Source organism: Silurus meridionalis, chromosome 16, assembly GCF_014805685.1.
Source record: "Silurus meridionalis isolate SWU-2019-XX chromosome 16, ASM1480568v1, whole genome shotgun sequence".
NCBI classification, from domain to species: domain Eukaryota; kingdom Metazoa; phylum Chordata; class Actinopteri; order Siluriformes; family Siluridae; genus Silurus; species Silurus meridionalis.
Window position 1 is genome coordinate 2,830,556 of NC_060899.1, and position 70,554 is coordinate 2,901,109.

At 37.1% G+C, this 70,554-nt stretch overlaps 6 protein-coding genes across 10 annotated transcripts in view; 3 read left to right on the forward strand and 3 right to left on the reverse strand.

The window, feature by feature from the left end:
* Positions 1–9,171: 9,171 nt before the first annotated feature.
* lsm14b (LSM family member 14B) lies at positions 9,172–14,600 on the forward strand. 2 transcript variants are annotated; one of them, XM_046870067.1, is made up of 9 exons: positions 9,172–9,442; positions 10,309–10,472; positions 10,649–10,784; positions 11,385–11,561; positions 11,889–11,969; positions 12,947–13,108; positions 13,191–13,335; positions 13,723–13,890; positions 14,165–14,600. In XM_046870067.1, exons 1-8 carry the CDS (start codon positions 9,322–9,324, stop codon positions 13,886–13,888), a joined length of 1,152 nt encoding a protein of 383 aa, XP_046726023.1. In that variant the 5' UTR covers positions 9,172–9,321; the 3' UTR covers positions 13,889–13,890; positions 14,165–14,600. The 2 variants fall into 2 exon arrangements, with proteins under 2 accessions (XP_046726023.1, XP_046726024.1); XM_046870068.1 differs by having other exon boundaries at positions 14,250–14,600.
* Positions 14,377–18,688, reverse strand: LOC124399248 (proteasome subunit alpha type-7-B-like). Its single transcript, XM_046870069.1, has 7 exons — positions 18,493–18,688; positions 16,891–17,017; positions 16,114–16,238; positions 15,912–16,034; positions 15,281–15,400; positions 14,838–14,900; positions 14,377–14,760 (listed from the first exon to the last, which is right to left on the reverse strand). Exons 1-7 carry the CDS (start codon positions 18,586–18,588, stop codon positions 14,659–14,661), a joined length of 756 nt encoding a protein of 251 aa, XP_046726025.1. The 5' UTR covers positions 18,589–18,688; the 3' UTR covers positions 14,377–14,658.
* Positions 18,689–19,562: 874 nt separating this feature from the next.
* On the forward strand, positions 19,563–34,949 carry LOC124398683 (calcium-responsive transactivator-like). Of its 3 annotated transcripts, XM_046868932.1 has the most exons (12): positions 19,568–19,699; positions 19,908–19,978; positions 21,533–21,609; positions 22,460–22,544; positions 22,981–23,113; positions 23,898–24,071; positions 26,091–26,249; positions 28,836–28,931; positions 30,713–30,805; positions 30,885–31,004; positions 31,159–31,286; positions 32,166–34,949. In XM_046868932.1, exons 2-12 carry the CDS (start codon positions 19,910–19,912, stop codon positions 32,190–32,192), a joined length of 1,161 nt encoding a protein of 386 aa, XP_046724888.1. In that variant the 5' UTR covers positions 19,568–19,699; positions 19,908–19,909; the 3' UTR covers positions 32,193–34,949. The 3 variants fall into 3 exon arrangements, with proteins under 3 accessions (XP_046724887.1, XP_046724890.1, XP_046724888.1); XM_046868931.1 differs by having other exon boundaries at positions 19,563–19,978; XM_046868934.1 differs by lacking the exon at positions 23,898–24,071 and having other exon boundaries at positions 19,565–19,978.
* A 3,351-nt stretch (positions 34,950–38,300) lies between these two features.
* Positions 38,301–46,043, forward strand: mtg2 (mitochondrial ribosome-associated GTPase 2). Its single transcript, XM_046868930.1, has 8 exons — positions 38,301–38,373; positions 39,434–39,643; positions 41,830–41,977; positions 42,844–42,959; positions 43,397–43,615; positions 44,372–44,510; positions 44,720–45,122; positions 45,553–46,043. The coding sequence occupies exons 2-7, from the start codon at positions 39,458–39,460 to the stop codon at positions 45,094–45,096; spliced, it is 1,185 nt and encodes a 394-aa protein (XP_046724886.1). The 5' UTR covers positions 38,301–38,373; positions 39,434–39,457; the 3' UTR covers positions 45,097–45,122; positions 45,553–46,043.
* Positions 46,044–46,676: 633 nt separating this feature from the next.
* Positions 46,677–61,742, reverse strand: LOC124398678 (cadherin-2-like). Of its 2 annotated transcripts, none has more exons than XM_046868923.1 (17): positions 61,668–61,742; positions 60,782–60,889; positions 60,357–60,503; positions 59,081–59,213; positions 57,444–57,589; positions 57,190–57,321; positions 55,956–56,138; positions 55,157–55,461; positions 54,496–54,638; positions 53,895–54,110; positions 51,888–52,094; positions 51,655–51,785; positions 51,130–51,189; positions 50,334–50,372; positions 49,427–49,504; positions 48,259–48,339; positions 46,677–47,940 (listed from the first exon to the last, which is right to left on the reverse strand). In XM_046868923.1, the coding sequence occupies exons 1-17, from the start codon at positions 61,710–61,712 to the stop codon at positions 47,671–47,673; spliced, it is 2,424 nt and encodes an 807-aa protein (XP_046724879.1). In that variant the 5' UTR covers positions 61,713–61,742; the 3' UTR covers positions 46,677–47,670. The 2 variants fall into 2 exon arrangements, with proteins under 2 accessions (XP_046724879.1, XP_046724880.1); XM_046868924.1 differs by lacking the exon at positions 61,668–61,742 and adding an exon at positions 60,597–60,693.
* Positions 61,743–68,692: 6,950 nt separating this feature from the next.
* Positions 68,693–70,554, reverse strand: part of LOC124398680 (cadherin-like protein 26) — a 9,506-nt gene continuing 7,644 nt past the window's right edge. The window contains exons 10-11 of the mRNA XM_046868929.1: positions 69,609–69,721; positions 68,693–69,365 (exon numbers count right to left, since the gene is read on the reverse strand). Of these exons, the coding sequence (XP_046724885.1) occupies positions 69,351–69,365; positions 69,609–69,721 (128 nt within the window). The 3' untranslated portion in view covers positions 68,693–69,350. The remainder of the gene's footprint in view (positions 69,366–69,608; positions 69,722–70,554) is intronic.

Sequence of the window (70,554 nt, forward strand, 5' to 3'; positions counted from 1 at the left end):
CATAAATAAGCTTAAAGACCATTAAAAAAAAAAAAATTAATACGGATGATAACCTTATATCATATTCTTTCATAAAGATGTATGTATAAGTTAACGATCGTCGTAGCATAGAGAACATTGTGGGGGAATTTTTCTATTATTAACATTTCAAGATATAATAAACCTAGCTGGCAGGGTTGCCAGAATGTTGCAACAAAATCCTTTAAAATGATATTCATCAAAGTTATTCAAGAAACAAAGAAAAATTATTTAGCTAGCATTGTGCCTTCGAGCTAAGTCTAGCTACACTGAAACTTCAGGTTGAATAGCTATATTTTTACATCATTCTCATAATCAGTGTCTACATGAATCAGTCATTTATTATCATGCATTACATAAATGGTTTAAAAAAACAAAAAATAAATATGTAGTAAGATTATAGTGTTTCATTCGTCAGAGCAATTTTTAGAGCAACATCATTATAAAAATTAATCAAACACGTTAGATCCTGATTCCATATAAATTATTATTGTGTCTCCAGTTTCTATTTCTTTCTTTCTTTCTTTCTTGAGTTGAACTCGATGGCAAAAAAATGCAGCTTTTGATATTAGTTTCTATTGTAGCTGCTTGTTTACAGTTAATTCAGTAGTTAATATTCATCACAAATGAGTTAATTAGAGGGACAAATTAGTTTAATAGAGGAACAGCACATGTAGGATGTTTTGGAGACGTTTTGTTAGTGGGTGTGGTGGTGTTGGTTTGGGTGTTGGTGAGGGTAGGAGTGGTATTGGTGATGTTGGTTAGGCTGGCGGTGTTGTTGTTGGTTGTGTTGGTTTGGGTGTTGGTGGGGTGGGAGTGATATTGGTGATGTTGGTTAGGGTGATGGTGTTGTTATTAGGGGTGGTGGTGTTGGTTTGGGTGCTGGTGGGGTGGTATTGGTGATGTTGGTTGAGGTGGTGGTGTTTTCGGTTGGGGTGTTGTTAGTGGGTGTGGTGGTGTTGGTTAGGGATGGTGGTGGGGGCAGGAGTGGTATTGGTGATGTTGGTTGGAGTGGTGGTGCTGTTTGGGATGGTGGTGTTTTCAGTGGGGTGTTGTTAGTGGGTGTGGTAGTGTTGACTGGTGATGGTGGTGGGGGCAGAAGTGGTATTGGTGATGGTTGGGGTGGTGGTGCTGTTTGGGATGGTGGTGTTTTCGGTGGGGGTGTTGTTAGTGGGTGTGGTGGTGTTGACTGTGGATGGTGGTGGGGGCAGGAGTGGTATTGGTGATGTTGGTTGGGGTGGTGGTGCTGTTTGGGATGGTGGTGTTTTCGGTGGGGGTGTTGTTAGTGGGTGTGGTGGTGTTGACTGGGGATGGTGGTGGGGGCAGGAGTGGTATTGGTAATGTTGGTTGGGGTGGTGGTGTTTTGGTGGGGTGTTGTTAGTGGGTGTGGTGGTGTTGGTTGGGGTGGTAGTGTTGTTGGGGGCAGGGTAGTAGTTGTAGTGGTAATGTTAGTAGTTTTAGAAGTTGAATCAAAAGGTCCCAAGTTCAAGTCCCAGCACCACTAAGCTGCCATCGCTGCCCTTAACCCTCAACTGCTCCATTGTAAATTGCTCTGGGTAAGGGTGTCAGACAAATGCCATAATTGTAAATGTACCCTTGCATATTTTTATGATACTGTTTGTTTGTTTGTTTTTTGTTCGGATGGTGTTAGTATTAGTAGTAATGTTAGTAGTAGCTTTGGTGGGGGTGGTGGTGTTGGTAGTTCAGGTGGTGGTGTTGGTGGGGGTGATAAAATAATATTAGTAGTAGAATTCTTGTGTATTTTTATGTTAATCTTTGCTTTTTTGTTGTTTTTGATGGTGATGTTTTTGCTGTTGGTGGGGGTGGTGCTGGTGGTAATACCACGAAGCGCATCGAGTGACGAGTTTTGCACTGTCAAGCACCATTCACATTTTCTTCATAAAATGTCCCGACCTGGTTTTATGTTTCTGTTTGCTGTTTTGTTGTTTTTAATGAAGAGCAGTTTGATTATATGAGTGTGAAATGACCCTGAGGCTCGAGCCTAGCAGATGCAAATCAAGAGTCACCGCACATCATGGCTCCTCAAAAGCTTCTATTTTTCCATTTCTCAAAGTAAAAAATTGGCAGTTGGAAAGCAGAAAGAAAGTGGGAAAAGTCCAATATGCTTTGTGTATTCTAAGTAACTATCACGCACAGTGGAAAAGGCCTTTCTCTGGGTGTCATAAACACTGACTTTTAATAGCTTCTGTTTCATGGTGAATGTCCAACACGGACGTTGGTGATATTTTTTCAGCACTGGTGTTTGGTCTCTGTCGTTGAAGGTAACCTTCTGCTTTTACAACTTCGCCAAAGGCAAACCTACAAGTACAAAGAGCCAGGACTACAGCGCGTGCTGAGTCGCTAATAAAAAGACATGTCTGGGTAATTATGTTTGTCGTGATATATTGAACGTCGAGAAGGGAATGAGCTGCCCGGGACGTCTAACATCTGTGTGTGCAGATGTTATCGGACCTCTCGTCCGAGGCAGTAAAACAGAAGCAGGTCATTTTAACAGGTAACAGATGTTCACGGCTAATTTGTTCAATTACTGTGAGAGAAACATAGGATGTTTTTGGGGTTTTGGCGGCCTGAGATGCAACGATGACATTTTCACTCTGGGTTTATTGGCGTATTTTTTAGCGGACATGCTATAACTTTCTACAGTACCCTTTTTCTTTTTTATCACTTCACTCTCCATATTACACTCTAGAGCTGTTAGGTTTGTTAGCAGATAGTCATTAAGTGAATGTTCGACTACAATTTTTGTTTTAGTGTTAAATTAGATTAGGGTTGCTGGTATTTTTCTATTTGGAAACAGTCAGTTTTATCAAAGTACCAATGCATTAATTTTAATAAAGTTAACTAGGATTGTTCTGGAAATATTTTCAAGTTTTAGCTAGATTTTGTTTGGGTATATTTGCTAGTTGTAGCTAGGTGTGGTTTGGGAGTATTTAGTTTTGTTTGGGTTTGGTTTAGGAATATTTTCTAGTGTTTACTAGGTTTGATTTAGGAATATATTCTCTGGTGTTAGCTAGATTTGGTTTGGGAATGTTTTTTAATGTTTACTAGGTTTGGTTTGGTAATATATTCTCTGGTGTTAGCTAGATTTGGTTTTGGAATGTTTTTAATGTTTACTAGGTTTGGTTTGGGAATATATTGGTTTGAAATATATTCTCTGGTGTTAGCTAGATTTGGTTTTGGAATGTTTTTTAGTGTTTTTACTAGCTTTGGTTTGGGAATATATTGGTTTGGAAATATATTATATGGTGTTAGCTAGATTTGGTTTGGGAATATATTCTCTGTTGTTAGTTAGATTTAGTTTGGAAATATTCTATAATGTTAGCTGGGTTTGGTTTGGGAATATTCTGCAGTATATGCTAGATTTGGTTTGGGAATATTTTCTACCATTATTTAAATTGGTTTACATTTGTTTAAATTGGTTTGGTTTGACTTAGCTTGGTTACTCTATGTGTCTTCTAACTCTTCTTTTGAGTTGCTAATAAAGAAACAAAAAGAAGTGGCTTTGCCAGTTTAACTGCCAGCCTCGTGTGTGCTCATTCATCCATGTCACTCGTTGTCTTCCAGTGATGTCATCCTAATGCAGGGTAAAAATGATTAATTCCAAATATATCAGCGTGCTCAGACCGAACATATTTTATAGAAAAATTATACGGAAGCCGTAACGAATTAGAAAATTATAGCCGAGTGTTTAAAATAAGCACATAAAGTTAATACAACGCAGAACACAGAGTTCTCTATCTTTTTTAATCTCCTCTGCCATGAACTGTTAATGTTAGCAGCGTTAGCTGTAGGCGATTAGCACAGATGCAACTCCATCACTCTGAACGTAGCGTTTCAGCTGCATAAAGATGAGACGTGCCTCCAGCTGCTCCGTCTGCTCATCAGTCTTCTCTGCCTAATTCCGTTATACATCAGAAAGGTCACACTCCATGCCAAGTGGTTCTGTCTTCAATGTGGGTTTTTTTTTCCAGAAATCTAACACTTTTGCCTGATCTCGGCAGCTAATTATCGCTGCTTTTTTAAGTCTTGCTGTGATGTAGCTCTCTAGGAATCTTGATTTTTTTTCATCCATCATTAACCTTTAGGTTTAATTCGGTTATAAGAACAACAATGTTGAAGATGTCAGTCTGGTTTATGCATGTAGACAGAAATATTAATCAAAGGCATCATATTCCTGGCTGGCCGAGGGGAATATTTCAACATGATACCTGTAAAAACTGACTTTTTATGAAACATGATTCACTCCTGCCTCACGCTTGGTTTAGATAAAGCGATCGTTAAAGTATTTTGACATGTTTAGAAACCAGGCCTTGATTCTTGCAAGAAATCAAATGATCAAACCTTCCCTTTGAACTCTGCCTCAGGAAAAAAAAAGAAAAAGAAAAAAAAACAGCGCTCAGCAATTATGCATGTCACCTTATAAATATTTTAGCTGCGATTGAAGCCATGCTGACTGAGGCAGTTAATAACCTGCTTTTAAGGTCAATTTATTACTGTAATCTGACAGCTGTGTTTATCTAAGCTGCTTGAAAATAGACCGCGATCAGGCCTGGAGTCAACTATAGCCTATGGAAAAATGGTAGACCTCTAAAGATTTAATAGCAAAATGCTATACAAGGAAAATGATGAAGCTTAGCTCGGATCTAATACATTGTACATTGTGAATTGATATTCAGATCTTGGATGTGACCAGAGATTTCAACTAAGTTACATGATAGACACAGTGGGTGGAGTTTCTTTATCATTGAATCATTTTAACATAGATCATATTCCATTTTCTTGTTTGAGATGGTTAACAGTATTAAGTCCAGCACACAGTCGGACAGTTCAATGTAACTATAAATGCGTTATTGTTTTAGCTAGGATTAGTTTGGGAATATTCTCTAGTTTTAGCTACAATTGGTTTAGGAATATTCTTGTTTTAGCTAGGATTGGATTGGGAATATTTTAAGCTAGGTTTGGTTTGGGAATATTCTCTAGTTTCAGCTACGATTGATTCAGAAATATTCTCTAGTTTTAGCTAGTATTGGTTTAGGAATATTCTCTAGTTTTAGCTACAATTAGGTTAGGAATAGTTTTAGCTAGGTTTGGTTTGGGAATATTCCCTAGTTTTAGCTACGATTGGTTTAGGAATATTCTTTAGTTTTAACTAGTATTGGTTTAGGAATATTCTCTAGTTTTAGCTAGGATTGGATTGGGAATATTTTTAGCCAGGTTTGGTTAGGGAATATTCTTTAGTTTTAGCTAGGTTTGGTTCAGAAATATCTTATAATATTAGCTTGGTTTGGTTTCAGAATATTCTTTAGTTTTAGCTACAATTAGTTTAGGAATATTCTTATTTTAGCTAGGATTGTATTGGGAATATTTTTAGCTAGGTTTGGTTTGGGAATATTCTTTAGTTTTAGCTACGATTGATTCAGGAATATTCTCTAGTTTTAGCTAGTATTGGTTTAGGAATATTCTCTAGTGTTAGCTACAATTAGGTTAGGAATATTTTCGTTTAAGCTAGTATTGGTTTAGGAATATTCTCTAGTTTTAGCTAGGATTGGTTCAGAAATATCTTATAATATTAGCTTGGTTTGGTTTAGGAATATTCTTAAGTTTTAGCTGGTATTGGTTTAGGAATATTCTCTAGCTTTAGCTTGGTTTGGAAATATTCTATCTAACTGGAAATTGAAACTGGCATGTTATGTGAGATTCAGTGACTAGTATTGTCATTTCAGTTATACAAAGCTGGTGCACTAAGACGCTTCATAAGACAAAATAGAGGTATCTCAGACATTAGTGGAACTATTCACAGCACTATATTACATGCACAGTAAGTAAAAGTGCATCACCAAGGACCACAGGGATATAATAATGCGGATGTGGAATAAAGTGCAAAGATGTTGTCCATATTATAATAAATACTGTATATGTGAACATTTTAGTGACATTAACAACAACTGGTTTAGAGTAAATTTGCTAGATGTTTGTGTGTGTGTGTCAGTCCAGTCTCTCTGTGTATTATGTTTTTGCCAGGCGTCAAAATTTGCATTACAGATACAGCATTTGTCAGATGCCCTTTTCTAAAGCAACGTTACGAATTCAGAAGTCAAAATTCTTTACCACTTTGCTTCCACTACAGCATGACTCAAAAATCCTCTGCATATTTCTTGATGCACCAGAAAACAAAATTGGATTAATTTCGAGAACATGTCGAGACCGAGATCGACGATGTTACTCGAAGAGGAGGTAACACTTGCTTTTCTGCTGCTGTTGAATATCTGTCGAAGACATATTCTGAGTGGCTCTTACCCACAATAACAACAGGTTTTTGTGCAAGAGACGTGTGCTGAGTCTGCTTCGGTGCAGCTTTCGCCAACGCTGCAGTTAGCCGCATTGTGTGAAAATGCTTGTGTGGATACTTTTTGAAGCATAAAAAACGAAAAGCGGAAATTCTTATGCTTTGCAGCCGTGTGAAAACGAATACCACAAGGCCGCAATTATTGGTCATGACATCCAGGAGCATTTATCACAGCCTATAGCAGCCGACCAGTTTTTTTAACCGTATGAGTAATGAGGAGTGGGAGGAAGGCCAACCTGAGCGCAGACCAGTAGCAGCGTTTGGGTTATTAAAAACGGTAGCGAGATGCCGTGAATTAAAAACACACGAAAGTATTCACGTGCACAGGGTATTCCCTTATGAAAACGTGCTAACTCCACGTGCTCACGTCCGCCGTCCTAACCTTCTTTATTTTACATACTTGTTTATAGATCTTTTATTGATCTTTTAATCGCCATTCCTGCAGCATCTGCAAAGCTTTCGCTATCGAAATAACCTGTTTTACAGTTGCAGTAAACGTATGCTAACAAGTGTGACAGATTGGCTATTTACAAGAACCGCCATCGTGCTTGAGTTTAGTTTTCGAACGCACTTTATTCAGCTCATCGTTTCATTAGCTGAAAAATCTATGGCATGTTGGAATCTATATCTATGAAGCTCATGTAGCTCATATAAATTAAAGGAAAATATGTGGCTATCGGTTTCAAATTGTGCCCACACTTAATTCATCTACTATTTGGCTCATTTTTCCTCATAATCCAGTCCAGTGTAAAACCAGAGAAACTTCAGCACACAATATGTCTCCCGATGCACAGTTCCCTGCACGAACCCATTGTAATGAAACTCAGTGGGGATTTCGGATACGAGTCGTGTTAATTAGCCAAAAAATAATTAGTCCTCTCTGAGAAGGGCACGTGTAACACTCCTTCAGATTTCGTCCCAAAAATGCCTTCGGAATGGAAAAGACTATTTAAGGAGGTGAAATGCCTAGGGAGTGTGTTCAGCGAAGTATATGTGTGAGGCAACAGTGACATCTGACGGTGAATTGTGGAACTACAGTCTGTAGACAGATAGATAGATAGATAGATAGATAGATAGATAGATAGATAGATAGATAGATAGATAGATAGATAGATAGATAGATAGATAGATAGATAGATAGATAGATAGATACTTATACATTTATATGGACCAATGTTTGTGGACCCCTTGGCATAAGATTGATATGTGATTTTGATTTATTTTTTAACATCTTCTTCCACAACGAGTCTCTATTTGCTGTTATAATAACCTCCACTCTTCTGAGAAGATATTCCACTAGATGTCATGGAGATTCATTTAGCCACAAGGGTGTAAGTAAAATCGGGTACTGAAGGTAAAAAGGTGAGGAGGCCTGGGGTGCAGTCAGCGTTCACATTCTTCCCGAAGGTGTTCAACAGGGATGGAGCTCTAAAGCAGGAGATCTTCATGGAGCTGGTTTTGTGCACAGAGACAGTGACATGCTGGAACAGGTTCGAGGCTTCTAGGTCGAGTAAAAGCTTCCTGTACAATTGTGTGCCTCCAAGTTTGAGGTAACAGTTTGGGGAAGAACCACATGTGGGTTCATATGGTGTTTGTGTATTTCCAAATTGACAATGTTGTGAAAATATGTTGTTTTGGGACGGGATTATAAAACTACAAAAAGAATAAGAGAGCTTCAAGAAACTCAGATTAACCTTTAACATGTTCAAATCCTGTGATGGTGTTCAGGTCTTTGACTTTCTCATTTATGATGAGATGATGATGCTGTGTTTTAGAGGCGACAAGTAAAAAATAACACTCAGGTTCTTCAGCACACTTCGTGTTTAATCGGTTTGGGTCGTTTCATCTTCTGATGGAAACTGCCACGCCTGGGCTCCTGAGCTACTCAGTTGTATAAATGAGATAAATGTAAGTCGCTTGGGATAAGGGCATCTGCCAAATGCTATAAATGTGAAAGTCAACCCTGACCCTGGAGTACTTCTGAAATATTATATTACAGAAGACACATCTTTTCATCCTTGGATCCATGGAGAATTCCCTGATCTGCACATTTTGGAATGTATCTTAAAAAACACCTTAATGCGTTAAACACATGGTTCTTCAGAACATTGTAATCATTGTAATTCCCATCATATCTTTTAAGCGTATAACACAATCCCAGAGCTGTAGTCTGTCTGTACAACCTCTCTTTGGCCACAAGAGGGGGCAATTGTAACGCATTTGTGCATGTTTAATTTTAGACGCTGCCTAAAAGACAAAGTGATTAAGTAATTAATTATTTTTAATTAACTTCATTTAATCGAAATACTTCCGCGTTGTATTTGCGTCATGGGCACCTTTTTAGCCCGCCCCATGCGCTGATTGGACAGATACGATTTTTGACGATTCTGATTGGTGAGATTTGTGGCTCGGAGGGACTGAGGTTGATTCTGATTGGCTGGTACTCTGATAGGACGCAACTAAATCAAAAGATTTAGAATGCTAAGATGGTGCTAATGAATGACTACAGTAAGATATTTTATTATTATTATTATTATTATTATTATTAATAATAATAATAAGTAGAATAAGAATTTCGATTTTATTATTTATTCAGACTTTATATTTAATACATATATTCATGCCTTACATTTCTGATCAATAATATGTTTTCAAATACTTACATATAAACAAACAAACAAATAAATAAATACAGAAATAGGGCCGCGGCCCAGGTGTGAAGGTGCAAACGAGGGGGCGTGGCTTGATCCGCAGGTGCCTTATAAATATGGCTGCGCCTCTTCTCCTTCCTCTCCATGTTTCTTTTTCGAGGATGGAAGACGTGGTGGAGGTTTACGCTTAATAATAATTGGCGTGTGTGGTGAAGGTTCTTGCTTTTCTGAAAGTGTTTCTCACCGTGTTTCTGCCCAGAACGCTGAAAGCTCCAGGTGCTGAACATGAGCACGGGCACGCCGTACATCGGCAGCAAAATCAGCCTCATCTCCAAAGCGCAGATCCGCTATGAGGGAATTTTATACACCATCGATACCGACAATTCCACCGTGGCTCTGGCTAAAGGTACGAGTTCTTCTTTCTTTTCTTTTTTCCCTTTATTTTACTCTTTTCCCTTTTGTGAATGGGGGATTTGCAGGGGTTGAGGTGAAGAGGCTTTTCTGCTCACGTGACCAGCGCTTTCCATGGTCCTGATTAGCTGATTAATTACTTGCATCAGGTGTGTGGAGGCCGCCAGCTCTGCCAAAGTCCCCGGATGTCTTCCAGTCCAATTTATTTTCTTTTCTTTTTTAATTCTCAAGTGTTTTTGTTCTGCGTATGGCTGCGTCAGTGTCATTCAGTAAAGAAAATGAGATGAGTTTAAGTTGTTTTTTTTTGTTGTTTGTTAAGGCTACAGGATTCCTCAATAGATCCATTTGAGTGAAAGTGTGATTCCAGAAAGTTTTCAATGTTTGGGGATCATTTCAAACCATAAAGAAAAAACACAGTGCAGTTACAGTTTTCAAAGTAATTTGGAAGTGAACACAACTGTTTGTATTTTGATGTAATGTGGCAATTAAAAGCGTTTAGTTTTTTCGTGTATGCAATTTCAGCAATCAATATTTTTTGAAAAAGAAACAAATGACTTGTTTATTTCTCTTACTGTTGCTTTTGATAAAGTACTTATCCAAATAATTGATGAAATAATCGTTACCATGCTCGATTACTAAAGTTCCAAAAAATTGAGTGACTTCTAATGATGAAAGGGCAAGACATTTTCCAGCCAAAACCCTGAAGCTCTAATCACGAGTGTTAATATTTAAGGCACTACGCAGTATTGCTACGTTTGCTGATATTGTACAGCCCTGTTTTAGGCCTTGGATCACTGATTTAAGTGAGATTTATTCACAATGTGAACATTTTGTTTGTAACTTTTATACCCGTGTGATCAGTGAGGTCCTTCGGCACAGAGGGACGACCCACAGATCGGCCCGTACCGCCACGGGAGGAGGTATTCGACTACATCATCTTCCGAGGAAGTGACATCAAGGACATTACGGTCTGTGAGCCCCCGAAGCTACACCACGGTCTCCCTCAGGATCCAGCAATTGTTCAGGTTAGACCTATTCGGGAAGGAGTCGCTCAGTGGTTTGACTTGTGATCACACGGTCGTGTGTTCAAATCCCACTACTGATCTGCCACTTATGGGCCCATGGGCAAGGCCTCGAAATGTAGTCTGAGCCTCCTCTTGTTTGTTTTTTTTGGTTCAGTAACTCTCTCCTTGTCTTTCAGTCATCTGTGGGAAGTTCATCTTTACCATATGGCACTCAGGGAGGTTATAGTCCTTACAGGAGCATGATGCCACCTTATAACCCTCTCGCTGCCGGCTCTCTGCTCAACCAGCAGTACGCTGCTGCCCTCAGCCTGGGTGAGGGTTTATCAACATGACATTCCTTTAAGTTGACTGCTATATTTATTTCTTATAACAGTGAGGATGATTCACTTGGCTTAAGATTTATTGTATTTTCATGCATTTAAAGTCGTATTTTTGAATTTTCAGTTTCCTTTTGTCATTTAGATTTTCTTTACTTATGGAATGTGCATTAGCGAATTTATATTTTTTTGTGTAAAGTTTTCTTAAGAGAAATGTCATGTCACGGATAAACCCAAAAGTATACGCTCCTGTCCTAAAAAAGGAATGTAATAATTTACTGACTGCTACTTTGACTCTGGAGTCTCCACCATACAACTAGTTACACTAAAATAATCCTGTAATGTGGTACATCCGCAATCAGTCGGTATTAAAACAGTCCTGTGATGCAACACAAGCTACTGGTTTGTATGTTTAATCTGCACTTTCTGACCAATCAGAATCCAGCATTTAACTGGACTTGAGTGTTAATGTTAAGAGATTTGGTTTTAGGCTTGTGTACGATAAGATGGTGGTTGAACTGCCAGAGGTTTTTATTTTATTTTTTATTCATTGTTTTTGTTTTGTGCTGATTCTGTCTGTGCCGTTTCACCCCAGGTGCTGGACTGCACGGCCCTCTGAGAAGAGGTCCCATGGTCGAGCAGGGTGTCCAGACAGTGCCTGCTGAACAACCAGTTCCAAAGAAAGGTTTGGTGTTGCAGCAGGGCCGTGAGGGCGGCAGGGTGCAGAGAGGCCGAGGAAGTCCTCAGACACAGAGGAGCGCCATGTCTGCGGGTAAGAACGCCGTTACAGTCGGGAGAATTTCTGAATCTACTGGAGAAAAGGAAGCTCTTATTTGTCTCATGCACTACAGCATAGTGACATTTTCTTTCCAGCTTGCTAGGGAGCATATAATGAAAATATTGTTGCTTCAGTTTAAAGAAGCTTCACAGATGAGCACATTCAGATTTTAGTACTAATGGCGCTTTTATATTGCTACCATGCTGTAAAATCTTAATTTCTTTTGTACATTTGTGTCTAATTCCTTCGTTATGCTTTGATTTGTTTAACGTCTTTAAATTAGTGATTTTATTTATTTATTTTTTATAATTTTTTTTAAAGCTATGGATTCTCAGCAAGGAGATGTACAAGAGCAAAATCAAGCTAATGATGAGAACAGACCACCACAGAGAAGACGACAAGGTACTTACTCCATGAAATAGATATTATCCTTGTGGTTAGTTTATGCAACCAGCCGTATGTGATTTCTTTCCCAAACTGTAACCACAAAGTTGGAGACACAATTGTATGGACGTCTTTTAAATTGGAGCTCTGACCTTCCTGTTATGGAACACCCACACCTCCTCACCTGCATCAGTACCGGATATTACTAACACCCTTGTGAATAAATAAACAGTTATATGGTCAGGTTTTGACAAACTGTTGTCAAAATAATGTTTTGTAGCAAGACCTGAGTAGCAATGTTTAGTCTGGTTGCTTCATGTACCTTCTGGTCCTTCAATTTTAATTTTAAAGTGAAGGAGTTTTTATCTTTTGATAAGACATTTCCCAGTTTTTGTTGTTGCATGGAAAAAGTCAAAGGAACAATTTTTTTTTTTTTTTTTTTTAGGCTGAACTGCAGAAGCCATACCTCACAGTACTTTAGATCAGAAGTTGGTGATGACTCTAGTCTATAGCAGCATTCAGCACAAAATCTTGCATGGGCTGTTCACAATTGTTGGCCAGTTTTAATAGCAAAGTAAAATTTTTTTTTTTTTTTAATGAAGTGATTTGGTTGGTGGTTTGGCACATGAAGGTCTTTGTTTATTTTTAGAGAAACCTTGCGAGAAACAACTTTATACAAAAACCCCCAAAAGGTGCTGATTTATTGCAAAGGAGCTCATGGTTCAACAAATCCAACTGACTAATGGACTGTAGAAAGGACATTACTCATCATTCGCTGCTCTTATTTCTCATTCTCCAGTATTTGTATTTGATTTTATCACCCAAATGAGAATGGGTTCCCTTGAGGTTTCTTCATGTCGTCTAAGGGGCTTCCTTGCCACGATCACCCCAAGCTGCTGATTGTATTTGCTCAACATAGTTAAATTTGCATTTGTTCTGTTAATGAGACTTTAAAACACAAAGGGCTATAGAAGTAAACTTGAAATTCTCTGCAGGCAATCGTCGAGCCCGGAATCGCAACCGAGGTCAGATTATCGTGGGGACCTCAAAGCCGACTACTCTTCAGTTCGAGTCGGACTTCGATTTTGAATCCGCCAACGCCCAGTTCAACAAAGACGAGCTCGTCAAGGAGGTTCAAGGTGACGCTGAAGTCAAAGGTTAATAAAAAGGCCGTGTGTTGGTTGGCAGGTCGTCTTGATTTCACTGCTGTTCAGTTTTTTCCTGCGCATGTTTCTGCAGATAAAGAAGAGAAGGAGAAATCCGACTCTGGTGTGGAGACCCAGAATAGTGAGGGTGCAGCGGAGGAAGATGCGTTTGGTCCGAAGTGCTTCTACAACAAGTCTAAAAGCTTCTTTGACAACATCTCTTCCGAACTCAAATCTAGGTTTTTCAAAACTGCTTTTTTTTTTTTTTTTTTTTTTTTTTTTGTGGTGAATAATCAAGTTTCTGGGTCTGTGTTCTATATATGCTCCTTTTGCTTATTATTCCAAATGGGCAAAATATTTTATTTATTAAAAACTTAGGGTTAGAAATAGATTGAAGGAACAGATTATTTTTAGCCTGTTGGTGTTTCGAAATTGCATTACCCCATTTGGTCTGGAAGTGGAACAATCGGCAAGTAAACGGTTTGCAATGACGAAGTGAACCTGTTGGGTGTCTCCAGTGGTTTATTTAAATTTATTATTTTTATATCCCGATATGGAAGTAAATAGAGAAATTGCAATGCCGGGAGGAAAGTTTTTGCCAATTGTTTTGCTAAACCTCGTTTTAGACGTACGACATGGGCGGAGGAACGCAAGCTAAACGTGGAGACCTTCGGCGTTCCTGGTCGTTTCCTGAGAGGCCGTGGTTTCCGTGGAGGGTTCAGAGGGAGGAGGGGAAGAGGAATGAATCAGCGTGTATCTGCTCAACCTGCCGTCGGAAGCGGTAGAGTGTGATGGTAAGCAAGAAAATGCAGTTAGTACGTTCCACGTTTTTAAATAAAATCATTTAGATTAAACAGTAAAAGCTATTCTCTAAAAAATAATTTCGTAACTGCTGTGGTATAAAAGGTGTAAACACCTCCATTTTTCAAAAAATTGGTGTAATGGTGAACTCTACTTTCTTACCAACCTGTCTTGGATTTTCTTATAGCAGCATGCCACAATTTCATGTTGATTTTATATTTCTTGTGTAACTTGATTTTTTTATTTATTTTTTCCCCTTTCTTGCAGATTTTGATTTTCATATAGCCACCAAGTGGATTTGTGTATATACAAAATTTCTTTTTTTTTTGTTTTTTTCCTCTTGTCATTTCAGTTGGGGTCCTGCACTTTACCTGTGACTGCTATTAAATGCAAACAGAATTGTCTTTTTGTTGCTATAGCTGCTTTATTGCTAATGAATGTTTATAAAAGAGTTTGCACAAACTGAAATGCACATTAACTGTCTGAGTAAAGCACTTTTATTTACGCTTTATGATTGAAATATTGGAATTGCAAAATGTCTGTTTATGGTTATCCATGTCAGCCTTTGGCATTTGTTCCCCAAACATTGATTTAAGAGGCTGTTTTTGGTTTGTTTCCTTTATTTTGTTGCATATGAATTAATTGGGGACTTTGTACAAAAGAGATCCATTATTAATAAAATGGAAAATGGCTGATAAACCCAGACCTTTAGTGCCTTCATTTATTGCCTAAAACTTGTTTGCTGCTGGATCCCAGTTTGTTCAGGAGGTTGCTGCAGTCGCTGCCTTCTTTTTCTTCTCTGCTTCTTCCTTTTCCTTCTCCAGTGCTGCTACAATCTTCTCCACCTCTTCTGGCTCCAAAATCTACACCACAGAAATGCCAATTTAGAAAAATCACGTTCGCTAGAAGGAATTTTGGGGGTACATTGTCTTTAGCCCACCTTCATGGTTTCACCATGCTTCATTGTGGCCAGTTCGATGTTTTTTCCTCCGGATTGCACCACCTGAAAAGCATGGAGGTTTTATCAGTGTTCAACAAATAGCATGTTTTATTATGCTAATGTTTTCCTGAATCTAAAGTGCTCAGACGTATGAGATTCTATAAACGGCTAATTTGACCGAATGTCTGTTCAGAAGGTTGAGAATGTTCAAATCTGTGCCACCAAGAATCCAATGATGGCCCTCAAATGCTTTATATAAAATGAGCAGTTTACCAAATGCCTTAAATGTATACTTGTTCCTAAATTTTCCATAACAAATCTATTATGTAAATTGATTAAATTTGGATATTTTTGGAAATTGGTTTAAATAAGGCACATGTGTTAATTGCTACAGTGAGATGACTCTTACTGCAGTATCAACTGTAGTTTAATCCTTTTGTTACCTCAAGAAGAGCTCTGACGGCCAGTTTTATGACCAGCTCGTCCGACTCCATGTCGTCCTCTTTGTAGTTCTTCTCCAGAAATTCACGAACCGTTTTTGCTGATCTTCCAATGGTGTTTGCCTAAAGAGGACCGGTCACATTGTGGCATCGTTAGCGGCAGTTCATACAGCGTGATGTCCCGTACGTTTAAACTGCAAATCGTATTAAAGTTGACTTGCATGCATCACCTGCCATGTGTTTCGGGTTTGTGAAGTTTTTACAATTTCTAACTACAAGAACATGGAGTGTACACGAGCTGCAATATTTTTTTTTTCCTCCACCTAAAAGCAGATACTTGCTATGTGGCTAACCATTAAGGTGCTGAACTAAAGATCTCATTTGTTTTGCATACATTCTGCAGCATTGTGTGACGTATTTTAAAGAATTGTTGGTCGTTTTCTGTGGTAAAATGGGGTAACATTTGCAATCTTTTGCTTTTGGAAAGTAAGCAAATTTGAGGTGATTGCAGAATCCCAACACGGCTTTACTGCACCACTAAATTGATGACTTGCCACCAGTGGACTTGTTAACAGACAAGTCGCAGATTTCCCTGAGTAAGTATTCATGGTATTGTTGAAAGGGGACACCCTACCTTCCAGGCATGGTATGTTCCAGAAGGGTCAGTCTGGTACAGATTGGGTGTACCATCAAAATCAAAGCCCATGATGAGGGAGGAAATCCCGAAAGGCCTTCGCCCGTTACTTTGAGTGTAGCGCTGCACAGAATACATGCATGATGAAGTGAAATCGCTGCGCTAGGTTTGCTCGGTTTATCCGTGGAGGCGGAGGAGTTACCTGTTTCATGTTGCAGATGAAGCGAGTGATGTACTCCACAGTGACTGGATCCTCGACGGTCAGTCTGTGGCTTTGGCACTCCACTCGTGCTCGGTTAATCAAGATCCTTGCGTCTGCAGTTAGACCTGTAAACGAGAGGAAAAATGTAATGTGTATCTGTCTAGATAGATAATGAATTTAGAAATGAGTTTATTAGGGGGACAGCGCATGTAGGACGTTTTGGAGACAAGGTGAGGGAGGTGAGATTGAAATGGTTTGGACATGTGCAGAGGAGGGACATGAGTTATATTGGTAGGAGAATATGGAGGATGGAGCCACCAGGAAGGAGAAAAAGAGGAAGACCAAGGAGGAGGTTTATGGATGTGGTGAGGGAAGGCATGCAGGTAGTTGTGTGAAAGAGGCAGATGTAGAGGACAGGGTTGTATGAAGACGGATGATCCACTGTGGAGACCCCTAATGGGAGCAGCCGAAAGTAGAAGATCTAGATAGATAGATTTCACTCTTTCTTTTCTTTTTGGTCCCCGTTAGGTCTTAGATTTTTACTTACTTTGCAGGACTGAACTGTTCACTGAACTGTTCACTTGTACCCAAGAGACAACTTGATTAGCCAGTTTATCGAATGGATATTAAAGAAAAATGGATGATTACTGCCGAGCTCATATCATGACGCCATTTATCGTCCCTAACACGCAAACCTGTTTCATGATCATATTTAATAAACATGAATTAGCATCTCTTTGGAAGCTCTGTCTCTTAGTTTGATGAAGACTCGCTTACCGGCGAACGCCAGGAAAACGTTTTCATCGAGAGCGCAGATTTTCCGCACCGTCCTGTCATCCTGAAGCATGGCGGCTGATTTCTTCTCAACACCGAGCACGACGATGTTCTTGCCTCTCACCCCGACCTGAAAAGAACTTTTTATATTATGGTATTTATATTATTTTTATATTTATGGTATTTGACAGCCGCCTATATCCAGAGCGACTTGAGGGTTAAGGGCCCTGCTCAAGGGCCCAGCACTGGCAGCTTGGTGGGCTGGGATTAGAACTTGTGACCTTACGATCCAGAGTAAACTGCCTTAACCACTGAGCATCCACAACTGAGCAGCTATGGGGTTAAAGGCTTCGCTCAGGGGCCCAGGAGCGGAAGCTTGGTGTAGCTGGTATTTAGAACTCGTTCTCTGGAATCAAAGACCAATGCCTTAACCACTTAGCTACCACCTCCCTATTTTGATTGGTTTTACATTTATGGCATTTGGCTGATGCTATTATCCCATTTAAACAACTGGGGTTAAGGGCCGTGCTCAAGGACCTAGCAGTGGCAGCTTTTTGGTACAGAAGTCCAACATCTCAACCACTGATCTACCACATATTTGAAAGTTACATGTACTGCATTTGAAAGACTGCCTTATCCAGAGCAAGTTATTCTATTTATACAACAGAGCAGCTATGGGGTTAAGGGCCTGTTTTGGGGCTTTCGGGGTGGCAGTTTGGTGTGGCAGGGATTTGAACTGACAACTTCGGATCCAAAATCCAATGCCTAACTACTAAGCTGCTATCTCCCCATTCACCCCCTGTGGCATTAGGACGGTGGTGGTTAAGGCTCTCGGTTACTGATCATAAGGTTGGGGGTTCAAACCCCAAGCACGGACAGGCTTCCACTGTTGGGGCCTCTTGCGCTTTAACCCCAGCTTTCTGACAAACTGGGATAGGCGAAAACCTTTTGGGAAGTGGAAGCTCAGTGATTAAGGCCCTGGGTTAATGATCAGAAGGTTGTGGGTTCAAGCCCTGGTATTACCAAACTGCCAGACTTAAGCCCTTAAGAAAGGCCTTTAACTCTATCTGCTTCAGGTGTGTTGATCATGGTTGACCCTTGTGCTCTGTTTGAAGAAAGAATTTACTAGACATGAGAAGTAAAAAGCACCTTCACCTTTTCAAACCCAGGGCTTCAGGGATCCTAATTATTCCTACCTTGTCTTCATTATAAAAAAAATTTCTATTCTCAGAATTTTAAATAGTTTCATTTTTTTTGTTCAATTAATGCTCATTAATTAATTGAAAAAGTTTGAAAAAATTGGATGTAATATCAGAGCTGGGAGAAGATCATGTCTTATCAGTGTAGCCGGAATCTAAAAACACACTGACTATAAGATGACTTGACAAAAAAAAAAAAGGTCTCCCTAAATATATATTCCTGCTGACTATTTAGATCCAATGCCCTTAGTAAAACCTTCAACAGACACTACAGAGATCCTTCTGATATCTGGTATTTTGCCCACCCATGTGTATAAAAGTAATTTGACTATACGCTCTGTAAATTGCAGATCATTTGATGAATTTGTACGTGCTGGTGTCTCATCTCATTGTGTACTGTACTCACTGCAGTCGAACCCTTCTTCACAGCCTCCTGAGCATATTCCACCTGGAACAGGTGTCCATCTGGGGAGAACACAGTAATGGCCCTGTCGTAACTCATTCTTTACTTTATACACACAGCTACAAATCGTATCTGGATGTATTTACACCGGCTGCTCGCTGCTTTTCGAGTCTGCTTTCAAAAGGAAAAGTGAAAGTACTCGGAGTGAAGACTGGAAAAGATTTGACAGCGCCTCCCTGCGGCTCGGAGACGGAATTGCACATAAATTCATTCATTTTTTTCTGCATTAGTTAGGATATATTTAGATAGCGCTTTTTTAATTGGGTTAAATCAAAGGTCAATTGTAACGTTACCTTGAAGACGTAATTTATTATTATTATTATTATTATTATTATTATTATTATTATTATTATTATTATTATTATTTTACTTTATTTTTATTTGTATAGCGCTTTTAACAATGAACATTTAAAACAAACTTTATCTTTAATCACAGGGCCGTTGCTTATTCCCTGATAGCTGGCCTGATGTGTGAAAGGTGGTATATATAAATAACAAATAAAAAAACTACTTGCAAATGAAAATCGTTCTTCTTCTTGTAAATAATATATATATTTATATATATATATATATATATATATATATATATATATATATATATATATATATATATATATATATATATTTTTTTTTTTTTTAAATTATATATTATTATTATTTCTATTATATATTATTATGTATTTCTATGGCTGTATGATTTATTAGTATTTAATCATATAATTTAAATGTAATAATTTAATACCAAAACTTCATTCGTTTGTTTGTTTGTTTATTTATGTATTGTTTTTATCAACTTTTTCAATACTAAGTGAATTATTATTGTTATTATTATTTAATTATAATTATTATCATTATTATTACTGTTATTATTATTATTGTTATTATTAAAGACCCGGTAAGCGCTGATCGCTTAGCCAATCGCAGCGGAGCAGAGTGTCTGTGGGCGTGGCCTCCTGAGCTCCGTGAGTTCCGTACCGGAGTGAGCGTAGCGGCACTTGTGAATGGCGCCGGAGCGAAAGAGTCTGGATAGAGGCGCACGACGAGAGCTGGGTGGAGCGTACCAAGAGCAGGTGTTTCCTCCATGTAGACCACAGGGCGTTTTCGTTATCTTCATCTCCGACACCGTCACCGCCGTCCTGACTATCCTCATGTATGACTCTCTATTTTCAGACTTTCTTTCTTATTGCCAGAAGAGGTCAGTGTTTTGTGATGAAAAGCTATTTTCGATCAGAAACACCCCTATTTTGTTGATCATCATTCCCTCTGACCTGTCTATATATGACAGCTTGAAAGCCAGAGAATACATATTTGTATTAAATCATTCTCATATTCAGATTTTTTTTTTTCTGGGATTAAAGAAATGTCAGTCACATTTTCATCAACACGACCGAGAGGAAAAGGAGAAGTGACCCAGCAGACCATACAGAAGGTAAATGTGTTGATCTTGGGGGCGATTAAAAGCTTTATATATTATATATATATATATATTATAGATGCTGTTTTTAATTGGTATTTATTGGTGTGAAAGGGGAGAAGTGATTGGCAGCTGATCTAAACAAGAGCAAGGATTTGTGTTTATACCTTATACTTAAACCTTAACATAATTACTAAACCTAATTCATCTTTCAAGACTGCTTTCCATCGTTTTTTTTTTTTATATAAACATGATATAAATGTTTTATATATATTATAATAAGGAAAAGAATTGTGCTTTTTCACGTGTGTGTGTATATATATATATATATATATATATATATATATATATATATATATATATATATATATATATAACCTTATAATAATGTAATACTAATGACCATGGGGTATAGTAACCTATGGAGTTGGTGAATGCACACACACACACACACACACACACACACACACACACACACACACAGTGTGTGTTGGTCTCTCTGCACACCTTTGTTTGCCCTAAAAGGTGATGGATGTGCTGCTGTCATTTCAGTGTCACTTTAACAGAGGACAGGCTGTTTGTCTTCAAATGCATTACCTGTCCCTTTCTCACTCACACACACACACACTCACACACACACACACACACACACACACATTATTCCCAATCGAAGAGGTGACGTAAGGCCACAATAATGCACTTTTTATTGCGCCTTTGGCTCAGAGTAAACATTTAAGCTAAACTGAAATGTACAGTCATTGAACCAGGACATGTTTAGAGTCTTTACTTCGACCCTGGAGCCATGAGGAGACCATTCTGTGCAGCTGAGGAGGTTTCAACATGAACAGCCTAAAGAAGTCACTGAGCAAAACTAAGGATGATTATGGACTGTAATATCAACACTCTAATACAGTGTTTCAGGACCACAGTTGCATGAACAGTTCCACGTTTAAGGGCCTATCGCAGAACAGAACACCTCCACAATGGTGGCATTATAACGAATGGACATTCAGTGATAAGGATGAGTTTGTGGACATCTGACCATAAGATTAGTATATGGTATGATATTATTGAACATCATTAAACCAATTCCACATTTCCTCTTCATTTGCTGTTATATTTGATATAGATATTTGCTTATTCAGAAACAAGGGACTTAGTAAAGTCAGGTAGTGATGTAGGAGAGATGAGGAGGTTTGGGGTACAGTTTCTACATTCATCCCGAAGGTGTATATTAGGGTTGGAGCTGTATAGCAGGAGATCTTCCACTCCAACCAGTGCATCCTCATGGAGCTGGCTTTGTGCACAGAGGCATCGTCATGCTGGAACAGGTTTGGGTCTAATAGTTCAAGTGAATGGGAAATTTAATGACATTTTATACAGTTGTGTGCCTCCAAGTTTTGTGGTAACAGTTTGAGGAAGAACCACATACAGTTGAAATCAGTCTGATGTCCCAGTACTTTTATCCATAAAGTGTATAATTGCCAAACAGAATCTGGTTGAACAAAATACTGATGAAATATTGTAAATCACTCTAAAACTAGCCGTTGTGTGTATCTTTGTGTCTAGATGCTGGATGAAAATCACTATTTGATCCAGTGTATTATGGACTATCAGAGCAAAGGGAAGACTGCAGAGTGCACACAGTGAGTATTTCGATGTATTTTTTTCTCTCTGGCTTTCACATTTGAAGTCACAACCTTATGGTCATGAGTTAGGGTGGTAACAGTACACAATTTGCACCGAACCCTTTCTGTACAGTGCACATGTGTACCACAGGCAGGCCTTGATTTATACTGGAAAGATGATTGGTACATTTGTACATTTTGTACGGTTCCCGATATGGATTCTTTTTTCATATTCAAGAATTTCTTTCGAAAGGAGAAAATCCTGACAAATTCAAGACTTTTTTTGTAGTATGCTGAAATAAGTAGAACAGTAGAACATAACATCAGAGAATTTTATATTCACTGTAAAACACACACAATAAATTTAAACAATTGAATTCAATTGTTCCATTTATTACATTTTATCGAATCATTTTTATTTGTGCTAATTTATTCGATTGGTTAATTCAATTAATTTGATTTATTCTATTTTTTTTTATATCTACTTTATTTTTTAAATACTTTTTTATTTAAAATTGTTTTAAAAATGTAACATTTTGACGAATGTTAATATAAAAAACAATCATCTCTGAATTGCTGCCAATTCATTTCCCATTAAACTAAAATAACGACTTGCTAAAGTCCGAAAAGCAGCAACTGATCAACATCGTCTACATTCTCCTTATCCGAACTTCTTACTTTTCAGTACACTGTGGGCGGAGCTAAACATTGTTTATGCTGAAATTAACTTATTAAACGTATTGAATGGAACCTGCTGTACTTCCTGTACAATATCTGAAGTTATACATAATAAAGTGTAATAGGTATAGTTGTGACATTTTATTATTATTATTATTATTATTATTATTATTATTATTATTGTGTTTAGGTATCAGCAGATTTTACACAGAAACCTGGTTTACTTGGCCACAATTGCAGACTCCAACCAAAACATGCAGTCGCTTTTACCTGCGGTAAACATCTCTTTTTCTTCATTCCTTCTTTCCCTCCCTTCCTTCCTTTTCTCCCATACGTTTATTTTCATTCTGCATTTCTTTCTTTCTACCTTCATTACTGTCTACCTTTAATACCTTCCTCTTCTTTCCTTCCTTCCTTTCTTTCTTTCTTTCTTTCTTCCTTACTTCCTTTTTCCTTCCCTTTTTGCCATTTTCATTCTATATAAGTTCCTTTCTTTATTCCTTTTTCTTTTTACCCTTCCTCCTTCCTTAGTTCCTTCCTTCCTTGCCTCCTTCCTTATTTCATTTCCTCCCCACTTCTTTACTCTGTTTTTCATATATTTCTTATTTCCTTTATATATTTACCCAATATCTGTAAAATAAGTAATAAAAAATTAAAAAAAATGTAAAACTCTCTCTCCCTCCTCTCTCTCTCTCTCTCTCTCTCTCTCAGCCACCGAACCCCGGGATGAGTATGGGTGGAAGTGGGATGGGAGGGAGCAGTGCAGGAGGATCGCTACACTCTCAGAGTAATCTAAATGACAGTGTGACTCCTTCCTCACTAATGCAGAGTCAGATAAGTAACGGTGAGTCTCTCTCTCTCTCTCTCTCTCTCTCTCTCTCTCTCTCTCTCCCTTCCCCTGCACACGGCCGTCTCCCTGCACTTCCTGTCTCACTGCCAGTGCTTTCTGTTTGTGCTCTGCTTGTTTTCTACACCAATTTTTTATTTGAAGTGTATAAAGCTTCATGGTGTGTCCTCGTAAAGCTGAAAGAGCTTCAACCCATCTGCACATTTAATGCCACATTATTTAGAATAGTTTAATATATAATTTAATAGTGTAATATATTAAATATATATTAGTGTATACATATATATATATATATATATATATATATATATATATATATATATATATATATATAGTGCAACATTTGTTATTTGTTCTGACTCAGATCTCAAAAACATATATTTCATGTGGTTATTAAATAAAAATACTGTTTATTTAACAATGATCGGTGGATTTACCTGTGCTGGGCTCGGTGGATGATCGGTGGATTTACCGGGGCTTGAACCTTCAACCTTCCGATCAGTAACCTAGAGCTTTAACCACTGAGCTGCCACATTCTTGTTTTGAGAGAGTTTTGAATGCATATTTCTGTTTATGCTTGCAACATTTTTCCTTCCTTTCCTGTTACGATCTTCTTTCATTCTTCCCTGTCCCAATTCTATCTGTTCTTCCTATTCCTTTGAGCTTCATTCCTTCCTTCCTGATCAATAAAAAGGTTTTTTTTTTGCTGATGAACTGAACGTGTGTGTGCCTCATGCTGTTGATCCCGGCTGCACATTTGACTGTGAGTGTGTGTTATCAGGCTCGAGTCACACCCCCATACAGCAGCAGCAGCAACAACAACATTCTGGCCCTTCCACGTTGTCCATGAGCTGCGGGTCGAGCTTCGCTCACTCAATGCCCCTGTCCTCATCGTCACAGGGCACGGCACTGTACCCGCCCTCCCGCACCAACATCAACTTACAGAACAGCCAAGGTGAGCCCATAGAGCGCTCGCCCTGTCCATCACAACTCAACCGAACACACGCTTGAATGCGAGAGGGACAAATGGAGAGGGAATAAATGTAGAATCAGATACTTGAATTAATTCATGTGCCATGTTCTAGCGTTCTGATCATCTTTAGTCTACACATCAGAACACAGAAACGTGAGTCCCTGCTGTCAAAGTCAAAGCTGTACCTTAAAGCTTTCTGAACTGGTAATATCTTTAGGTGTGTTGAATTTATGTTTTCCGGTTTCTCAAAAATAGGACAAGATTTATATAAACCCAATTTGCCCCCCCCACAAAAATAAAAAGTTGGGACACACATATTTTATTCACTGTAGTACATAGAAAACATCAAATGTTTGAACTGAGGAAATGTACCATTTTCTGGAAAAAAAAACATGTATCAGAAATGTTGAAACGTGGCAACAAAAGTCTGGAAAAAGTAAAGGTTATTAAAATTAAACAGTTGGAGAAGCAATTTTTTAACTACTGAGGTAAATTGACGACAGGTAAGTAAGATGATTAGGTATAAATAGTGTATCTTAGAGAGGGTAATTCTCTAAAAAAAATAAAGATGGGCTTCAACAATTTTCTATTTGAAAGACTGTGTCTAAAAAGACACATAATGTTCTCAACATCAAATTGCGTAACAGTTGACTATCTCATCATGTATAGTAAATATATTTCATCCGAATAATCCAGAGAAATCTCGGCGCACAAGAGAATCAATATCGGACGCCGTGATCTTTAGGCCTTCAGGCGGCGCTGTGATGAAAACAGTCATAATTCTGTGATGGAAGTCAGTGCATGGGCTCCATAACAGCTCCAGAAATCATTGTTTGTGAACCCAGATTTTGATCCACAAATGCAGGTTCAATTTCTATCATGCAAAGAAGAAGGCACACGTGAACATGATCTAGAAACGGCATTCTCTTTGGGACAAAACTCTTTTAAAATGTACAGCGTTAAAGTGGATGGATTTTTGGATCATGTTCACGTGTGCCTTGTTTTTTGCATGATGAATATTTAACCTGTGGAAAACACGGCAAACTGTGTTCACTGCTACAGTATGACGTGATAAAAGGAAATCACTTGATACAGGCTGTTTCTAGCATATTTACAGTAGTACATGTAGCTATAAATTAATGTTTTAATCGTGCATTAGCTTCACTAATACTAATGTACAATAGAATTGATCTATTGTCTATCTAATTTGTTTAGCCATAAGCAAAAGATCCAGCTAATCTAGCAAGCTAGCTAAGCTAGTTTCAGCAGGTGAACATACACTTGCAAGTGAAAGTTAGCTTAGCAAATAAATGTTAACTGGCAAATTAAAGCGAAATTTCAAGATGAAAGAAAACTAGCAAGTGAAAGCTAAAATAAATTGCAATGATAAACCCCCGAGCAAAAGCTAACTAAGCAAACTTAGCTACCTTGCTGACTGTAACAATAAATGCATGCAACATCAAACTGATTCTCATCGTTAATACCGCCGCTTTGATCTGACACAGGAATCTCAATTTGCTTTGGTAGATCAGGCCAAGCTGACTAGGCCAAGTCAAAGTTCAACTGCTCTCTGTCTGAGAGTTTTGCTAAATCTCTGATTTTCCTTGATGTTTAATATAGCAGGGTGTCCAAAATACATATTTTACGTTATATTAGGCTTCCAAAGTTCCTGTGCTTGAATAAGAGGCAGAAGACCATCAAACACACTCAGTTCATCATGGTGATTATTTACCCTCCTCCTGACTTTTTGACCCCTTTTTTTAACAAGTGTAATCAGCATTTTCTCTCCATGCAAGCACTTACCCAAGCCTGGCTTCTGATTTTTATTTCACACTTCATTTCTCCGTACAAGTTTCTCCTTAAACGTTCTTACCCATTGTTTTTTTTTTCCTCTGGCTGTCTCCGATGTTTCTTCTGAACCTCCATGATGTTTTTTTTTTTTTTTGCGTCAGATTTTATTTAGATATGATCAGTGTTATGCTAATGTGTGATTCTCCTCAGTCTCTATGATGCATCAGCAAGGTTCAGGACCCCATTACTCCTCATCTGGAGGTCAGCACTATCAGGGGCAGCAGACCATGGGCATGATGGGACAAAGCAATCAGGGCAACAGTATGGTCTCACAAAGGCCTGTCGGAAGCTATCGTCCTGCTCAGCAAGGTGAGTTTGGTGTCATTTCTGTGTGTCATGGTGGAAAATTCTTTGCTTAATAAACATTTCATTTTACCTCCGATAGCCAGAGGTGGCAAAAGTACACACACCTTTTACTCAAGTAGAAGTGCAGATACTCATGTTTTAAAAGACTCTAAAAGTTGAAGTTGCGCAAGTTAAAGTAAAGATGTTTGGGCTCTGGCATGTACAGTACAGACCAAAAGTTTGGACACACCTTCTCATTCAAAGAGTTTTCTTTATTTTCATGACTATGAAAATTGTAGAGTCACACTGAAGGCATCAAAACTATGAATTAACACATGTGGAATTATATACATAACAAAAAAGTGTGAAACAACTGAAAATATGTCATATTGTAGGTTCTTCAAAGTAGCCACCTTTTGCTTAGATTACTGCTTTGCACACTCTTGGCATTCTCTTGATGCCTACTTTGAAGAACCTACAATATTACATATTTTCAGTTCAGTTTTTTGTTATGTATATAATTCCACATGTGTTAATTCATAGTTTTGATGCCTTCAGTGTGACTCTACAATTTTCATCGTCATGAAAATAAAGAAAACTCTTTGAATGAGAAGGTGTGTCCAAACTTTTGGTCTGTACTGTATATATATATATATATATATATATATATATATATATATATATATATAGATATATATATTATATATATAAACTTTTGGTCTGTACTGTACTTCAGTGAAAAGCAGTCATTATTACTACCTGTTTTAGTGTCACACTGGTAATTGAAGCTCACGTCATGTTAATATTAATATTAATATGACTAAAGACAAAAGAATTTCAAATGTTGTTACTTAATGAATGTATCCGGTCTTAACATCCACCATATAGAACACAAGCAGAGAAAAGATGATGATGATCAGGTAATCAGGAATGTCTCTGTTTTCAGTCATGTTTACATCACTGACTCCCTCTGTCTCATCCATGTTAACCCCTTACTTCTTGTTGCCCTCTGCTAGTCCACATCTGTGATGTGTGACAGACAGGAAATGATACACCAGTGGATTAAAAAAGATTGTTTGGACAGTCAATAGAACGATTATATAATCTGGAAGACTAAAAACTGGTCCTAATATGTAAAAATGCATAGAACTTGCATTCTAGATATTGTCTAGGGAAGAAATGTGGACACTGGACCTAATATAACAATCTGAATACTAATGGATTTAATTAATATAAATTGAAATTGAAATCATAAAATGAAAAATGCAACAAAGAAGACCCGGGACTGCTGAACAGCTAAAATCCTGTATCAGATACAAATGGGAAAGCATGCTTCTTCTAAAACTTTAGAAACTGCTTTTCTTAGTTCCAAGATGTATATACAGTAGACTTGTGTTAAAAGAAAAGGGGATTCTACACAGTGGTAAACATCGCCCTGTCCTAACTTTTTTTGTGGGCATGAAATTTATAATTAACTTTTTTTTAATGAAAATAGTTCATTTTCTTAGTTTAAACATTTAATATGTTCTACTGTGGTATAAGTTTTGCCATTTTGTTTTTATTTACAATTAAAGATTTTCCCAACTTTTTTGGAATTTGTGTTGTTTAGTGGTAGTCTGAGACTAAAAAAATCTGTCTCTCTATGGTATTTTGATTATTTTCCAAGTTAATACAATTAAAATGTGATTGAACTTAGAACTTATTAGATCTTAGAAATGTACATATTGATCATATGATCTACCTTATTGCTATTTGCACTTTTGGTTAGATGCTAACTGCATTTCAATGGATCTTATTGTCATCTAATTTGCTGAAATGTAGCAAAAAATAATGTAGAATCTTTTTAGCTGAAATGACAAACAATCCCAGATATTTAATGTGGTCTTAGACTTCTGGACCCCATTGTAAATCAGTTCTTAGTTCTTTGTTATAATGTAGTCTTAGATGATAGGTCTTCATTCGGGAAATCCAAAAAGCAGTGGGAAATCTTCTGTGAGATTCGGGAGGTGGATGAGAACACTGGAGGCGTCGTCTTTTCTGTTTTTGGTTTGATTTATTGCGCTTGGAGTTCTAATAAGGTTTTTCTTAATAAAATTATTTCCGTCTAGAGATTTGCAAAAAGGGAATAGTAATATCTGGAGTTTCTGCACACTAGAACTAAAACAATCCTTTTCCCTTTTCAGCAATGTCTAAATTTCATTTGCATCCTTTTTTCCTACACCTACGCATGCTAATTCAATTTTATGCCATTTTCTATAGATTTTATGCCATTTTTTCTCCCTAATCTCATTATTCACCTTTACATGAATCTTCCCCATAGTGAGAGCCTTGTATACATGTACATTATTATCAATAATCTATAAATTGTATGTTTAGATACATCCAATAATTCGATTAAATCTCTGCAGAAAGATATAGGAGGCATTCCAAACAATACAGACTCCCTCAACACGAGCCTATCATCGCCTTATAGCATATTCTCCAATGAGAATATGCCCTTGATTTTTATGCCCTTGAAACCACGTATTCACCGCTCGACAGAGAAGAAAACGAGCCTTTTGATCAGATCAGATCTGATTAACCCGACTGTGGTGTCACCCTGTGTTTCAGGATCGCAGTACATGGGTCAGGAGGAGTTCTACGGAGAGCAGTATGGACACACTCCGAGCTCCAGCGAGCCTGTAAACCAGCAGTATTACCCAGACGGTAATCACACGAACCCCCACATGGTTATCCGCCCCCTAAAATATCTACCATACCTTCTACCCCTGCCTTTTTCCTATCTTTTTTCTTTTTTATCTTTTTTTTATAACTGCTCACACTTATTTGCAGTTCATTACCGTCATTTCTTTCATATTTTATATGTATTCAGTTTGTATATTAAATATCCCAGACAGTATCTTTTTTAATTGCAAATGCCTTTGGTGTGTGAAAATTTCAGATGTTTTACTTTGACCTCACCTTGTAATTGTATTACCTTGGTTTTAATTGATTTTTCTCGAATGGTTAGTGATCAACTGTACATTGTCGTATTTGCTTAAGTTTAATCTGCCCAAAGCGCAAGAATATATTGCTTTACTAATGTAATAAAAGCATAATAATATTTATATTTTAACATAATATCAAATTATATTATATCATAATATTATAATGATATTCTGTAAGCTAGATTGCTACTCCAGCGATCCTTTTGCCACACTGTATGTCAGCTAGAAGTCTGGCTTTTGTAAGTTTGTCAGAAAACTAGGTCATGTTAGGCGAATTTTATTATTATTTTAAATTTCAAAACTACAATAATACAATTATTTATAGGCGCCTTGCATGACACTCAAGGACACCTTACATACAATAAAAAACTAACAGGATGAGGACATTGATCCGAGATGTATCTGATTTTTTCACAGCAAGCTAGGAATTGTTAGCCTGCTAAAAAACAAAAGCTAAAAATTGCTTTGATGTATTTTAAAATTTCAAAATTTGACTGATCATCTTAAATTAAAGCTCTATTGTTGGTGACTGGTGACCGAGAACTAATAAAATTAGGATAAGCTAGTGTTATGTGCAAACACAAACACTACTTAAATATATATACAGTATCTCACAAAATTGAGTGCACCCCTCACATTTCAGCAACCATTTTATTATCTCTTCTCAAGGGACAATACTATAGAAATGAAACTTTGATTAATTTTATAGTCATTTTGTAAAGCAGTACAGATTTACTGTCCTCTAAAAATAAATTAACATACAGTCATTGTTGTCAAAATAACTGGCAACAAAAGTAAGTACACCCAAAGTGAACATGTCAAAATAGTGTCCAAAGTGTGAATATTGTGTGTGAGCATTATCGTTATCCAGTACTGAATTAATCCTCCTGGGTATGGAATTCACCAGAGCTGCACAGGTTGTTGCTGGGATCCTCTTCCACTCCTCCATAATGACATCATGAATCTGCTGGATGTTACACACATGATGCTACTCCAACTTCTGCTTGAGGATCCCAACATGTGCTCAATAGGGTTCAGGTCTGGAGTCATACTTGGCCACTCAATCACCTTCACCTTCAGCTTCCTCACTAAAGCAGTTGTCATCTGTGTTGTGTTTTTGGGGTCGTTATAATGTTGGAAAACTACCGGCCCAGTTTCTGAAGGGTGGGCATCATGTTCTGCTTCAGAATGTCACAGTACATTTTGGAATGCATGTTTCTCAATGAACCGCAGCTCCACAGTACAAGCAGCACTCATGCAGCCCCAGACCATGATGCTACCACCACCATGCTGGACACAATCTCCTCACCAGGGCGTCACCACACATGCTGGACACCATCTAAGTTCTGCATCCTCTAAAAGCAACTGGCGGCACTCATGCGTCTGCTTTTAATTGGGTCATTGGATCGCATCTCAAATCAAATCAAATCAAATCAAATTTCATCTCTATTGCAAGTTTGGTAAATACCTGCATATAATTATGTCTTTTTTCCTCTATAGGCCACGGTGAATACTCATATCAGCAGTCCACGTATGGAGAGCAGAGTTATGAGAGATCTTTCGAAGATTCAACACAACACTATTATGAAGGCGGTGAGCTGAAAAACTGGACACACATCGTGACACTTTACATGAATGTTGCAAATATTATATATTAGTTTTGGTGTTGTAGGAAACCCTCAGTATAGCCAACAGCAGTCACAATATCAACAGAGCTCCGGTCAGCAGCAGACATTCAACCAACAGCAGTACCAATCACAGCCAGGATACAGCAGCCAAGGGCAGGGTTATGGTAAGAACACAAACACACACTAAGGACTAGAGACAGAATGTATCCCAGTGAGTGAATGATTTAAATTTGTGTCTCAATTTGAGATTTTTTACTTAATTCACTAGCATTTACTAGAGAATAAATCTTAGACACACTTATAAATTTTTTTTCTCAGGTCCAGGACAGGGCACTCCGTCTCAGTACTCTCAGTATCAGCAGGGGCAGAGTCAGCAGTATTCCTCATTTCGATCCACACAATCAACTCCTGGCTCTCAAACACAGAGATCTTACACTTACGAACAGGTACAGCATGCACTCGCACACATATACGGCATACTCACACACAAAATCAAGCCTGTGACACTTCAGTACAAGTACAAGTGTCAGCTGTTTCCTACCTTATCAATTGTTTGTCATGTTGATAAAAATATATTTTACTGATTCTCAACTGAATAGTTTAACCCCAAAACATCTATTCATCAGTTCATTGCATCAGTCAATCAGTTCTCTCATCTATCAAGCGTCTCTTCTTCACATTTTATTAAACCTTTTATTTTTTTTGTAAATGTGTATTGGATTGATGAACTGTGCAGACGAATGTTGAATGTCACTAATGAAGGCGGTGTTCGGCATCAGATCAACCAATCGGTTCTCTAAAACAGGTCAATTCAATTGGTGACAAATCACCGAATTACAATTTCTGAAAATGGAGGAACAACCAGGAAAATAAAACGAACACTAGTACAGTACAGTAACAGTGTGAATCCTGTTCGGTCTCTTGCAATCGATATACAGTAACGTGTACATGTCTGCTGTTGAACTTTAAAGAAATTCCATACAGAAGAACTTCAGCCTTATGCATTTTCGATTCAAACCGTAGTTTATTTTTTGTAAACAATAACAAAAGGACTTGATACTTACTTATATATATACTGTATATGTGTAATTTAAAAAATGCACAATGAAGAATACTTTGGATGTTATGTTATAACCTTTTGTTGGACTTCTGATCAAAAGGTCATGAGTTTATGTCCCACCACAACTAAGCTGCCACTGCTGGGCCCTAGAGCAGGGCCCTTAAGACTCTACTGATCATTTGTACTGAATGAGATAAGTGATGCTGGATAAGGGCGTCTGCCAATGTGCTGTAAATGTAAATGCATATGTATTGTGTCTTTGCAGGGTCAGTATGGAAACTATCAGCAGTAACACTCGACTAAGTTGACCATTGGACAAACCAATCAAAGGAACGGGATCGTGTATACTGTGTTCTTGAGCTGACCGTAGTGTCGCGCTGACCAATGAAAGGAAAAACAATTTGGTAAAATTTAGCTTCCATCTTTATATGCGGACTGAGATTGAAAAGTACTCTCATTGTCTGTCTGTTTAACAGTTTAATATCCTGGCGACTTTCTTTCACCTACCTCCTCTTCATTTTCTCACAGGGATTTAAAGCTTATATCTCTGTACAGAGATAAGGTATCTATATATCAGACAAAACAAACCAGACTTAACATTACAAATTCTACAAAACAGGTTCAACGTCTGTTTATATTAAGAGTGTATAATAATTGTGTGTTAACATTCCTAGTGTCCATCAGATGGAGTTATGTGTTATGTGTTAAAGGTGCAGGAGTTTTGCTAGTTTTGTGTACGATTAGCAACACCTCAGTATTGTATTTTTTTGGTTTTTTTACCAATTTTTCTGTAATTCTTTCTATTTTTATAGCTGTTTTTACGGTTTTAAAAAAGGTAGTTTATGAAGGTGCCCCAAACCCAACATTCTACCAAATATTTCCTCCTTCTCTATCAAACATGCAACATTCACAATTGCACGCCATCGGCCACCAAACAACAGGATTCACCACCGACATCTACCGGGCAAACGCATTAAACAAAATTCTCTATTTACCATCATTAAATGCCAGAATTCACTATTCAGCAATCATTAAACGATCATTTCTTTATCTAAACTTCAACTAAAATCTAGTGTACAGCATCTATAATTACACAAAAACATCCAATAAACGCCAGTATTCGCTACTTACCAACCGAAATCTACCACCAAACATGCTCTAAACATCAATATTCTTCATCAAACATTATTAAATACTTATATTTACCACATCAAATGCCAACATTCAGTAAAATTCTCCATCAGAAATCAATATTTTTTCTCTAACAGCATCAAAAGCAACACATTTGATGCCATGCTTCATTAAACACTGGTATTCACCATCCAACAATCACTAAACACCAACATTTAAAAAATCTATTTTACTCAACTAACAGAATCGAAAACCAACATTCTTGAACTTAAATCTAGTGTGCAGCATTTACAATCACACAAGAAGTTCCAGTAAAGACCAGTATTCTCCACTTACCACCAAGATTTCCATCCAACATTCACGGACCATCAATATTTTTAATCAGAAATCAATATTTCTCCTCTAACAGCATCATTTCATACCATTGTTCTTCATTAAACACCGGTATTGAGCAACCAACAATCACTAAACACCAACATTTTTAGTCAGAAAATCAATTTTACTCACCTAAAAGAATCAAACACCAACATTCTTGATCTTAAACCTAGTGTACAACATTTACAATCACACAAGAACTTCCAGTAAAAACCAGTATTCTCTACTTACCACCAAGATTTACCATCCGCCATTCACTGAACATCAATATCCTCGATCAGACATTATTTAATCCTGATATTCAACACTTCAAACACCATCATTCACTAAAATTCTCTATCGGGAAATCAATATTTCTCCTCTAACAGCATCAAAATCAAGACATTTCACGCCAACGTTCTTCATTAAACATTGACATTCAGCATTTCAACATATTAAACACTTACATTCTCCATCAAACACCTTTAAATTCCAATATTCACCATACAACACTCACTAAACACCAACATTTACACATCAAATTTCACCCAACAGCATAAAACGTCAACATTCACCAACGTTCTTCATCTCAAATCAAGTGTGCAACAACCACAATCACTCAAGAAGTTCCAGTAAAGACCAGTATTCTCCACTTACCACCAAGATCCTCATAATCAACACTTCAAACACCATTATTCACTAAAATTCTCCATCGGAAATCAATATTTCTCCTCTAACAGCATCAAAATCAACATCCTTCTTCTTTAAACACCGGTATTCAGCAACCAACAATCACTGAACACCACCATTTTCTGTCTAAAAATCTATTTTACTTAACTAACTGAATCAAACACCAACATACTTGAACTTAAATCTAGTGTGCAACATTTACAATCACACAAGAACTTCCAGTAAAGACCAGTATTCTCCACTTACCACCAAGATTTACCAATCAACATCTACTGAACATCAATATCCTCGATCAGACATTATTTAATCCTGATATTCAACACTTCAAACACCATCATTTACTAAAATTCTCCATCAGAAATCAATATTTCTCCTCTAACAGCTTTAAAATCAAGACATTTCATATTATCGTTCTCCATAAACACCATTTTCTATCAAAAAATCGATTTTACTTAACTAACTAAATCAAACACCAACGTTCTTGATCTCAAATCTAATGTGCAACATTTACAATCACACAAGAACTTCCAGTAAAGACCAGTATTCTCCACTTACCACCAAGATCCTCATATTCAACACTTCAAACACCATCATTCACTAAAATTCTCCATCGGAAATCAATATTTCTCCTCTAACAGCATCAAAATCAACATTTCATGCAATCCTTCTTCTTTAAACACCGGTATTCAGCAACCAACAATCACTAAACACCACCATTTTCTGTCTAAAATCTATTTTACTTAACTAACAGAATCAAACACCAACATAGTTGAACTTAAATCTAGTGTGCAACATTTACAATCACACAAGAACTTCCAGTAAAGACCAGTATTCTCCACTTACCACCAAGATTTACCAATCAGCATCTACTGAACATCAATATCCTCGATCAGACATTATTTAATCCTGATATTCAACACTTCAAACACCATCATTTACTAAAATTCTCCATCAGAAATCAATATTTCTCCTCTAACAGCTTTAAAATCAAGACATTTCATATTATCGTTCTCCATAAACACCATTTTCTATCAAAAAATCGATTTTACTTAACTAACTAAATCAAACACCAACGTTCTTGATCTCAAATCTAATGTGCAACATTTACAATCACACAAGAACTTCCAGTAAAGACCAGTATTCTCCACTTACCACCAAGATCCTCATATTCAACACTTCAAACACCATCATTCACTAAAATTCTCCATCGAAATCAATATTTCTCCTCTAACAGCATCAAAATCAACATTTCATGCAATCCTTCTTCTTTAAACACCGGTATTCAGCAACCAACAATCACTAAACACCACCATTTTCTGTCTAAAAATCTATTTTACTTAACTAACAGAATCAAACACCAACATAGTTGAACTTAAATCTAGTGTGCAACATTTACAATCACACAAGAACTTCCAGTAAAGACCAGTATTCTCCACTTACCACCAAGATTTACCAATCAGCATCTACTGAACATCAATTTTACTGATCAAACATTATTTAATCCTGATATTCAACACATCAAACACCATCATTCACAAAAATTTTCCATTGGAATTCGATATTTCTCCTCTAACAGCATCAAAATTTTACTCAACTAACTGAATCAAACACCAACATTCTTGATCTCAAATCTAGTGTGCAACATTTACAATCACACAAGAACTTCCAGTAAAGACCAGAATTCTCCACTTACCACCAAGATCCTCATAATCAACACTTCAAACACCATCATTCACTAAAATTCTCCATCAGAAATCAATATTTCTCCTCTAACAGCATCAAAATCGACATTTTACACCAAAGTTCTTCATCAAACACTGGTTTTCACCATCCAACCCCATTAAACACCAGTAGTCACCATTATTCCTGCTCTAACACCAACATTATTCTACTGTATCTATACTTTTACCTGTTCTAATTTGAAGTGAATGTTCAGGATATCTAAATGCCAAGTGAGAAACGCTGTAATGTACTGAGGAAATATGTTATATTGCTCACACTCTACATTAAAACTTGATCATCTCTGTTCCATAAAAATCTGTGCATCAAATGTGAAGAAATGTTGAAATATGGAGTTGAATCATAGTTGAATTATCGCTCATATATACGTGCTTTATATGTCCATTATTGCTGATTCGGTGTTCTTTTGGTGTATTTATTGACAATATTACATTCTCTCAGCGGAGTAGACCGTACCGATAAAACGTCCGTATCGCACTAATCGTTTTGAGACGCGAAACGTTTCCAGGGTAACGACTTGCACAGGGACTTGTACAATGGATGTGGATGTTTATTTAGTATTTTTTTGAAGGCGTTTTGCAGTGTCAGCACTTTGTAAAGCTGCGGCTTTGAGGTTTTCAGACACGAGGACGATCTCGATTGAGGACGCCTTTCGTGAACAGGTTTGGGACGCTGTCGAGAAAACTAGAGTTTTGTAGCTGCTATTGCTTAATGTTTATGGAAATGGATATAATTATGAATTGTCACGCTTTAATAAATAACAATGCTGTGGTATATGGGAAAGAAAACCTCTTTAGAGACATGCAGTTATCAGGGAGTAATCAAGACTAAGGTGGTGATAGTAAAAGCATGTGTTTTATTCCTTCCTTACTTAATACATAACTACCTGCAACCAGATAAGTCATTTTTTTTTTTAATCTATTTTTATTTACTTGATTGTTTTACACGTATCAATGTGACTCATTTCATTTGCAACTTATTTCAATATTATTAATGACCGAACGTATCTATGGAAACCAGACATTGTTCGGCGTGATCTCATATTTCAACTCTTTCTCTGTCTTTTATTTTTCTTTATTTTAAATCTGTATATTTTGACATTATAACCGGACTCTTTTTTATGCTTGCTGGATTCCAGGGACACGGTACGTTATATCTGTGACCAAATATAGCCAAAGCTTTCAACCTGTATGTTTTATATTTTGTACATATTTTGAATTAAACATTCTTTTCCAATGTATTTTCATTTTAGGATTGGATTATTTCTTTGATTATACAGTTATAGTCTGGTCCAAATCTAATATATATAAGGGAGACTAATGTAAATGTATTATTTACGTTTTAGAGACAGGGTGAGGGAGGTGAGATTGAGATGGTTTGGACATGTGCAGAGGAGGGACATGGGGTATATCAGTAGGAGAATGCTGAGGATGGAGACACCAGGAAGGAGGAAAAGAGGAAGACCAAGGAGGAGGTTTATGGATGTGGTGAGGGAAGACATGCAGGTAGTTGGTGTGAAAAAGACAGATGTACAGGACAGGGGGGGTATGGAGATGGATGATCCACTGTGGCGCCCCCTAATGGGAGCAGCCGAAAGAAGATTATTTATTTTTATTTATTATATCTAATATAAAATTTATATGTAACAATGATTATGCATATAGAGTCCAGGCTGTCAAATAACTAATGCAAGGATATATTTAAATATTAGGGATGTCTTGATAATAGGCAATGATGCAAACTATCAGTAAAGCTGCTACTGATATATATATATATATATATATATATATATATATATATATATATATATATATATATATATATATATATATACTGATCTAACAGCCACTCTTCTCTGAAGGTTTTGTACTAGAGATTGGATGTGGAAACCCGTTCAGACATAAAAAGTTGGTCGCTTTGTCCTCCAAGAAGTCCTGGCACAAATGTGGTGTTTTAGTTCATCCCAAGAAGTTCAGAGTAGATCAGGGCTCTGTGCAGGATCCTGGATTTCTCCAGTTCAGCCTCAACACACCTTCTTAATAGAACTGTTATGAAAGGGTTTGACAGGCATTGCCTTCCTGGAACAGGATTTACTCTGTAAGTTCCAGTGAAGGGAGACAGTGATGATGTAGAAGGAAATTCAAGGCCCCTGGGCCTGAGGATCCATTATATAATAATATCATAGTGTATTTCTACAATAACTGCCATAGTTTTACTTTCTGGGCACTGTGTCATGTTAGCAAGTATATACATTTCTCTGTTAAGGAGATAAACAAAAGCACACACACGAGTCATCTAACTGATTAACATCTATCTATCTATCTATCTATCTATCTATCTATCTATCTATCTGTCTATCTGTCTGTCTGTCTGTCTGTCTGTCTGGAGTCATCTAACTGATAAACATCTATCTGTCTGTCTGTCTGTCTGTCTGTCTGTCTGTCATGTATAAAAATGAAACTCAAAATCGTTTGCCTCTTTTTAGTCCCCTTTCGGCTGCCGTACTTGTAGCTCCGCCCACCAGCCTGTGTATTGAAACATGCTGCTTATGAATCAAGGTGATTTCAGTGTTTTTTTTTGCCGAAATATTCAAAGAAATTGGCTGTAAATGTATTATAAATAAAAATGTAGAAAATGACAAAGCTAAAACAGACAGTAAATAGTGGCCTACATTGCTAGTTCCTTTTTAAACCATTAGCATAACGGCTAATATATTCGTTTAGCCCGAGTATAGTCGATGCTAACTCTTTTTTTCTACTTGTTATTATAAAAGCACGATTATTTTTTGCGACTTTATGTTCAACATTACGATATAAAAGAGTTTATTTGCTTAAATCCGAATCATTTCGGTTTATAACGTGTAATGGAGAAGGTCAGAAGCAAAAGGACCAAAGGTTTGGATGATTATCGTGAAGTACGATATTACCGCGATATTATCGTTCGATATCGGTACACTGGACTGTATGGCTTTTTTTTTTTTTTTACACATCAAAATGAACAAATCTTTTAATGAGTGTTAGTTCATTGTGTTTCTCTGACTGGAAAGTTTTATTTTCAATAAGCAGATCCACCAACACGTCTACATACACCAATTTAGACTATAGTTCCATTAATGCAGTTATTGACAAATAAATAAACAGAATGAGTAACTTCACCTCTCAAATCTTCTGATCCATATCGTTGGTTTCCTTTTTCACGTGACTCCCGTATATATTAGTTAATTATTGTTGTTGTTTGTTTATTTATTATCATTATTATTTTAATCATTTTATATTTAATTTTGCTAGACAAAAATGCAACTCAATTTAACATAATGCAGAAGAATTCAATTTTTAATTTTTGTTTATTTGTTTTCTGCAGACTGAAAAAATGCAAATAAAATACAAGTTAAAACATTTTTATTCTTTGTGTGGCTCGTTAACAAATGCGCCCCCCAGTGGTTGCTTGATATAGTCTGTGCCTTCGACATTGTGCCGCTTCAAACGATGTGCATAATTATTATTATTTTTTATTTTAATATGACTACTGATCTGTGAGTAGTTTATTGTAACACACTAATCTGAACATGCTTTGGTAATCAGGGTCTTGATGGCAGGAATATCCTCTTTATCATTTTAGATTGAAACGTGAGTAGCAGCCAGAATGAAGCCGGCGATCTGGAGGGTTTTGAGCGAGGCTCTGGCTGTGTCCTCGGGGAATACAGTCGTCGAGGGGAAGCGCCTGCGCCGGTGTGCTGCACTGATCTTCCGAAACGTCTCGCTGAGCTGCCGGCTGTGTGACAAAACTCAGGAAGTTTCCAAGAAGAAGGAGATGTCTGAAAAGAAGCTGGTATGTGGAAAATGTCAGTTTAGATACTTCAGTTTAGAGGCTTTGAAAGAGTGCTCATGGTGATCTCAGGTGATCAGGCTGAATCAGAGGGTAGTGCTGTGACGGTTGAAATGATCCGTGAGTGAAGAGCTCAGTGTGTTTCAGATCCAGAGTCCAATGCCTTAACCACTGAGCTCCCAACACTTCAAGTACAATGTTTGAGACTCGGCCATCACTTCAGTCACTACTGTTTCGTATTGTTTTTAAGATTTTTAACCATGAGGATGGGTTTCCCTTTTGAGTCTGGTTCCTTTCAAGGTTTCTTCCTCATTCATCTAAAATGGGTACTGGTTAAAAAAAAAAAAACATAACTTTCCATGTAAAATGCTACTTTACTTTTTTTATTTTATTACAAAAATAGTTTACAAATAGTTTCAAAAAAACCGTTACCGTATTTTCCGGACTATAAGCCGCTACTTTTTTCCCACGCTTTGAACCCCGCGGCTTAATAAAGCGGCTAATTTATGGATTTTTCCAGTTTTTTCCCGGTTTCACAAAAACTGAGCCCCATAACATTAGACCAATTAACTTAAACTACAAGGTGTTTTCTGAAATAATATATACTAGAGGTGAACTGTTTTTTTTTTACCGATAGCTAGGTTAGATCATACTTGCCGATAAACAATTAATCGTGATAGTTTTTAAAATGGGTACTGGTTAAAAAAAAAAAAAAAAAACATAACTTTCCATGTAAAATGCTACTTTATTTTTTTTACTTTATTACAAAAATAGTTTACAAATAGTTTCAAAAAAACCGTTACCGTATTTTCCGGACTATAAGCCGCTACTTTTTTCCCACGCTTTGAACCCCGCGGCTTAATAAAGTGGCTAATTTATGGATTTTTCCAGTTTTTTTCCCCGGTTTCACAAAAAACTGAGCCCCATAACATTAGACCAATAAAATTGGCGAACGGGTTCAGGTGAACCAATGAAATTCTTTATATTAAATCAGATGCTGAATCGGGCCGCACCACATCATAAATATGGATGATGTTCCTCTGACGTTTGACCTGCCGCTCACTCGGACTGTCTACAGGAAATATGAATCATTCGTCACGCTGAAAACAACCGGGCATGAAAACACACTTCACCTGTGTTCTGAGCTGCACGGCATCGGGAGAAAAGATTCACCGATGGTGATTTTTAAACGCACGACGATGCCAAAAGATAAACTCCCGAGAGAAATAGTTGTGAAAGGAAGGAGGAAGACAGTGAACAATGACTTTCTTGGTAGGCTACTGTTTAGATACAAGTTGTGTAACAGTCACTGTCTTTCATTGAAGCCTGTGTAAAGTTCATTAGTTTCAGTGTAGACACCTGCGGCTTATAGACAGGTGCGGCGTATTTATGTTCAAAATAAATATCTTTGTAAAATTCAGTGGGTGTGGCTTATATTTGGGTGCGCTTAATAGTCCAGAAATTACGGTACATGTTTCAGTTTGAATGTGTAACTTCTACAAACAACATGCCAGTGATTCGCCTCTAGAGGCTGCCCTCGTACCTTATAATGACACCAGATCTTCTCAGATGCTCCAGCAACCCGGAAAAACTATCAGTATGGATTTTTACAGTGAGCTGATAGTTCCAGCAATCATCTGCTGAATCGGGCGATCTTTAATATGTGCCAAATTTAGTTTTTTAAGTTTGCATATGGGGCAAAAGATACATATGAATGATCGAAATGGGAAATGATTCCTTCAATATTTAATTCTGATGAAGAAAATGAAATGGTGTTAAATTCCGATACATACAGTAGCACGGACTGTATTTTTTTCCTGCTTTCACACTTGGCAGATATTTGTAGTGGTGCAGGTGCTGGCTGAGAAGGTGTGTGTTGTTTTTTTTTCCTGTAAGCATTTTTTTTTACCAGTCCGAACTTGTATCAGCTGTCTAACCATCTTAGCCTCCTGTCTACATTTATACCTTGTTATCCAAAGCGATCTCACTCATACAACTACGAGGTTAATTGCCTTGCTCAGGGGCCCAGGAGTGTCAGCTTGGCATGACCCGGGATTTAAACTCCGGATCCAAAGTCCAATGCCTTAACACCTAATCTCCCATAATCATATCTTATCAAATATTCACATCGAAATTTGAATAAATTGACCTTTATTATTATTTTTTTTTCCCCCCTCAATCATGATCAGACACGTTATTTCGTGGACCAGCGCAGGGTGAAGTTCCAGGCCGGGTCAGGAGGAGACGGAGTCTGCAGCTTCCACAGCGAACCTCGCAAAGAGTGGGGTGGTCCGGACGGGGGCAACGGGGGGAACGGCGCCGACATCATCATAAAAGGTAATGCTATTGAAGGCTGCATTCATTTTTTTATTAGGTACCATAAAACGATACAAAATTAAATGCCTCAGTGGTTAAGATGTTAAACTTCTGATCTGGAGGTTGTGAGTTCGAATCCCAGAACCACAAATCTCCCACTCCTGGCCCTCAACCCTTAACTGCTCAGATATATAAAAGCGCTAACTGCAAGTCACTGTAAGGATAATTGGGGCGTCTGCCAAAATTCCATAATTGTATAAAAACGTCACCTAATGCTCTCATTTCTATTTATAGCATTTTTTCAGAGTGAGTTCTGTAATCGCATGCAGGGTTGACCAGCAATTTATTGGAGCACTTGTTCAGACATTAATATCATACTGACTGTCCTCCCGAGGGCGTTCATGCTAACATGCTTTCTAACCGTTAGTACGAATGCGTTGTTTTGGGTCCCTGGTGGTCTAGTGGTTAGGATGCGGCGCTCTCACCACGGCGGCCCGGGTTTGATTCGGTCAGGAATCAACCCCAGCCATTAGGGTTGCACAAGCCTCAGTGCCGGTCCCAAGCCCGGATACATGGGGAGGGTTGCGTTAGGAAGGGAATCCAGCGTAAAAACGTAGCAAATCAAACATGCGCTGTGGCGCCCCCTAATGGGAGAAGCCGAAAGAAAGTTAGTACGAATGCGTTGTTTTAATGCATTCGGCCAGTAGATGTCGCTGATGAGACATGACGTGTGTGTGTGTGTGTGTGTGTGTGTGTGTGTGTGTGTGTGTGTGTGTGTGTGTGTGTGTGTGTGTGTAAAACCTAGAAACAATTTTCAGCAAATGTATTTATGTATTATGCATAATGTCATTGCTTTTTTTTATTTTATTTTTTTATTAACTCTGCAGTGAACAAGCAGATAAAGTCGCTGTCCCTGATATCAGCTTCCTATCGGGGGGAAAACGGTGAATCTGGGAGGAGTAAGAACTGCTACGGAAGCAACGCAGGCCCTAAATACGTAGCTGTAAGCTTGATTTATAACACACACACACACACACACACACACACACACACACACACACAAAGTCATCATCCCTCTTGCCAATGCACTCGACTCAGCTTTAATCACCGCTGATGGAATGAATCTCGTGCTAGCTGTTAAATCCGACGGTTTAAATGCCAGAAATGGTGTCATGTACATCAATGAAGGCTTCCATTTACAGCAGGTGACTAATCAGTCATCGCTTCTCCTACGAAAGGTCACAGCTCTATCACACGCCAGCCGAAAACCTTGCCCAGTCTCCCGCGCGGTAACCATAGCAACATCAATAAGGACCATTATTGAAAAAACGTTTTTTTTTTTTTTTTGATAACACAAATCTCGTTTTGACTCAAAACTCATCGCTTGTGTTGGTTGAATTGATGATCAGCGAAGTCATGCGTGTTTCTACGTGTGTTCAGGTGCCCGTGGGCACGGTGGTGAAGGAGGAGGGCAAAACGGTGGCCGATCTCGCAAGCCACGGGCAGGAATACGTGGCGGTGCACGGAGGAGCAGGAGGAAAAGGCAATCGCTTCTTTCTCTCCAACGAAAACAGAGCCCCGGTCACGGCTACAGCCGGAGAAGTAGGAGAAGAACGAGTGCTCCAGCTGGAACTGAGGACGATGGCACATGCTGGATTGGTGAGGGAGAAGGAGAGAGAGAGTGCAGTGTGACATTCATTTTGATGCAGTAGATGTTTTGACAGACTGCAAATCATCAATTTACTTAAGTGCCTTCTGACTTTTACACACACAAAACAGCTGAAATAAAACCAGACGTTCTTTTCCTGTTCGGTCTCCAGGAAGTTACAGCTCTACCACTTTTTTTTTTTCCATGTGTTGGGGAGATGATCAGTCAGTTCTGATCTTTCAGTTCTGTAATCACATGCACGATCAGTAATTTTTTTTTGAGCACTTGTTCAGATATTAATACACTGATGGTCATCCTGAGGGCCTTCACACGACAAGATTTGAACATATTTTTATTTACTAAAACAAATACAGAACAAGTTGAATATGCTGAGATTTCTATTGGAAGATTGACGAGGATGGACAGAATTAGAAACGAGTTTATTAGAGGGACAGTGCAGGTAGGACGTTTTGCAGACAGTGATTGAGAGGTTTTGGAGGAGGGACATGGGGTATATCGTTAGGAGAAGGAGGAAAAGAGGAAGACCAAGAATGAGGTTTATGGATGTGGTGAGAGAAGACATGCAGGTAGTTGGTTTGAAAGTGGCAGATGTAGAGGACAAGGGGGTTATTTAGACAGATGATGCGAAGTGGCGCCCCCTAATGGGAGAAGGCGAAAGAAGGAAAAACTGTCTCAAAACCTTTGCATACAGAAGACGCATGTAACCACTTGATTTTCCGTGTGTTTGTTTTTGCGGACGCTTTCAGGTCGGGTTTCCCAACGCAGGGAAGTCGTCATTGCTGAGATCGATCTCGAACGCTCGTCCCGCTGTAGCGGCGTATCCGTTCACCACGCTGAATCCGCACGTGGGCGTCGTCAAGTACAGAGACCATGAGCAACTGGCAGGTTTGTTTCAAGCAATTTCTCCTGCATGAAAGTCATTTGAGCGTTAATACAAAACGCGGTCATTTGGAATACCGACATTCCCGGGGCGATTCGATTGAGAGTTTTAATTGCGATATACAACATTTTCATTAGTAACTGAGATTTTGGACACATTTTAATTTGAAACGAATGTCGCACAAAGTTTATTTTTTTTCCTCGTTCGGACCCAGTGGCCGATATTCCCGGGATAATCCGCGGCGCTCACCTGAACCGCGGCCTCGGCTTGTCTTTCCTACGTCACATCGAGCGCTGCCGCTTCCTCCTCTTCGTGCTGGACATGTCGTCCCCGGAGCCGTGGGAGGATCTTCGGTGTCTGCGATTTGAACTGGATCAGTATGAAGAAGGACTCTCTGAGCGTCCACACGCCGTCGTGGCCAATAAAATGGACCTGAGCGGCACGAAGGAGAAACTGAAGGAGCTGAGGAGACGAGTGGAGCGGCGCATCATCCCTCTCTCGGCTCTGAGCGGAGAGAACACAGAGGAGCTGATCGTCCACCTGAGAGAGCTGTACGACGGCCAGACGGGACAGACACAGTTCAGCTGGTAGACGCCAGCGGAAAAACACATCGCAGGGTGATATTTTTTTTTTTTTTTTTTTTTTTTTTATTGATTTAGATGATGTGATTCTACACTGGAGGCTCTAAGTCTCAGATTTGTTGGCTGTATTTGAGTTATTGCTTAAAAAACAACAAAAAAAAAGAAACCCAAAAAGCAAGTGTCATTTTTGATCGCTTGGAGATTCAGTACCAAGAACAAATTCTGCAATTTTTTAAGAAATATTTTTTTCTTTTTCATTTCTCAACCACATGATGTTCTAACATATTCTTATAATCAGTAATAAAATGATAAAAATAGTGAGACTGATGGATTTTTTAAATTTTTTTTATTATTATTAATAATTGATTTAATTAGATACAGTTTTAGGTACAGTTACTACTTCTTTATTTATTTATTTATTTATTTATTTTTATTTGTTTTTCCTTTTCTTCTCCCAATCTCTCAGGTCACAAGTTCACAAGACAGAACACAGTCATGATTTACAACATCGCTGCATATTTTACTGCCAGTATTTCAATTTTTTTTTTCGTTTTCTGGCCCTGAAGTTAACCAGAGAAACGACTTTTCTCATCGTTATCTCGAGCTGCTTTTTTGTTTTGTTTTGTTTTGTTTTTTAGAAGTCAATGCAAATAAAAAAGGAGAGAAAGGGTCTTCACACCAAATTAGATTTTATTCAGGTTCGATTCACCGACGCATCCAAGAAAGTTCATTAACATGTATGTCTGCATAAAGAGAAAAGTTTTGGAAAACATGGATTTATAATTTTTTTATTATTATTATTATTATTTAAAGACATCATTTAGAATTATTGAAATTATCAGTGTTGATTTGTCTTTTTTTTAAGAATAATTCCCTCGTCCAAAGAGGTTGTAAGAGCAAATTTTGACGAGAAGTGAAGAGAAATGAAAGGAAAATACAGCAAATTTTTCATCCATCCATCCATCCATCCATCAATCAATCCATCCGTCCATCCACTCAGTGACGTAACATGTCTGTTCAGCTTAAGAATATCAATCGAAAGGAGCTTTTCTATAAACTTGAGGTGAAATGAACAAAGGATGGAAGGAATAAAAACATTTGTTAAAGTCTGCTGAAATAAGTAGAAGAGTTTCGTAGATCATTTTATATATGGTTTAAACAAGCAGCCATTTTATTTACAATCATTGAAAAAACATGTAAAACTGTTGAAGTACACAAATGTTAATAATAAATCGCGTTAATATAAAATGACAATCGTGCCGAACTGTGACACGTCTGTCAGATTTGCAAAACTTCAGCTTTCTATTAAATGTTGACTAAATTAGTAATCACTTGTTCAGACATTAATACACTGATGGTCATCCTGAGGGATGTCTTTCACACGACAAGATTGGAACATATTTTTATTTACTAATACAAATACAGAACGAGTTGAAGATGCTGAGATTTCAGTTGAGAGAGTGACGAGGATGGACGGAATTAGAAACGAGTTTATTAGAGGGACAGCGCAGGTAGGACGTTTTGGAGACAATGATCGAGAGGTTTTAGAGGAGGGACATGGGGTATATCGTAGGAGAAGGAGGAAAAGAGGAAGACCAAGGTGTGTGTGTGTGTGTGTGTGTGTGTGTGTGTGTGTGTGTGTGTCTTGTTTTATATACGTTTAAAGTGCTAGAGCTGAAAAAATTAAATAATAATAATGAACGAAATTCATAATACTTTTCATTATATCCAAATATTTGGCAAAAAATAATAATACAATTAAATGTTTCCACATTCTTTCTTCGTCTTAGCTGTCTGACATGACTGAGCTCACACTCAGGCCTTCAGCAGTGTCCTCCATCAATCAGGTCCACCTCTTAATACCATCATTATGACGCCGCTGCTATGAAAACCGTCAATATAATAGAGAAACCACAGTATAACGGAGTGCTGGGGATTTGAAATGAAGGGAAATTGTGTTTTTGTGCAAATTCTACAAAAAAAGAAAAGGCAAAAGTAGAAACGGTTTTGAACGCTTTTCAAAAAAACTCACGATGTCCAGCTTTCCTTGAAAAGTCCATCTTGTAAACTTCCTTCTTAAATGTATCTGCGACCAAATCAATCTCTTCTCCTACGCCAGTCATTAATGTCTATGTTATTGTACGCCTGCCGGGTGGACCCCCAGTGGACGCCAAATTCAAATCTGATTGGTTAAAGCAACTGCCCTGTTAAATCTGAAGGACTAAAGCAGGATTCTTTGACATCGGCAACACTTGATGTGACGGCTGAAATCTGATTGTATGGAAGCTTAAATGTAGACATGCATAACCGAGAGAAAAGCTATGAAATGAAGAAAATAGGATATTGGGAATAATTGTATACATATTCATGGGAAAAATAAATCGATTATAACGTGTATAACGCTTTTAAATATTTTAACTGTTTTTATTTTCTTTGAATAAATTTACTGCAGATTTTGCATTTCCACCATTTTTCAGTGTAAGACAAAGCTAACTAGCCACAAAGAAAGTTTGTGATAAAAAAAAAGTTTGCACCCATCTCTGACTCACATTTGAAATGTAAAATGTAAGCCTCTAAATTAGTGTCATTTTCCTCCTGCGTGGTTTATAGAAGATGTTAACGAGGATGATGATTGGCTTGTGAAGCTCTGCTGGACGTGATCTCGTCTGCACTGTGCAGCCAGGTGCTGGAATTTGGAGATTTGTGCATTTTGGAGATCATCTAAACTGAAGTTGCTGTCTGCCAGAGTAAGTGCCTCCAGCTGAGCAGGGTCCCCAGATTCCCCTTCGTTATTATATGGGTGCGGCTTATAATGACACAGCTCCTTCCCCTGGTCTTGAAGACTTAACAGTTTCTGAAACCAACAAAATTCATCAATGATTTATTAAAAATGAGAATCTAATAATTGCAAGAACGTTCAGTGCAATATTTGATTTCATAAAACCATAAAAAAAAATATTATGGGTCCTTTTTGAAGGATAATTATTTATTTTTGTTAAATATTAGGACATGATCTGACGCCCGGTGCCTTGATACATGTATTTAAAGAAACCGAAATCCAAGACTGTCAGTAGAAGGAACTGACCCAGTGATAGTAAAACCTCTCCTCTCCAATTCACAGTTAATGATCTCATGTTTTTTGATGTTTCTGATATGTAATGCGATAATTTACCTTCTCAATCATAGAGTTCAGTATGATCCATGTCTGAGACAGTGAGTCAGCAGAACTTGTGCTTTTCTTGTAAAAGGCCTGCTACATAAGTAAAAGTGAAATAAATTAGCTGAAAATATATATTTGGAAACATATTGCACATAACATTATGACCATTGATTATTAAAAGCATGATAATCTTCAGCGGTTTGAGCAACAGGAGCTCGTCTGTTGGATCGGACCACACGGACCAGCCTTCGCTCATCACTTGCATCAATGAGCCTCGGCCGCCCACGACCATGTCGCCGGTTCACCACTGTTCCTTTCTTGGAGCACTTTTGATAGACACTGATCACTGCAGACCAGGAACATCCCACAAGAGCTGCAGTTTTGGAGATGCTCCGACCCAGACGTCTAGACGTCACAATTTGTCAAACTCGCTCAAATCCTTACGCTCGTCCATTTTTCCTGCTTCTAACATCAACTTTGAGGACAAAATGTTCACTTGCTGCCTAATTAATAAATCCACTCACTAACAGGTGCCATGATAAAGAGATCATCAGTGTTCTTCACTTCACCATTTAGAAGGTTCTTACGTCATAATGTTATGCCTGGTTGGTGTATTTTATAATACATGAAATTTGAATATTGTGCACATGCTTCCCAGCTAACTATTTATAGGTTTCCCTGTTTGGTACTGTGATAAATGTTTGTGGACACCTCAGAATAAGATTGATGTGTGTTTTCTGGACATCCTACTCCACATTTAGTGCTCATTTACAGTTATAACTACTTTCATCCTTCTGGGAAGATGTTCCACTAGATTTTTGTGAGATTCATTCAGCCACAATGAATGGTAGTAAAGTCAGGTAGCGATGAAGGTGAGAAGGTGAGGAGGCCTGGGGTGCAGTTTGGATACACATTGAAAGTGTATCTTCATGAAGCTGGAGCTTCGTGTACAGGGGTTTTGTCATGCTGGAACAGGTTTGGGTCTTCTAGTTCAAGTAAAGGGAAAATTGTGCCCCCAACAGTTTGGGAAAGAACCTCATATGGCTGGAAAAATCTGGTGTCAAAACACTTTTGGCTAAATAGTGTATAGTGAATCTAGTTGTGATCTTAACTGATGAGCATCAACAACATTTAGACTTCAACGTCAACTTCCTATGATACAAAACACATTGTATTGTACCTTCTCAGCTGTTTCCCAGCTTTCCTTATAACGAGTTCTTGTCTGGTGACTGAACGTCATGTGCGTTGTCTCTTGGTGCTGTGAGAAACAAAAATATTCAGTCGCCTGTTTGTTGCACAACAAGGAACGTAAAAGTTTTTGGTTAAAACATTTAATAGCCTGTTTTTATTTAAAACCCAAGAAAACTATAGAGACATCACTTTGTGTTCCCATTGTTTTCCTGCTCGATGTATTTCCCAGTTTTATAGCTTTCTGGTTTTGTAGCTGTTGGATTAACCAAATTCTTGTTTTTTGCTTTTTTTTTCAGAGATTGGGAATTTCTAGCTATGTATCATATCCCTCTTTGTTTATTTTTGGATTCCAAGATATCATCATGTTTTTCACTGCCTCTGACTTTTTAATATGATATTTTCAGGGTGAATCCTACTGTATCCTACATCTAGTCAAGGATCTTTTTTTTTATTATAATTTTTAAAAATCTATGTAAAAAGGATGATGTTAGATGCAAATTTCTTTAAAATAATAATAATAATAATAATAATAATAATAATAATACAAAATTAAACCCTTTCAAGAATATTGTAGTTGCAACTTTTTGCAGAAAAAAACATATTTCTGTTTATCTCATATTATATTTTATAGCATTAGCTATATCTTTCCAGCTCTGGTTATAGTTTCTAAAAAAAAAAAAAAAAAAAAAAAAAAAACACAGTCTTGAACTTCTTTGGTGTTAAAGCTTTAAAATATATTTTAATATCATTTATCAACGACTGACAATTTTAAATAAATACATATCTGGCCATTTTTGTTAAATTTGGAATATACCATTAAAATAAACAAGGATATTCAGTTAAATGTCTCAGTACAGTACATTAAAATAATAATCTTTAATTATGAACTGACATACCCTTTGATGAGAATTCCAATCGTTCTCAGTAACAATCACCTGAAACAAACATCGTTTAGTTAAAACAAGTTTTATTTTTGTTCTCATCGAACAAAACTCATTGTTTCTAGTCTCAGTTTGTTTTTGTAGCTTCCTTATGACGTTCTGTATTTTATTTAACATTACCTTCTTTCTACTGTAGGTTTTCTAACATCTCAGTTCCATTCCTTCCTCAAATTTTCATAACGTAGTATACTGTTAAACAAGAAAAACAGACGCCCTTCTCCAGCATGACTTACACCGGAGCAGTTAAGGGCCTTGCACTAAGGGCCCACCAGGGGCAGCTTGATAGTGCTGAGATTTGAACTTGTGACCTTCAGAGACAAAGTTTAATGTCATAACCACTAAGTAATCACCTCTGAAGCACACACCACTCCATACGCAGCCCAAGACGTCCTGTACAATTGTGTGCCTTGAGATTTGTGACAATAGGAAGGAACCACATATGGCTGGAAAAATCTGGTGTCCCGATACTTTTGTATATATTGTATATTTAAACGAAGACATTACTATACCCTGGAATTCGCACTGTAACTGGAACTACTGTCAAAACTAGAGTTGTAGAAAACTCTAATATAAACTATTCAAAAATGCTCTTGTGTGATTAGAATTCCCGTATTCACTACAGTGCTTTGACTTCATCCCTGATCCTTTTGACTAAATAAAATGACTATAAATGTGTTTCACGGCTACGCTTTAATAGGATCTTGTCATAAACTTTTAATCTAAACTAAACCAAAAAAAAGAGACTACATACCTGTCCATTCGTACCCAAGTGATTATTTGGAGGGCGTCTCAACTCTTTTTGTAATTTCTCCTACAGAAACAAACATCAAGCTTTCCATTAAACCATTTTTTTTTTTAATTGGATATGGTTAGTATGGTATGTATCTGTTTCTTCAAAATGGTTAAAAGTAGTAGAAATAATTGCTTATTTCAATAATAGCAGTCACAATAATTAAACATTTTGGGGGCAAAACATTGGCAAAATATAAAGTTTTTAATGGTTCTTGAGTCTTTTATTCTCCAGACATTTTACCTCAGCAATGCTAAATAAAGAAATTGGTGGAATAGGAACTTTCAGAACTTTATCAGATTAATTCGGATTTGATTTTGAGGCCATTGAAAGTGTTCTATTTTGCCATTTTGGACCATTTTGCTCAGAATAAAATGTAGATAATAAGTATGAGGAAAGTAATAGTACTATGTTTCATACAATTTAAATCATTGTCTATAAGAGAATTAAAATTGTGTCCTTAAAAAAACATTTAAAAAAAAATACCTCAATGTCACATCCTGGTCCTTCATCATTATATGAGCGCACAAACGCTTTTGAATCCTCTAAGTCAGGAACTTGTCTTTTTTCTGCATCTTTGGAACCCCTTGAACACTTGAAGACCAGAAGTAGGACGCCTGTTGTTTTGAATCACAAATACAATGTGAAATGAAACAGGTGGGATCTTTTCACTTAAGTGGAAAACAAAACCTCTAAAATCCTTGAAAAGCTTTGCTTACACAGCATCAACAGAAGGCCTAAAAAGATGATGGCGGTCCCAGTGGCCCCGGCTCGTTTCGTGTACCCTTTGCGTTCTCCTGTGCAGTTATGGACAGTCACTGTCAGTTTTTGTTTCGAGGAAAGTCCTCCAGAGTCGGCAATATCCAGAATGAGCTCGTAGCTGCCTGAGTACACGCTGGCGTCTTTTACCAAACGTACAGTTTCCCCTGTACAAACAAATAAAGATACAGAAATAATAGTTTAATAACATGAAAGTTCAGCCTCCTCACTATACTAATGACTGTGTCTAGAAAGTTCCCTAATCCACTCTTTTCCTGGCAATGGCAACAGTCTTGAAGTTATTTATTCATTTATTGTATTTATGTGGGGTTTTAGTCCCTTGAATGTAACTTGAAAATGTCCTAATTTGTCACATGTCCTACACAGGAGTCTGGAGTATCAGTCTGGGGTAGTATACTGTAATTTATTAATAATAAAAAAAAAAATTACAGTACATAATTTAACAAATATCTATAGTCAAATAACTACCGTAATTTCTGGACTATTAAGCGTACCCAAATATAAGCCGCACCCACTGAATTTGACACAGATTTTTATTTTGAACATAAATAAGCCGCACCTGTCTATAAGCCGTGTCTACACTGAAACTAATGAACTTTACACAGGCTTTAATGAAAGACAGTGTCTGTTACACGGCTTGTATCTAAACAGTAGCCTACCAAGAAAGTCATTGTTCACTGTCTTCCTCCTTCCTTTCACAACTATTTCTCTCTGGAGTTTATCTTTTGGCATTGTCGTGCGTTTAAAAATCACCATCGGTGAAGCTTTTCTCCCGATGCCGTGCAGCTCAGAACACAGGTGAAGTGTGTTTTCATGCCCGGTTGTTTTCAGCGTGACGAATGATTCATATTTCCTGTAGACAGTCCGAGTGAGCGGCAGGTCAAACGTCAGAGGAACCTCATCCATATTTATGATGTGGTGCAGCCCGTTTCAGTGGGAGCGCATCTGATTTCATATAAAGAGTTTCATTGGTTCACCTGAACCCGTTCTGCAATTTCATTGGTCTAATGTTATGGGGCTCAGTTTTTTGGCATGAAGTTTGTGAAACCGGGAAAAACACAGGACTAATCCATTAATTAGTCGCTTTTTTTGTTTAAGCCGCGGGGTTCAAAGCGTGGGAAAAAAGTAGCGGAAAATACGGTATCTATCTATCTAGCTAGCTATATACTCTATAAACTATATACAGTTTATATTATCATTTTTATCATCGTAAGATTGAAAAATCGTAAGTCAAACCATCGTCACTCAGAGGACCAGCTGTATATTTATATAAACAATGAACATTAAACACAATTATCTTGTGAAAAAAGTAAATCAATATAAATACGACCCTAATGCAATATAGCTTCATTTCCAAACTTCATCTAATTTGCTTTAACCTCTTGTTAAAAAATTATTATAACTTAAAAAAAACATTTTACACACTTTATGCTTTAATGCTACTAATTTACTTTTATATAACGCCATTGCATTGTTAAATAAAAATGAATAAATAAAACACGATACTGATCACACTTAATAATAAAATAATGTTGGCCCTGATTGGAATGGATTAGAGAAGAAATGCTCGCTTGAATTTCATTTCGAAATCAATTTGCAAACATAACAATTGCAACATAGACTTTTTTTGTTTTTCCAGCCCGGAAACTTAATTATCTGGGGAAAGTCTGTGATTCATGCTATTTATCTTGTAAGGACAGTGAACGATAAGAGATCAAAACTTTAGGGTGTGACTTCTCCAGAAAAAGCAAGATGAAGAAACACTGATTATTGTTGTAAAGCAGCGTCTCATGTAAATGGACATACAATGGACATTTCGAAAAACATCTGCCATGTTTCCGTGTCGCTGCACCCATGAATACAGTTTATATTTGTATGTATAAACATATAAATGTAATCCAGTTTGGTTAAATTAATCAGCTGTAAAATGAAGTTATTTGATTTACCCTTCAGCGGTTCGATCCTCCATCTTCCCTTTTCGTTTTGTATCTTGTAGGTGAAGGGAGCGCTGAACGGTGGAAGGTCCGGATCTGTGGCGGTGATGTTAATCATGGATTCCGGTAAGCAAACAGTCACCTTGTTGTTCATCAACAGTGGAGCGTTATCATTCTCATCTAACAGGTGGATGAACAACGTTCCTGTACCTGTCTGCCGAGGTATACCTGTAGGTCAGGTCAATAAACAACCACATCAATACCTTGGACATGTGTGATGTTGCATTATAAATGCAGAATGACCAGAATTGTGTGTAAAAGTTAGTATCAGTGGTGATTTTATAGTTATTAAGCGGATAGATAAAGAGAGAGAGAAAGAGATATACATTGGTTTACTACAAACTTAAAAACATTGTAAATATAGTTCACTTTTAAAGTCGTATTGTTGCTTATACTTTCTTACAATTAAACCCTGACAAATCAAACAAATATTTTTGTTTTAAAACATGCTTCTGGTGTCACTCACATTCAGCAAAACCACTTCTCGAGTTTTCAGTGCAACCGTGTTCTAATTTCATCACTTTAACAGCATTAACACTGTCGAACAGCTTACCATCATCAACAGCATGCAAGATGACTGTGTAAGTGCTGTTTGAAACAAACACCGATTCTCTGTCCAGAACTTTAGCTGTGGTCACTTCGCCGGTCTTCAAGTCTACTGATACCCAGTTATCTATATCTTTCCCTTTAATGAATCTGAAGAAAAAGGGAGACAGGTGAATGAAATACGTGCGATACATTATGTATCACGAACTAAACGGCCAATATTATAGACCTGATGATCTGAGTCGTTTCTCAAAATGGAAATATTAAACCAAAATACCTGCTGATTAAAACAATTGAAATTAATACAACTATTTAAAAGTGCAGATTTGTACTTGTTTGTTTGCCTCATAATGTTCTACAATCACTTCAAGCATTTTTCTTGTTAATTTATAAAAAAGAAATTTTAAGCTTTAAATAAGAAATATTACGCTTTTTTTTTTTTGCTTTTTACGCAATCAGAATCAGAATAAAAATCGGGTTTTTACACTAACACAAGTATGCATAATCCTCATGTAGTACTTGGATCTTCATAAAAAGATCATGATTGTGAAGATGTCGGTTCATAGCTTCCTGAAAATCCAAGAAAACTTCCATTTAACGATTAACGTGACACAATTCAGGCAGTGCAGAGGGAAAAATGTTATGACTGTTAAAAAGTAACATTTTACCGATGCGTGTTTGGTTGAATCTGGTCCTGGTCCGTTACATTGATCGTCCACAGAAGGTATCCAGGTGGTGTGTTTTCCATGACAGTGACATGTTTAACTGTTTCAGTGAACTCTGGCGGCTCGTTAACGTTCTCCACGGTGATGGGGAAGGAAAGCGTCGAAAAACTCGAGCCGTTTCTCGAAAGCTCAACATCCCACAGCTGTCCATCGTAGTGCATTTTACGAACCGTACAAGAAAAGAACGGCTCTTCGTTTTCCACTTTAACTGTCAAGTTCAGCTCCTGAGTCTCTTCAAAGTCTAGTGGCTAAATAAAAGGACACAAGAGAACATACGCTAGTGGAAGAAGTGAATACAGGTGTCTTTAGAAGATCTTGTACCACAAGATTGGCACAATCTATTGTTCATTTGTGCTATTAATTTATTACACCCTTCAATGGTCCATCTTTTGGATCCACATCGAAGAAAAATGAAGACAGTGGAACAATTATTTTAGTATTTAGCATACAGTAAATCTTTGTTTGAGCTAAAAATGAGTTTGATATATTTTAAGTGTAATTCTGATTTTATACAGTGCTGATGCTCAAATTTAGAAGAATGTAGACAGTTTATTATTATGTGTAGCATAAAATGGACTGGACTGCTGACCAGACATTCAGTTATGTTTGCCAGAACTCCGACTTAGTGGTGGTTTTTCCAAGGACAAACACAAATGTTGAGCCAAAACAAACCCACAACCTTAATCCATCTGAAACCACATGGCACTTGACTTTAATTATCAGTAAACTTTAAATATTTTACCTTTACGACTGATACGATGCCCTCGTTAGTTTTGGGGTTTGTTTCAATTTTAAAGTTCTCAGCTTTTGCGCCGTAAAGTTTGAATTTGGCCCTCCAGGCTGGAGATCCAGGACTGTCTTTATCCGACACTTGAATTCTGTAAACTTCAACTCCAATCTCGTTTTCTTTCACCCGTCCAGTGCCCTGTCATATAATACAGAGGGGAGAAAACAGAACAAAAAACGTATAAATGTAATAGATCAAATAATTAATTGAATATTACAATTATTTAAATTTCAATAGTGGGTGTGCATATATATATATATATATATATATATATATATATATATATATATATATATATATATTCATAGGGGTGTAACGGTACACAAAATTCACGTACCTCGTAATTTTTATATTGTTTTTTATTAATGCAGTTTATTATTATTAAATTTGTGCTCATCAACATTTGTACAGTTTACATTAAAAAAATGTAAATAAAATGCCTGCTTGGTTAAATAATATATAAAATAAAATAATATTTTATAAATCTAGAATAAATTAAATAAAATTGATTAAGTAATTAATACAAATAACACAAATTAAATGGATTAAATACAATTTAATAAATGTCAAAATTATTTAAAATAGTGTACATTTGTTAGACCCCATTTGGGTAATACAGATGTGTGTGTGTGTGTGTGTGTGTGTGTGTGTGTGTGTGTGTGTGTGTGTTTTACATTTAATATTCAATTTTCTAAAGATATGATCTACTGTTTTGCTTATTTCAGCATACTGTAACAAATGTCTTCATTCCTTCCATCTTTTATTCATTCAACCCCTAAATATATGGAATTGTCAGGATTTTCTGCTTTTAAGAGAAATTTTTTAAGCTGGACATAAAACACTGAAGAATCCTGAGAGGTAGCATTACCCAACAGTCACTTCCTGTTTAGCGGCTAATGTTAACGCTATAAATGTTTTAGTATTTTCATGCATGCACAAAACAAATCGTATTTCCGGTACTAGTTTAATTTTTAATGGCATTTTCATGTGCGACGCAGAGATTAAACAAAAATTGTGGTCCGCCACTTAATACGTTCCTGAGGAAACTCAGATTTTAACTATGTTCCACATGCACAAAAGATCGCATTGGGTAAACTCTGTACCGAACGATTTTGGTATGAATTTGTGTACCGTTGTTTTTGTTCTTTGAATAGTATATTTGTATACAACAAATTTTATATTTACTCACAGTTTTGCCTGTAATTACAGGTATATGGTCGTTTTTATCTATAATGTTGATTATCACCGTTGCCGTGCTGGAATATGGTTTGTAAATTTCTTGGTTCTTCGCTTCAACCACTACAGCAAATTGTTTGTTTTCCTAAAATTAAAAACATGTATTATTTTTGTATATTTATTAGCATTGCCAAACTTCAAACAGAAACGCTCCAAAAAGTATCAACGACACACAAAGAATCAGAAATGTGGAGAAGATTCTCATACCTCATAGTCTAGACATCCTCGGAATGACAGTTCTCGCTTTTCATTTAAAAAGAACATAACATTATGCTGGTTCGGGGTCGCTTTAACACTGAAAGTTAAAGCATCTTGTGTTTTGTTTGGTGCGGGCATTATCAACAAATTTGTACCTGCGAAAACACAAAGAACAGAACATCATATGAATGCTATGTGAATATCAGCGTATGCAGACTGTATATACATTTGGGGAGTTTTTATATGAGCTGCATTTTATCCATTTGAGTACAACTCTGGTCAAGTCAAGTCAAATTTATTTATAAAGCACATTTAAAAACAACAGCTGTTGGCCAAAGTGCTGTACAGAATTTAAGCATATAATAAAATACAAAAAATATAAAAGTCAACATAGGACATGGCAACAGATATTACACTAAAGTTATGCCAGTGTGCTTACTTATGATCATACGCAACAGTACATAAATAAGTTTTAAGATAGATTTAAAATTAGCGTATGTTGGTGCAGCTCTTATATAGGGTGGCAACTTGTTCCATAACTGTGGAGCAAGCACGGAAAAGGCACGATCTCCTTTCGATTTCAAGTGTGTCCTTGGAACAGTCAACTGAAGACTACTAGTTGAACGAAGTTCCCTAGAGACATTACATTGGAACAGAAGGAGATCAGAGATATAGGATGGAGCCAATCCATGGAGACCCTTATAAACAAACAACAGTGTTTTTAAATGAATACGGAATTTTACTGGAAACCAGTAAAGAGAGATCAAAACTGGTGAAATATGTTCCCTCTTCCTTGTTCCAGTTAACAATCGAGCAGCAGCATTTTGGACAAGTTGAAGACGAGACAAGAGAGACCGTGAAACATCCAAGTACAGTACATTACAATAGTCTAATCTGGATGAGATAAAAGCATGTATTACAGTCTCCATGTCTATTGATGTTAAGAATGACTTCATCTTTGCAATATAATATGGTGTGTTTTCTTTGACTGTGCTGTTGCGTACCAATTGCGTCGGAGCAAAATGGTTTCAGTCTGTGGAATGTAGTGCGAATTGTTTGCAGGATTGACCAGATGACAGAAAGGCAACCATATATGCAGCTCAATGCATGGTTGCTTGAAGCAAACTGAGATGAAGCAGCATGATAGCATTGCAAAAATGACTTGTAAATATTTGGACTGATAAACAAAAGGAGAAAGTGAGCCCTGAGTATGATTCACAGAACGTATTAAACTATTTATCTTATAATCCAATATCTTTTTTGGCACAGGATTTGTAATGTTTTTGCTTGGATGATTTCTTGTGATTTCAACACACATTTTTGAAACAGAAAGTTTTTAACTGCCAATTTTCAGTCATTGTATTTTTTTTTCCGTCAAATAAACAAGAGATTTACAAGTATTGTTTTAGACATACCTACCTGTCAAATTATGTGAGGTTTGAACCCAAGCCAAATAGCGAACAAATCAATTTTGGCAAACTGTCATGAAATATAATGATTGCAATACACAAGGTGATGAAATGATGATGATGAAAGTTTTCCCTTTAGATTTTTTTTCATTTAGAGAAAGGGGAGCGTTGCATAAACACAACAGATTATGAATCATAACGATCGTGTTCAGTTGTGCGGATTCGGTCGTTAGTTACCTTGCAGCATGGATTCTTCTGCGCTGATAACATAAGTTCCATTACTAAAATATGGCTCATAAATCTCCTCGATAATAATCTCCACGGCAAGTCTTTCGTACACGTGCTTCAGGGCAGAACATTCAAACACGAGCTACAAACAGACAAAATAGAATAGCATTTAATTGTCACATATACATTACAGCACAGTGAAATTTGTTCTTCGCATATCCCAGCTTGCTCGGAAAGCTGGGGTCAGCCATGATACGGCACCCCTGGAGCATAAAGGGTTAAGGGCCTTGCTCAAGGGCCCAAAAGTGGCAGCGTGGCGATATCAGGGCTTGAACCCCCAACCTTCCGATCAGTAACCCAGCACCTTAACCACTGAGCCCAATAGTAACCGTCTTTTATGTAATGTATATTTACTTACCATTATTTATTTACTCTGATCATTCAAATGCATTAAAACAAACATTTCTCCACATCGACACCAGTTTGAACAAGATCTTTCAGATGAATGAGAATTTTTTTAGCTGATTATTTACATCACATTACAGTGGCGGTGTAAAGTATTTGAGTAAATGTACTTCATTACAGCGCTTAAGTTATTTTTATTTATTTACTTTCTAGTTTTACTGAGTATCAAAGATAAAAGCAACTTTTACTCTCTACTCAACTACTTTTATGATTCAGTAGATGTTCCTTTTTAACTCCATTCTATTTGACCATTACCAGTAATGTTTTGCCATCAGTCATTTGGTTTTTAATTATTGGTTTTAAGTGATCGAGCTAAAATTATTCACTTTAATTTGGTTTGTCCATTGATTATTAATGGTTCCTCTACTTTGTGACATGATACTGTCATTTTATTTGTTAATTGAAGATCCATTTTTGATAGATTGTTCCATCTTTGATTCATTCTGGCATGTTGAAGAGGTTGTTGTGTTGATGGTTAAAGCAATATCGCGAAATTATTGCGTACAATTCGATTTGTATTTGAGGAAATAAAACTTCACAAATCAACTTTTTTTTTTTTTGCTTTTTACTAACATGTCATTGTACTCAGATACTTGAATATTTTACCTCAAGTCATATTGGAATCGGTGGTTGCAATGGAGTAAATTTTGCAGTAAAGCTATACTTTTACTCAAGTATGATTTTCAGGTCTCTTTACACCTCTGTCATTACACATAATGACTTTGATGATGAATGGTTTTAATCAACAAGAAACTTTTTATAGATGTTTTTTTTACAGTACAGAGTAAAACGTGGCAATTATTTTTGTAAAAGTGCTTACCAAGAAATTCTTCATATGATCGTAGTCCACATTCCCAGTTACTTTCATCTCCTTGGTTTCCTTGTTGATATCAAAAAGGCCCACTGGAGGCTTATCAAGACCAGGACCGTAGATGATGCATTCTTCGATGTTAACGTAAAAGGTCAGCTGTATAAAGAAAAAAAATACTTTGCTGCAGTTGTGAAATAATCTCAAATATGTTCATTGTATATCATTATTTATCTCGTCTGTGACACTAACTTGCGAAATGTGTTTTCAGTTGTTCCAGAATGCACAAAAAGTCACATGGTTTCATTACTTTCATTGTTCGGTTATGGACCCCCATTCAATCCAACTGCTAAAGCCGTGGACATTTAATTGCATTTTTTTATGTAGTTTTGTAGTTTTGATGTAGTTTTAAATTTTTTTTATAAAATTATACATACCTGTCCGAGGGATCCTTCAAATCCTCGTTTCATCTTTAATATGTCTACCACCCATGACCGCTTTTGCCGTAACTTGCCTACCGAGGAGTTAATCTCCAGAGCCCCAATCTGCAAAAAGATCATCGCACATAATCAGGTTACATTACAAAAAATAAATAGTTACTAATTAAACACAATTTCTCTAGTGATTGAATTGGCTTAGAGTCACACATATTTTAAGTGGTACCTCAGTGCTCTTGAATTCTTCAATTTGATTGGTCAGAAAACCCTAACCCTAACCCTAACCCTAACCCTATGTTAGTGCAGTTGCAAATCACGTATATATATCGCACTCTTTATAAAAAATTATCCGTCCAGTATTTACAGCACATTTACTCATCAGGGACTTGATGTATGATTCACAACACTAATGAACTTTTCCCAGGATTGTATTTACATGGCAGTTATATAATACATTTAGTCTACTGCTTTAAATCACATGCATTTTTTTTTACTCTCTGCATTTAATTTTTTGATAACAGCCAAAATATAAAAAATGTCACACGCCAACTAGCGAATGCATTGGTTTAAGCAATCAGTTTGCACAACCCCCTAATACATATATATAAAAATAGTGTTAACAGGTTGTTTGGAACAGGAGATCATGCACATGCACACATCATGCACACATTAAATCTATTCTCTATTAAAAAGTACACTAAAACTGCATCTGACATCTTTTTCCTAGAAAATGTTCAAATATTTAATGGTGATGATGATAATAATGAATAGTAATAGCCAGTATTGGATTATAATTCTTTATTTAATAAAAAAAAGCAATATTATTCAAGTACTCTGTTACTTTCATCGAAATTATTAACAAAACGAAAAGACTTCTGTGACTTACTGTTGTGATGAAGAGATTAATCAGTATTAAGATTATCAGCTTCATGCTGTCAGTCGCATTCGCTCTATAAAGTGTATAAACAGCTTCCAGCCTTTTAAAGGAGGCGGAGGAGCTACAAATTTCATTCGAAATACAGCGAGACGTCATCAACACCTTTCGTTCGCGTGCTTTTTAGTACCTACCTCATTGTTTTGTTTAAACCTGTTCTTGACAAATCAACGAGGAAATGTAGAACCTCACCCTAGACATTTGTCAGCCATTGACTCAGATAACAAGGACGGCATACACCGATTTTCCATTGAAAAAGATTAGATTAGATTACACTAAATACCAGCAGAAACTACGATGTCTCATCCTCATGGGAACTATTCATTGTAAAGTTTTTTACATACACACCGGAGGACTATGTAATATACATGGAAGCATCCTAGTAGTGAAAGTAAATTATGCTTTTGTAGATCTTATCAGAGTTTAAATGGTTCTGTCCTTTTCAACACCATCATGTTTGGATTTTGATACTCGTACATATATGCCAAATATATTTCAAAATATTACAAACACGGCCTTTTTCATATATGCAACATATGTATGCGTATAAAATACATGATCATATATGGGTAAAGGAGGTTTTTCCTTGTATTTGATTTAAGCTTGTGAAATGCATAAAATGTACTCTTTTCCAATAACTTACTGTTACTTACTTTATATAACGACCTTACATTTCCTTAATTCTATTAAATAAATGGTCAAAAACCTTTCATTTTCAAACATTTATTGTTGGTTTACAATTTGCTTCCCGAGTAAAAAAAAGCAAGCAGCAGGTGATTATGCAGTACTTAAATTAAAGCAATTGTTTAAAACCTGTGTGCCAACAAGTAACAGGAACAACAAGAAAACATCGAACATTAAACATAATGTCTCAAACCTGTAACTTTGCAACTTTAAACATTATTTTCACATTTTCAACATAACATTGTGACATTATTGCATTTTGCACTTTCTCCTGAACTGGAATTTGAAACTGGTTTTCCCAAACTGGAGTCAAAAATGCTGGAATAATGTCACTCCCAAAACTCACATATCGACCCTTTTACAAAGAAATGACACGAGTAAAGTTAAGATTAATAAAACAAATTATAATTTATTATAATTATAATTCAATTTAAATCAATTAACTCTCTAGGAGTGTTAAATCGTCCCAAATTCTACATTAACATCTATATGACATTGTTTTGACATAAGGACTAATTCTATAACTCAACAACAGGTATCTCCTATATTATGTTGTACTTTAATGTATCATAAATGGTGTTACACAATATAATAAAGTATATGTATCCTATATATTAGTGGTCCCCAACCACTCATTTGGTAGAAGTATGAATATGTTCACATCTATTAAATATCATTTAATTTATATGTTCATATATGGCCATATATCTGATTTTTTTTTTTTTTACAAAAAAATGGTAAGCATGCATAAAAATCTCACCCATTAGTCCACACCTTGTCAAACTTTCTGTTTCTGTGTGTCTCAAATATGCAGTGATTGTGGAGCTTGATAAGGCATGTATTGCCTGAGAACTTAATTGTACTTTACTGTAATTTAGTAGACACTCAGCTTAGGTTGGGTTCTGCATGGCTTTTAGAGCTTAATTCTTCAACATTAATGCATTATTTAATTCAACTCGATTGAGTGTTATTTGTATGATGCTTTAAACAATCAGAGCAGGGATTTGTTATAAGAGATACAAAAATATATTACAAGTTTATAGGTTTATCTATAATAAGTGAGCCAGTGGCGCCTGTGACAAGGACAAATTCCCCGGAGACTTCATGAGGGAGACACCTTGAGAGGAACCAGAATGAAAGGGAGCTCCGGAACCGCAGAATGCAGAACTGTTCATGCAAACTGAGGTCCTTAGCCATTGTAGTAGACTGTTGATATTAATTACAGTCCAAATCCATCCACAAAGTTCTTGAGTTGCTCATTAACTCTGTGAATTCTAGGGGCTGTTAAGGTGGATTATTTACTTTTATTTTATATTTAGAGGAAGAGATTTGTTTATCTACACTGGAGATCAAAATTAGAGAACAATTTATAAACAATTGAACAATTCTGAAATAATGTCATCTTCACTGCTCAACAGTTGAGGGAGTTTTTGTCCTGTCTATACCATGCTACCAGAACACCTTTTCCACAAAATAACTAAGGCATTTAAAAAACATTATTTTCCAGAAAACACAATGATCAAAATTAGAGAACACTTTCAGATACCCCCCAGTTATTGTTGTTAATCTGGCACCTGGTGCTAATTTCCTTGAGTATCTGTCAACCCCTATTTAACTGGCGGCCGTGCTGAAGTTACTGAAAGCCTCCGGCAGCAGGTTGTCCAGATGAAGACCAAAGGGATGACCCTATCAGCCATAACAAGACAAGTTGGTCGTTCCAAATCTGTGATTTCAAGAATATTGAATCATTACAACATCACAAACTCATTCGAGTCCGCCAAGAAGGCTAGTCGTCCACGGAAGACAAATACAAGAGAGGACAGAATAGTGCGGAGGATCTCAATGGGCAATAGTTTCCACACTGCAGCTGGAATTGCTCACTAGTTCAGCGCTGAACAGGGTAAGGATCTGTCTCGTCATACAGTGTCTCGACGTTTAAGAGCATTTGGACTGAAAGCCCACTCTGCAGTGACCAAACCTCTCATTAGCAGAAAGAATCAAAAAGGCTAGAATAAGCTTTGCTGAGGAGCATGTTGTGTGGACAGAGGAGAACTGGTCCAAAGTTCACTTCAGTGATGAAAGCAAGTTTAATTTATTTGGATCCGATGGGAAACATTATGTTCGGTGACAAACTGGAGAAAGACTGAACCCAAAGTGTGTAAAGAAGTCAGTGAAAAGTGGAGGAGAAAGTGTCATGGTTTGGGGCATGTTTTCTGCAGCAGGAGTTGGGCCTCTTATACAGCTACATGGCAGAGTGAATGCAAATGTTTATCAGAACCTTCCTCAACAGCATATGGTTTCTTCCCTGCGTTCATCACCCAATCAGCCCGCAGTGTTCATGCAGGACAACGCTCCATGTCACACAGCACAACAGGTAAAGCAGTTCCTTGAAACTGAAAACATTGAAATAAGACATGGCCTGCACAGTCCTGATCTCAACCCAATAGAGAACCTCTGGAAAATCCTTGGTGACAAAGTTATGGCCAAGAAACCCACTACAGTCACCGAACTGTGGAGGAGACTGGAAGAAGAGTGGACCAAAATCACACCAGAGCAGTGTGAGAGACTAGTGCTGTCCTGTGGCCGCAGATGTGCTGAAGTCATTCAGAGCAGAGGCCTGTACACTTCCTTCTAATTGCTGACTGTTGTAACCTTCAGAAAATTTTGTTGTAATCTTTTTCCATGCTACAGTCATTGTTGTTCTCTAATTTTGATCAGCGTGTTTTCTGAAAAATAATGTTTTTTTTTTTAATGCCTTAGTTATTTTGTGGAAAAGGTGTTCTGGTAGCATGGTATAGACAGGACAAAAACTCCTTCAACTGTTGAGCAGTGAAAATAACATTAATTCAGAATAAATTGTTCTCTAATTTTGATCGCCAGTGTATCTGTCTGTCTGTCTGTCTGTCTGTCTGTCTGTCTGTCTGTCTGTCTGTCTGTCTGTCTGTCTATCTATCTATCTATCTATCTATCTATCTATCTATCTATCTATCTATCTATCTATCTATCTGTCTGTCTATCTATCTATCTAGCTATCTGTCTAGCTATCTGTCTAGCTATCGTAAGTAAGTAAGTAAGTAGGTAAGTAAGTAAGTAAGTAAGTATATACGGTGCAACCTCGATACTCGTGAGTTTTATTTTCTATTACCCCTCATCAAAACTCATCAAAAATTGTGAATTACTTGTCATAAATGTTTTATTTACTACTTTAAATAAATAATACAATATTAAAAGTTTTTTAAACATTTGTATGTAACTTATTAGTACAAACTCTTTTAAAATGTTACTCAGAACCTTCCCGCCACCGCCCCCGGTCCGGTTCCAAATGAAATGTTGCCAACTATCGAGGCCGCAAGTGTCAAGGTCACGAGTATCGCGGTTCCACTGTATTACATACAGGGTCCATTCAAGTCAAACTGGGACTTATAATTTTACAGGTAAAAAACGAATGCTAGCATGGCGGTACTATAAGCAGTAGTAAGTGGCTAGTGTTTCCTTTTTCACATGTCGCGGGCCAGTCCAGAGACCGTTTAGCAAGATGTCTGACAACAGTGTTAGTGCATCCCTGGAACAGCATGTTGTGATGAAGTTTCTTGTGTTTGAAGGTGTAAAAACATGCGGGTATCTACAGAAGACCTTGATAAAAAAAAAAGCAGGGACAATGCAAGGCGTGGCGGTGATGAAAAAAAAAACCTGTAGGGTTGGTTCTTGAGAATGCCTTCCTCTCCTGTATCACACCATGACTTCACTGGAAAAGTTTTCACTTCAAATTTACTGCTTATGAAATCTATTTTGTGTCCATGTTCAGACAGATGACTGCACTGCTCTTTCCCCCCAGGCTTTTCCGATGCTTCTGTTAGTTAAAGATTATGGTTTCTGTCAGGTTTTCACAACACCCATGATTTTCATACAGCACATATAACACTGTCTGATCAGTACTGTTTTTGCATCAGTTTTCGGGTTGGTCACATTTTGGGGTCATCAAAAGACAGAAAAGTGAGAGTTGTGCAAGTGGCTGACTTTGACTGTGAAAAGTTTCCATCGGTTAGTGTTTGAAATGATCTGATCAATGAGAGCAAAATGTCTGACAAGTTCATTGTATCGACACACGGTTCACAAACGTTTATTCGAACGTTGCATTTAGAAATAAATCGTTATTGCAAATATGGTTGTTAGTGATCAGTAGCACTGAATTTAAAGCCAGGTCAATTGCATTTAATGGATTGAAGGCATGCCAAATTATTCTCGAATAATAATAAAAAAAGAATTCGCATTTTGCATGAGAGTCTTTTGGAATAAAAACAACAACAACAAAGTGTTTTTACTGCACTGCATGCCCAGACATATTTAAACTTGTCTCCAGCTCGTTCTGCAGTCTGTAAAGAGGATGTTAATTGCGTTTTACCATACACTTATTATTTGTTCTTTTATTTTTGAATGCGTGAGTAAACCAAAACAGTTGCTAGTCTTGGCAACACTGTGCTTTTTTTCACTTTTCTGTTATTGATCTGCAAGCAACATAGGTTGGGCAACGAATGTGTTTACACTGGCTGGTCTCCAAATTCTTTTCTTGCAGTCTATTTCTTAGCATGATATGGCTCTTATGTGTATTTTTCATGTTCAGGAGGCTTCTTTTGACCAAATGAACAAATTCACTTCTTTACATCAATAGCTTGACATTTTTCAGCTTGTTTTTTTTTTCTCCAGTGTGGTACAACAGAGAAAACGAAAACATTCATTTTAAAACTTTTTTCATTTTTATATTTGTCCGATAGTTGTATTCGAAACAACCTTCAAATAAAGCAGAATTTAATTCAAGCACAGCGTGAAAAAGAATGTGGGCTCAGAGGGCTTGGCTCTTTGTCAGTCTATGTTCAATTTCATACACAACGTTCAAATCAAAATCATAATTGTTCATACAGTGTTTACTGTTTATACCACAGAGAGTGGTAAGCCATCAGGGTCAGAAAGTGTCAGAATCACTGACTTTCATTTCAACATGTTTTTGTCCATATGCATTAAATTATTACAAACACTATATTCCCTTCATTTCATAGTGTTTCTACTTGCCACAGAGCACTTGAGTGTCTGTTTACATTGGAGTTTCTATCCAATCAGATTTCAGCCATCACATCACATGTTGCCAGGGTTAAAAGTATCTGACATAAGGCCATCAGCACCTGCAGGCTTTTTTAAACACAAACTCTGTTGCTCAACCAATCAGACTGCAATTTGGTCACCCCAAGGCCCACTAGAAGGCGTCCAATCATGTCAGCATTTTTACATCCTTTGGATTGGATGGAGAGGACACTAGTCAGTGCTCACAAACCGCATCTGTAGCGAACTACACAAACTGAAATATATCGGTGTGGATTCAGTATCTGTTTTTGCATTCCAAAACGAGTGACAGAGGAGAAGAGATTTTTATTGCAGATACACTTACAAGGACATTCACATAACAGACTTTTTAATAAAAGCTGGAAATTGTGTTAAGCTGGTGTAAAAACAGTTGTTAAGCTTTTTTGAAAAAAGGTTTACACTTTTCTTTAGGTGTCAAATTTTGCACAAAAATACACACTTTGCCTTCATTTCGAATCCCCAGGAAAAGCGTAAAGCATGGAAAAAAAAAATGCATGAAAATGCAGGGAAACCTGGGGTCATATTATGAGGTTAATATCGATGCTTCTGCTAGAGATGATGTATGTGGGAGGTGCAGTTGTGGCTACAGTGAAAGGAGACGATTTGAATTGTGTTTATCGGGTTTCTTGCTTTAGTAATAACAGTCATTCTAATGCTAGAAGATTCCTGTGTGTTATGCAGCGCTCGGTTCTACTGCGCTTCTCTATAATACTGATGGTTTCTGTAACTGTGGGGTCATAATAATGGTATTAGGAGGTGGATTGGTTCTCCACTGAAGACCTTGTTGTAAAATTAACGCCCACCCTCGCTAGGCCAGAACAAAAAATGTTTTTCACACTTGAATATTGTTGAATATTTGTTAATAACCCTGAGAGGTGAAGTGAATAATATTGATATTATTATAGAGGCACATGTAATTGGGTGGAATTATTTAGTCAACAAATAAGCAGTCGGTTCTTGAAATTGGAAAAGTCTACGGGTTTGATTGATGTTGAAAAGATTTGTGGGTCTTCCTGATATACAGTGGTTTCAACCTTCCATTAACCTACCATAGGCTCACTGATACATGTGGGGACCGAAGTCTGGCCAAATGAATCCGATCTGTGTGTGGGTGTGTTGTTTTTTGTTTTGTTTTTTTATTGTGAAGAAAAAAAAAATGAATTTGCCAATCAATGGCATTTTTATTAAACAAATAACAAGAAACATAAAAAAAAATTACATTTGTTTGTTACATAAATATTCACAGCATCATATTACCCACGATAATACTAGCAAAAAATATTTTCCTTCAATACAGATTTTCCACATAATATTAGATTTTTTTTCCTTCCCTCTACTTCGCTGTCAGTATCCGATATCATTAGCTATAAGCATGCTAACATGCTAATGACACAATGTAGCACCGTAGCCACAAGTTGTAAAGCAGACTTCTTCATTATGGCGGCTCAAAATTATTTCATAACAGTAGAATTGAACACATTCGGGGCTTTGATTGTTAAATATCATCTTATTAAGTATCAGTCATAATGTCACCATTTTATTAGCTTACATGTACGTAGAGATAAAGTGGCTAGCTACATGACAGCAAAGTTAATCACAGTAATGAAAATGTTTTTCGTTTTCATGCATTATATATTAAGAATATGTTCCATATTGCATATATAAAACTATGGAGTAAATACAGTTCCATGCAATATCAATACGAAGAGTCAGTACATACATTGTAAAGCATTTAATGTTGTTTGGAAATGCTTTTGTGCGTCCACATGCTGCTCTGCTTTGCTCACGTCCACATGAGTTATTTTACATGTGATTTTAGAGTAAGAAAACCTTTACAAAAAGAAAAGAAACTTGTTGAGTCACACTGTACAAACATTATAAACCATAATGTACATTCTGGAAAGATTCCAGAAATGCAATCATTCTTCAGTTAAAACCCATAAAATACTTGCAAAAAAACGTATTTCATATTTCGAGAGTTTTGAAATGAAACCCTTTCAAAACGTGAGAAATCCTCAAGAAAAAGATCTCTTGAAGAACCCATGACACCTTTTCTTAAGAGCTTACATTTACCTTACAGTCTGTGCCAGGCATCTCGATGTTTGATTTCATGAGAGTCCCATCTGGAGCACCATCGTACTGAAAGATTACTTTTTTTCTTTGGGAGAATGCCATTAGTGGGGTCACTGTTGAACAAAAAAGTTTTTAGTGAATTTTTAGTTTTATCAGTGAAAGAGGGTTAGAGATGATTATATATATATATATATATATATATATATACATACATACACTATATTGGCAAAAGTATTGGGTCACCTGAACTTTCCTGCTATCTGTGGTTCTTTAGATGACGTTATAATAAAATTTAGCATTCACTTGAACTTGGAAACCCAAACCTGTTCCAGCATGGCGATGCCCCTGTGCACAAAGTGAGCTTCTTGAAGATCTGGTGTACATGCTTTAGAGAGAAAGATCTTGAGTGGCCTGCTATAGAGCTCTGATCTCATCCCTGCTGAACACCTTTGGGATGAATGTAAACGCTGACTGCACCCCAGGTCTCCTCACCTACATCAGTACCTGCCTTTCATAACACCGTTGTGGCTGATGAACATGGATATTCATAAGCACACTCCAAAGTCTAGAGGAACATCTTCCCAGAACTGTGGAGGGAATTATAAGAGCAAATAGGGACCATACCAAGCCAGGTGACCCAATACTTTTGGCTATATATATATATATTATTATTAATACGTATTTAATTACTTCCACTAGTCTATTCTCCTCATTTCATAGCTTTTCTCTCAGGTGTGCTGCTGCAAGTAACAGCGCCACCATGGGTAATTTTATGTTAGAGTTTCAAACTAATCAGATTGTAAGGCCAGCCACTCTGAGGCCCCCTAGCAGGCATTTAGTCATGTCTGAATTTTCACATTCATTGATTGGATGGTCAGAGAGCACGCAAGTCCGACCTCGCAAGCTGCATCTGTAGCAAACTGCAGAAGCTGTTATACTTTTGCAT

What these genes read in the sequence shown, in the direction of transcription:
- lsm14b (XM_046870067.1), top strand. Translation starts at nt 9,322, where the DNA reads ATGAGCACGGGCACGCCGTACATCGGCAGCAAAATCAGCCTCATCTCC. An exon ending in CACCGTGGCTCTGGCTAAAG is followed by an intron (nt 9,443 to 10,308) that starts GTACGAGTTCTT and finishes CCGTGTGATCAG; the next exon opens with TGAGGTCCTTCGGCACAGAG. An exon ending in GAGGAGCGCCATGTCTGCGG is followed by an intron (nt 11,562 to 11,888) that starts GTAAGAACGCCG and finishes TTTTTTTTAAAG; the next exon opens with CTATGGATTCTCAGCAAGGA.
- LOC124399248 (XM_046870069.1), bottom strand. Translation starts at nt 18,588, where the DNA reads ATGAGTTACGACAGGGCCATTACTGTGTTCTCCCCAGATGGACACCTG. An exon ending in CGTTTTCCTGGCGTTCGCCG is followed by an intron (nt 16,239 to 16,890) that starts GTAAGCGAGTCT and finishes TCTCGTTTACAG; the next exon opens with GTCTAACTGCAGACGCAAGG. An exon ending in CCGTCAGAGCTCTTCTTGAG is followed by an intron (nt 14,901 to 15,280) that starts GTAACAAAAGGA and finishes CATGCTTTTCAG; the next exon opens with GTGGTGCAATCCGGAGGAAA.
- LOC124398683 (XM_046868931.1), top strand. Translation starts at nt 19,910, where the DNA reads ATGTCAGTCACATTTTCATCAACACGACCGAGAGGAAAAGGAGAAGTG. An exon ending in CTATCGTCCTGCTCAGCAAG is followed by an intron (nt 26,250 to 28,835) that starts GTGAGTTTGGTG and finishes CCTGTGTTTCAG; the next exon opens with GATCGCAGTACATGGGTCAG. An exon ending in ACAACACTATTATGAAGGCG is followed by an intron (nt 30,806 to 30,884) that starts GTGAGCTGAAAA and finishes TTGGTGTTGTAG; the next exon opens with GAAACCCTCAGTATAGCCAA.
- mtg2 (XM_046868930.1), top strand. Translation starts at nt 39,458, where the DNA reads ATGAAGCCGGCGATCTGGAGGGTTTTGAGCGAGGCTCTGGCTGTGTCC. An exon ending in CAGGCCCTAAATACGTAGCT is followed by an intron (nt 42,960 to 43,396) that starts GTAAGCTTGATT and finishes ACGTGTGTTCAG; the next exon opens with GTGCCCGTGGGCACGGTGGT. An exon ending in CGATGGCACATGCTGGATTG is followed by an intron (nt 43,616 to 44,371) that starts GTGAGGGAGAAG and finishes GGACGCTTTCAG; the next exon opens with GTCGGGTTTCCCAACGCAGG.
- LOC124398678 (XM_046868923.1), bottom strand. Translation starts at nt 61,712, where the DNA reads ATGAAGCTGATAATCTTAATACTGATTAATCTCTTCATCACAACA. An exon ending in TTGAAGGATCCCTCGGACAG is followed by an intron (nt 60,504 to 60,781) that starts GTATGTATAATT and finishes TTCTTTATACAG; the next exon opens with CTGACCTTTTACGTTAACAT. An exon ending in AGGCCTTCTGTTGATGCTGT is followed by an intron (nt 51,786 to 51,887) that starts GTAAGCAAAGCT and finishes TCAAAACAACAG; the next exon opens with GCGTCCTACTTCTGGTCTTC.